At 40.9% G+C, this 72,089-nt stretch overlaps 3 protein-coding genes and 5 long non-coding RNA genes across 9 annotated transcripts; 2 read left to right on the top strand and 6 right to left on the bottom strand.

Annotated features, from left to right (window-relative positions):
- Window positions 1-2,578: 2,578 nt before the first annotated feature.
- LOC125296596 lies at window positions 2,579-12,161 on the bottom strand. Its single transcript, XM_048246589.1, has 7 exons — window positions 12,119-12,161; window positions 9,251-9,441; window positions 6,126-7,136; window positions 5,955-6,024; window positions 5,040-5,208; window positions 3,805-3,967; window positions 2,579-3,542 (listed from the first exon to the last, which is right to left on the bottom strand). Exons 3-6 carry the CDS (start codon window positions 6,657-6,659, stop codon window positions 3,808-3,810), a joined length of 933 nt encoding a protein of 310 aa, XP_048102546.1. The 5' UTR covers window positions 6,660-7,136; window positions 9,251-9,441; window positions 12,119-12,161; the 3' UTR covers window positions 2,579-3,542; window positions 3,805-3,807.
- A 5,945-nt stretch (window positions 12,162-18,106) lies between these two features.
- LOC125296602 lies at window positions 18,107-19,267 on the bottom strand. The gene is made up of 3 exons (XR_007193813.1): window positions 19,160-19,267; window positions 19,013-19,086; window positions 18,107-18,355 (listed from the first exon to the last, which is right to left on the bottom strand). It is a non-coding gene; the product is annotated as an uncharacterized LOC125296602 (long non-coding RNA).
- An 11,383-nt stretch (window positions 19,268-30,650) lies between these two features.
- Window positions 30,651-36,646, bottom strand: LOC125296598. Its single transcript, XR_007193809.1, has 5 exons — window positions 36,541-36,646; window positions 35,855-36,028; window positions 35,477-35,627; window positions 33,882-34,032; window positions 30,651-30,888 (listed from the first exon to the last, which is right to left on the bottom strand). It is a non-coding gene; the product is annotated as an uncharacterized LOC125296598 (long non-coding RNA).
- A 4,332-nt stretch (window positions 36,647-40,978) lies between these two features.
- LOC125296828 lies at window positions 40,979-42,504 on the top strand. Its single transcript, XR_007193864.1, has 3 exons — window positions 40,979-41,426; window positions 41,472-41,611; window positions 42,470-42,504. It is a non-coding gene; the product is annotated as an uncharacterized LOC125296828 (long non-coding RNA).
- Window positions 41,892-59,908, bottom strand: LOC125296827 (centriolar coiled-coil protein of 110 kDa-like). 2 transcript variants are annotated; one of them, XM_048246930.1, is made up of 6 exons: window positions 59,831-59,908; window positions 53,537-53,636; window positions 52,709-52,786; window positions 52,309-52,373; window positions 42,543-42,602; window positions 41,892-42,054 (listed from the first exon to the last, which is right to left on the bottom strand). In XM_048246930.1, the coding sequence occupies exons 2-6, from the start codon at window positions 53,537-53,539 to the stop codon at window positions 41,898-41,900; spliced, it is 363 nt and encodes a 120-aa protein (XP_048102887.1). In that variant the 5' UTR covers window positions 53,540-53,636; window positions 59,831-59,908; the 3' UTR covers window positions 41,892-41,897. The 2 variants fall into 2 exon arrangements, with proteins under 2 accessions (XP_048102887.1, XP_048102888.1); XM_048246931.1 differs by lacking the exon at window positions 59,831-59,908 and having other exon boundaries at window positions 53,537-54,134.
- LOC125296826 lies at window positions 46,405-48,125 on the top strand. The gene is made up of 2 exons (XM_048246929.1): window positions 46,405-46,661; window positions 46,930-48,125. Exons 1-2 carry the CDS (start codon window positions 46,413-46,415, stop codon window positions 48,055-48,057), a joined length of 1,377 nt encoding a protein of 458 aa, XP_048102886.1. The 5' UTR covers window positions 46,405-46,412; the 3' UTR covers window positions 48,058-48,125.
- A 766-nt stretch (window positions 59,909-60,674) lies between the features above and the next one.
- On the bottom strand, window positions 60,675-65,131 carry LOC125296560. Its single transcript, XR_007193796.1, has 6 exons — window positions 65,087-65,131; window positions 63,776-63,869; window positions 63,155-63,227; window positions 62,519-62,633; window positions 61,536-61,624; window positions 60,675-61,436 (listed from the first exon to the last, which is right to left on the bottom strand). It is a non-coding gene; the product is annotated as an uncharacterized LOC125296560 (long non-coding RNA).
- A 374-nt stretch (window positions 65,132-65,505) lies between these two features.
- Window positions 65,506-66,296, bottom strand: LOC125296868. The gene is made up of 3 exons (XR_007193870.1): window positions 66,182-66,296; window positions 65,932-66,074; window positions 65,506-65,652 (listed from the first exon to the last, which is right to left on the bottom strand). It is a non-coding gene; the product is annotated as an uncharacterized LOC125296868 (long non-coding RNA).
- Between the last annotated feature and the right edge of the window lie 5,793 nt (window positions 66,297-72,089).

Here is a 72,089-nt window from a genome sequence, read left to right as displayed (position 1 = left end):
AAATCATACTAGATTTGGCTGGCAAATTTTACACAAGTGGCACAGACAAGCCTATTGAACTAATCGCTAGCTGCTACTTGTAGCATAAGTGTGTTGGTGGTAGCCTCACTATTTCCTGAATAAAGTAACTTTTCAATAGCTCAACTTCTTTATTTATCAAGTAAAGTAGCTTAGCCAGACAAGCTACACTTTTCTTGTCATGTGAAATTAGCACAATTTAAAGTAGCTTCCTATGTAGTGAACTAGCCTACTGCTGTGTTTGTGTTAGGCTACTAATACATTTGACTGGGTGGTAGTTTTGTGTAGTGTTTTATTCATGGCAGAGTAACTGATAGTTTAGCTCACTAAAATTTCGAAGTAGCTTGCCCAACACTGTATTATTCACATGTCATTTACCCTAACAAGAATAAGATGCCTCTCAAATTCCTTTTCATTCATTTATTTATTATTTTGTATCTCTCCAGAACAACTGCCTTGTTCAAGAAGACTGTGAATGAACTGCACGGTCTCCTCACACCCCTGGAACTGAGGAAGGTGCAGCTCTTCATTGCAGTACTGCAGGGCATCTGCTACACTGTGACTGAATGTTTGATTTATGAGCTCGACCTTCATCACCTGCATTCGCCACTCTGTGTCCCATTTTCCCATCGTCTGGTGGACTCAGTCCTCTTTTATGGAGTACCCAGTTTACTATGCCATCTTATTTGCCCACCTGCTGTCTGAAGCACTTTTGTTCTCAGCCAAAGTGTACCCAAGCAATTTTAGCAAGGTGGGAACATACAAAATGACATGCACCAGTTGTCGAAATCATAGAACCAACTGCATCACGGTAACTCTGTCTCACTGAGCCTGTGAAGACACTCCCTGATTCTTTACTGATTGCAATGAATGGGTTGATCTTAGCAGTTTCTAAAATGTTTCTTAATTCCTTTTTATTTAATATCTTCCTTTCTGTGAACTGTAAATAACAGATGCTGTTTATGAACCCATTGACACTGTACAAGTCACCTTTTTGTCTTGAATTGATGAACTGTTACACTTACTATGCCAAACCAATGTCTGTTTTATAAGGATCAGAAACAAACCTACAAACTTGCACTTTACAATATTTATGGAACTTGTCTAACAAATGCTGTTGATATTGAACCCAGTTACTCCATTTCCTTTATGCCACACCAATGTCTGTTCATCACTTTATTTTTGATGGCACTGAACTGAAAATGTTAATGGATTTTTTTCTGTAAATTTAACTCATTAAAACTTGTATCAAACCAGTTTTTGTCTATGCTGTCAAACGTGGATTAGTTATGTTCCCAGTTTTTATATTGGATGTCATCACTTTATAATGTATCATATATCAGAATATTCTATTACTGTTAAGCCCACTATGAATATTAAAATACACACAACCATGTTTCCTGTATCATACAGCTTTTCTACTGGGAGGTTTACAACTTATTCTGAGTCAATTTACCCAAGTTTGTCACTAAACCACATAGGCCTACTTGGAATACCCCTCAGATGTCTGAATGGCATTGATCTCACTTAAATGTTCATGGAACCTTTCTGTGGACTGTGAATAATACTGTTGATGGAACTTGCGTTACTTATGTTCCCAGTTTTGATATCGGACGTCAGGTCACTTTATATCATATATCAGAATATTCTATTACTGTTAACCCCACTATGAATATTAAAATACGCTAAATCATGTGTCCTGTATCATAGCTACATGTATGACCTTTGCAGCAAAAAAAACTGCGTGAGAATCTGTTGAATTATATTCAGTGAGATATGATTAATTAAGTGCGCTGACAGCTCATCTCACCGCCAAACAGATTACACTGAGTGGAGTGGATGACCGGTCCAAGATGGCGGCTCCAAATCTCGTCAGGCGCTAGTAAGGAGTAAGCGGTCGATGTGGCGTCTATGTATATTATGTCTATGGCGCATCGACCGCTACTCCTTACTAGCTGACGAGAGCATTTGCCGCCATCTTGGACCGTCATCCCCTCCACTCAGGGTAATCTGTTTGGCGGTGAGATGAGCTGTCAGCACTTAATTAATCATATCTCACTGAATACCGAACAGATTCTCACACGTTTTTTTTTGCTGCAACTACAGTAGTAATACCAGTGCTGTAATTTATACAGTAATTGAATTGTGTACCGTATTTTTAATTACAGTACTTATGGTTCATACTGTAACTAGAAGTACAGTAGTAATACCAGTGCTGTAATGTATACAGTAATTGAATTGTGTACTGTATTTTTAATTACAGTACTTATGGTTCATACTGTAACTAGAAGTACAGTAGTAATATCAGTGCTGTAATATATACAGTAATTTTGGCTACTTTATTTAAAAATTACAGCAATTATTTCATGACTAATGTTCATCCAAATCTGTGTTTTAATCCATAAAATACTATACTAATTCTAAATAAAAACACTTGGTTGATTAAGGGAACTGAAAAAGGCAGATAGTCATACAAGACATAAGCACATATTGAGCTCAAGTGGAGAGTGTGTGAGCGAGAGAGAGAGACAGAGATTTGTTAGATATTTAACAACTCTGATTTATTTAACAAAATCAAGTGTTTGTTAAGGTATGTGAGAACAGAAATATTTCAAACAAAATCAACAAGTACAACATAGCAAAATGCTGAAATTAAACTTCAGTGGAAAACTGTTAAAACTGAACACACACACACACAAACACACAACAAAGCAACAGCACTCAGAAGGTTACACCAAACGAGCCTGATGCAATACCTCTGTACCTGCCCTTTGTCATAAAACAACAACTTCACTACCAATTCATAGTGTGTTCATCTATTCAATTTCTTCAATTTATTTATTTTTCATTTTTTTTTATCTCCTCTTCTTGTGCTTTCAGACGTGTTCTTGTGGTTTCAGATCTTTCGCTGTGTTTTCCACTTGGTTATTTAGCATCACAATGTGCATTATGTGCATGCAAGCCACCATTGCTTCTAAAGGTCTGATGGCATGCTGGCTGAACAGACTGCTACATTTTATCTTTATTTTATATCTTTACAAACCCCAAACCCTGATGCCATCATGGCACTAACTACAAAGATGAAATCAAACAGTAACTAAACACTAACCGAAATCTAGGCCTACATCAACAAACCAAAAGGTATTCATAGACCATCAAACACCCCGACATCAATCTCCCCGGGAATAGACTCAATCTAGGCCTGGTACTGGGTCTAATGGCACATTTCCACATTGGGGTAAAACTGTGGTGTCTAGGGAAAAGCCTCAGACATTTTTAACTTCCATCTCTGAGGCCAGACGAGGGCAGTAATCCAAAGGGCCGGAGTTTGTTCCTGGAGTGGTGCAGGGCCGAAGCAGGGGTGGACTACTCAACTTTAGCAGAGGGGGGTACTGTAAAATGTTAAATTTAGTCTTAAGTACAATTCCAAGTTGATTGTGTACGTGATTATGAGATGCGGTGGCTGTTGGGAGGGTGGGGGTTTGGGCATCAAGGGCTTCAATGTCCGCTTGAGTGGAAGTTCCCTGCAGCAGAAAATAAGTAGAAATACACAGGAAACATTACAACGTAATCTCTCTCAACCCCTTACCCGTGTTTGCTGATTCTGAGTTCCAGTAATTGTAAGCATGGAGTGCTTTTCCAGTCTCACATACTGGAGCCAAATGAAATTGGGCAGAAGTACATAGGCTGGTAGAGCCAGGCTTCTCCAAGTGTTTCTCCAAGTGAAAACTACTACACCCTTAAGAAAAAGCAGTAAAAAAGATAGGGGACAACTCTGGTACTTACCTTTTAATCATTTTGCCAATCAAAGTCGATAAAACTGGAAATCAGAGAGGCCACATGTGGATTAAGGGGGTGGTTTTTCTTCTGGACGGTCTTGCCGGTTGTTTTACTTTTCATGTACTTTGCAGCACATTTGCTGTTCTCTGGGTTTATCCTGACAAAAAATCTGTAATACACAACCATATAAATTACATTAACTATTTGTTTATGGAACATTAATGACTAGTTTTCACTTGTCATCTATTGTGCTACTGTACCCAAATGATCTGTTGCCAATCTACTGCCGTCCAGCCAAGTCCTGCCTTATTCTGCTTTTGATTTGCTAATAAATGCTTATACTTTTGAAAGCAAGTGTTGCCATTGGTGAGTGAACTCAAAGAGAATAGACTGAAAAAATTTCTGCTGAAATGCCATAATATTCTAAGTGAGCCCTTACCAACCAAAATCATCAAGTGTTTGTGAAGGTATGTAATGACAGTAAATTATTGAAATCAAACTCAAGTGGGAAATTGCTCAAAGTTGATGTACCCCATAACTGTATATAACAAAAAGTTGATTGCAAGTATTTGTTTTTCACCAAAAGCATTCCTTGGTGAAAAAATGGCCACACCCTCTTTTCATTACTGCCAGAATACTCATTTAGGCAACAGTGGTGGCTCTTATCTAATGCATTCTAAAGAGCCAGTATTCTAATCTATAAATTGAGGATGTGTTGAGGTAGTATACCTCAGTGCCAGGTATCAGCCATGCAAGTCACACAAATTACTCATACCCAGTGTATACAGTGGATACAAAATAAGGAAGGTGGAACATGTCACAACAGACATTACAGTACATCACATCTGGAGGATATATGCTCTCAGAAAATAGTTTGAGGGTTTAATTGGTTTTCCCTTAAATGTAAATGGGAAAAGGTATTAGCCATACACACAATTTACCTATCCTCAATGTACTACGATTGGTACTGTAGGTGTGATTGTTTTTCCAATAAAGAGTGATTTTGGTGCAACAGAAATTCAAGAAAAAAAGAAAGATCCCTAGTTTGACCAATCAAGTTAAATTTCAACATAAATTTTCCTAATCTGACCAGACCAGATTAAAATCACATCAACAATGATCAACAGATTTTCTCCTCAGCCTCGACATGCCAGAGATACAGCAAATTGACAGATTAAAATGGATCCCTGTATAGATGACAAACAATGGAGTATGAATGTGTGTTCCAAGTCTTAACTTACCGTTGGATAAATTCTAGAGTTGTAGCGGCTTCCACTGGGTACTCCATATTGAGCACATAAAACAAACCGAAGAAGACGGCCAGGGCGGTTGGGAAATCCAACTCTGAGTGCAGGAGAACCTTTCCCTCAACAGACAGCATCCATTTCTTTGCCCCCAAAATGGAGTCGCCTGAAACAATGGGAAAGTTTAAAATTTGAAAGAGTTAAAGCTTGTATCAGCAATTTCAGGCCCAAAAAAGGCCCAAACATAAATGATCACATTCATCTAATCTTTCCTAATGATCCGCTAGCTGCCTGCCCCATAAGCAGGCCGTCAAAAATCTGTGTCTCTGTAGGCAGCCTAGGCGCCGCGATCTGGGTGAACAGGGTGAATGGCACTTCTGCATTCGCTTCGCGGCCCTCTATCGGCTATAACTGCACTATGTAAGTTTGCCAGATCGGGTAGCGGATCTGTAGTTCAATGGAATGAGACATAAGAAACTACAAATTTGACTTGCATCTGATGTCACAATACACCACGCTTTCATAAACTCATGCAACATATTCTACCTTGTCTGTGGACATCCTTATTTGCAAAGCCGGTGATAAACAAATAGCGTGCGTGCGGCAGAGGAAAAGTTCTTTGGTGTTGCTTTAAGTTTACATTGACATTTATTCATTTAGAAGACAATTTTATTGAAAGTGACTTATAAGGGAGAAATACGTTTAACCTTCCAGCAACACTGCAACAGAGACCTTAGTGGAACAATAAATACTACCATAATACTATGATACTACATTTCAAATGGATGTGAGTGTAGGAATTTACTAAGAAAGTAGTGTGGGAGGGTGTATAAGAAGGAAGGGGGGTAAAGAAGGGGAGTGGTGAGTGTATGTGTGTGTGGTTGGGCTTAAATATATATGTCGGAATCTAACCAAGCATGATGAGCCTTGGAGTGCTTGGAAGTGTCATCTGGGCTTCAACATCTGCTTTGGTTGCAGTTTCCTGCAACAGAAAATAAGCAGAAATATACATGACGCATTACAAACTACTACAAAGTATCGATGACACATAATCCAAGAGAAAACTGACATGGCAATACCTACATCGGCTAAGAGGAAAATGGCATCCTCCTGGTCTTTGAATTGTGCCATCAATACTAAAATTGATGCAAGCCCCGGGTTAATAGTTTCAGTCTGTGCCTCGAGGCTGGAAAGGACAGTCTTGACACTAGCACTCCATTTCATTAGTTGGGATTTAAAAAAATTCAGCAATCTTTTTCCCTTTGTTTTGAGTGCTTCCTGAAGCCGCTTTTCCAACTCAATCTCTGTTAATGTCTTAAAATGTTGTAGTAAAAATGAGGGCATCAACAGGAATGGCCAATTAGTTTGGATATCTGAAACACTTGGAGGGGGAAATCCATTGATGTCGCTACGCTGTGAAATATAAGTCTCAGACATTAGCTCAGCAACTCTCCGCTGATTTGCTGCTCTGGAGCCTTCATGTGAAAAAATTGACAAAAGCTCTCTTTTTTTCTCCAGGAGAGACGCTCTTGTTTCTCCCTGTGGCAGTTGTTGTGGTTGCCAAGCCACGCAACCATAACTATCCGTTCTGGCACACTTTGGGTTTGGTGTTTCCATTTTTTACCTCTTCTGTTTCTGTGGTTTTCTGTTTCTTAGACTTTCTCAGGCGCACCAGGTTGTTGTCACGGTTTAGGAACTCAATGCGTGTACGGAGCTGTTTGCCTAACGTGAAGTACCCATTTCCCAGTCGCTCTCCTTCGTCCGTCCTATCTTCAAAACTTTCGGGGTAGGCATCCACAATTTTTTTGGCAAGTTCAGCACATTGCTTGAAGGGGGGATTCAGGCAGACTTTTCTAAGATCATCGGCAATAATTCTCAGCATGTGCCTTCTATCAGAGGGCTTTGGCCTTTTCCTTGTCTCAAGGCATCGTCGAAGGTGGGTATGCATCTTGTCCCAACAAACAACAAAGTCAGATACCCAGCAGCTATTCTGGACAGGACTATTATAACTGGTACTAGTGCAAGGAAAACCACAAGCTGGAGCAGGAGATGAAGGTTCAGATGAAGCCATGTCACTTGAAGTATTCTGTGCATCTGAAAAAACAAAACACACACAGTAGTTACCACATTAAGTCAGATTTTGTGGACAGTCTGAAACTCATGTAAGGGATAATGTAAAGAACACCGGTCATTATTGGGAAAATAAGTCCCGACAGGGCGAACCGGACCCCAACACGCCAGCGGAGGGTTCTTGCTTCGCCCCGAAGGGACCTATTTTCCCAATTATGACTGGCGTTCTATACATTATCCCGCTTATGATACGGCTACTTGCCAAAACGAAAAAATAAACTCCACGATGTCTCTTTGGGCAGCCGTGGCCCACTGGTTAGCACTCTGGACTTGTAACCGGAGGGTTGCTGGTTCGAGCCCCGACCAGTGGGCCGCGGCTGAAGTGCCCTTGAGCAAGGCACCTAACCCCTCACTGCTCCCCGAGCGCCGCCGTTGAAGCAGGCAGCTCACTGCGCCGGGATTAGTGTGTGCTTCACCTCACTGTGTGCCGAGTGTGTTTCACTAATTCACCGATTGGGTTAAATGCAGAGACCAAATTTCCCTCACGGGATCAAAAAAGTATATATATACTTATACATTTATTTGTTACCGTTTCATTGTGGCTTTTGCTAAGAAACAAATAGTTTGCAACACACGCTGAACTTGAATCAAACATTCTTTACAACACAGCTAATCAACAGTCTGCCTTCACTTTTGAATGAAAATCCGTTGCCATTGACAGCGGTCATTATTTTACCCGTAGAACTACCTGTAGGAAATCCCATTCAAGTCAATGGAGCGTTCTACTTGCATTGTGAAGAGCCGTATAATAAAAGTTGTTAATAAAAGACTCAATTTTGTTACGCACATAAAGTATTATACATCAGTGGAGGCTGGTGGTTGTTAAAGTGTGAGAGGAAGGACTGCATGCTTGGTTGCCCTTGGTCTGCTTGTATTGTTAGTGGCATAAGTGAGACTTAAGTTGTTTCAGGGTGTTACATTGACCTACAGCACAATATCGTAGGGCAATTTTCAAAACCCAATGTGGCCCTTGAGCCAAAAAGTTTGCCCACCCCTAATCTAATCTGATGACACAAGCACAAGGTCGTAAAACCGTGTGGTAGAGAAACATCAGTATAATCAGGACACCATGACACAAACTAACTATTTACAAACATTATTCACGTCAAAAAGGGTTGATGCCAGGCAAGACATAACGGGCAAGCCCAAGACCCAGGCATGGAACACAGGTAAAGCACTGCCAGACGCAAAGACCAACACTGTGAAAGTAGGCTAGAAAGTGTTCCCCATACATTGACTTATTTGTGGCGGCCCAACACAATATCAACATTGACCACCACACAATGATTTTCCAGGTTGTACTAAATTGTGCCTAAAACTGGTTCACCATAACCACGCTACGCTAATTTGTTAAAAACTGTTGAATTCAAGTTAATTCTGCAAACCTACCCCCACAAATAGATCTCAGTTCTGTAGGAAACACTGACCTAGGTTGGCCTGCAAGTCGCAAAACCAACCAAGAGACGCTGAATCATTAAATAGAATCCCATAATCAGGACACCACATGACACAAACTAACTATTTACAAATGTACACTATTCACATGTCAACATGTTCACATGTTACCAGGCAAGACACAACGGGCAAGCCCAAGACCCAGCCACAGAACACAGGTAAAGCACTGTCAGACGCAAAAACCAACACTGTGAAAGTAGGCTACCTAGTATGGCCTGCAAGTCGCAAAACCAACCAAGAGACGCTGGATCATTAAATAGAATCCCATAATCAGGACACCACATGACACAAACTAACTATTTACAAATGTACACTATTCCCATGTCAACATGTTCACATGTTACCAGGCAAGACAGAACACAGGGCAAGACGAAAACCCCAAGACCCAGCCACAGAACACAGGTAAAGCACTGCCAGTACACTATTCACATGTCAACATGTTCACATGTTACCAGGCAAGACACAACGGGCAAGCCCAAAACCAACACTGTGAAAGTAGGCTACCTAGTATGGCCTGCAAGTCGCAAAACCAACCAAGAGACGCTGGATCATTAAATAGAATCCCATAATCAGGACACCACGACACAAACTAACGATTTACAAATGTAAACTATTCACATTACCTTTTTGAAATGCACAAATCAGCCTTCTGCAGTCCACTACTGGCAGGACAGGTCTTAAATCCTCTGCTGTGAGCAGATCGATATCTTCGGCTGTCCTCACCCCAAGGTCTGTGAGGAGATGTTGCAGTGCCACCATGGTTTCTTCAGAGAGAAAGGGAAGGACATTTTTGATGGCCTCCTCCATCATGAGTCTGAAAAAACAGAATGATGCAGAATGAGTACATCAACCTCAGATAGCCTATACAGTGGCAGTGGATAATAATCAGCAAGGTTGTCCACAGAAACACAAACGTAACAGCACTGTGTGTCTTTGCATATGATATGTATGCCAAGGTCCAAGGCAGACACTGCCCTTAACTTTTCGCACACAAAGTAAAGCATGCCCTGACTGACCAGAAGCAAAGCAATTTTGCCAACCTCATATTCACTGTCAGTGCAACCAAGAATTACAGCCATTCCTTTCCTATACACAGTACCCTTGTATGTGGCAGAAATGGTTTCCATTGTAAACTGTTTCTGAACACCTCTTACAGCTTCTTTAATGGCAGGGTTGTACATTTGAAAGTCAAACTCACTAGCCTGACCCACTTGCAGAACTGGTGGAAACAAGTTTCCCGCATGTAGATAAGCCTGGAGTAATTGGTGCCTCTCTGCCAATGTGCTACAGAGATTTTTGAAATTTTGCAGCTTTCGAGCACATTGCTTAAAGTAGGTGTGCTTACTTTCAAAGCGCAGTGTCCAGAGCCGAATAAGTGGGCCGAATTTCAAAATAAGGCCAGGATAATGGAGGAGAAAGTGGTGTTTTGGTTTCAACTGATGGTCTGAAAAGACCGTTGCTCTCAACTCCAAATACTCCTCAACAAGCAACTTTAGGTAGGCCACCTGGTTGCTGTGAATCTTAGGAGCACAGACAAGCTCTACTATTACCCTCAACTTGAGGCACAACATCCATACCTGGTCTTCAAATGGATTCTTAACACACGTGCCTACAAGAACCGGGAGAAGACGCAGCAAGCACCAATTCTGCGCTGCACTTCCACCCAACTTCTCTCCATCAGCTTTAACCACACATGGACGGTTATTTGAATCGCTACCTTTCAATTCCATTTGACCGATCTTTCTGTTTAACTGCACAAACGTGAAGTGCTTCCCAATGTACACAAGATGCTTTAGGTACAGTTGAACATCAACAGCCACAACCCCCTCAAAAAGATCATGGCCAAGACATGGTGGAAGACCAGGCTGGCAGACATGAAAATGTTCCAATTCATTAAAAACACTGTCAAATTTAATCCCGTTGACAGGTTTCTCATCAACCAAAGCTAACTCCTCTACACTGCTTTTGTAGTTCTCAGGCGTTCTCGGGGGACCTAACTTCATTGGGTCATTCACAAACACATCTCTGGAAATGAGGCAGTACCTACAAAAGTTTTTGCTTCTGCTAAAATTCTCTACAAAGCCTCCAAGTGAATGAGACCCTAGATTGTCACCTGCAACTGCAACTAATGCTCCCTTCACAGTCTCCCCAGCAACCACAGTGACACCAGATATTTCAAGGTCTTTTAAATCTTGAACAAGAGAAGAGAATACTTTCTTTTGTCCAAAGAATGTATAATCAGACTCTCTGCAGAGCATGACCAATTGTATAGGGTCAATGGACGACCTGTTGTAGGGTAATATCTCACCCAGTGTCATATACACAGCTAACAGCTTGTGCTTCTTCCTACCAGACCCAAGTGGGTTGACGACCTCGAAGGCATCCTGATAAAGAATTATTGAGATTGAGGATGGAAACTGTTGTAAAAGAGAATTCTCTTTGAAATTCTTGCCATCCCTCACATCCTCAAACATATTTGGATCTGCTAGTACTGTTTTAGACACTTGCCATTGTTCCCTCACTGATGGTAAGTTCAGTAGAGCGTTCAAAGTGTCTTTAACTGGGACATAGTGATAAAACCGCTCTTTGCCAGAGGCATCAAATCCAAGGCATACAGGTATGGGCTCAACATAATTGAAATTTTTCTTGAAATATGTCTTCCGGGTTGCATCAGATCTAAATAGGCCCTCATTATACATAGCAAGTAAATTTTCTTTTGACAATCCATCTATGATATTACTAATCTTTTCAAGAGGAATTCCAAGTTCAGTCAATTCTTGGCGAAGCTTGACAAACATCTGTGCCACTGCATTTGTGCACACTTCCTGAAACTCTTCAATTAAAGTCGAAATTGTAGAAGCTGGTAAAAGCATCTTAGCCTGCATTCTCAGATAGAAAAGAGCCAAATTGGTAAGGAAAACGTTCCTGTCATCAACCAAAGAATCACTACACTGAGGAAATGCAATAGTCTCAGTCAAGTCATCATTCCCAATATCAATAGATGTATCATACTCAGAATCATTGTGCTCAACTGCCTCATCCACACCTCTTTCTCCACCTGAGTGATTTCTATGCTTTCTGCTAATATGAGAGGTAAAGGAAGATTTGACTGTGAAGTTTAGCTCACAACCATTGAAAGGGCAAACAATCCTCTCCCCATCACTAATATGTGATTTCAAATGCTCACAAAGACTGGAAAAGTTTGAAGACAATACAGAGCATGTCTCTACCTGGCAACTAAAATCGACAGTGTCCCTAACTGGCTTGGAGATCGCATGGTTTTGGTACATGTGTGACTGCAATGCCCGTGTTGTCTTCATGAGAGAAAGACAATCTGCCACACCACATGGGAAACTAAAATTCGCCTCATTCCTGTGCATTTTAACATGCCGTATGTAACCAGCAATTGTATCCAGGCAGACACCACAATGCTTGCACTTATACTCCATGTTCACAATAGCACTGCTACATCAAAATAACGTTAACGTTACCTTTCGAATGTGCGACCGTTTGAGCTGTATCTGGATATAGCCTAGCAGGGAAAAGGGGAAACAGTTAAAGTTAACATACACGTTAACGTTAGCTAAAGTTTTTTTTTTTTACCAAACCATTCATCACTATGCACAACTTTCAGTACACGTTAGCAAGTTACATTTCCAACCACAAATTCACTCATTCACAAGCATTCAAATAGACAGCAAATACACGCCACAGCCAAGTAATTCTTAATTTCGAGTAGTCTAGGCTAACTCTCTAACTACTCTTCAATTTTTCCCACACTTGCAAACAAAATGATTAGCCTTTGCCCTAGCCTGGCACCCAAGAGGGGCTAGCTAGCTAGCGACAGAGCTAACGATGTAGCAACTATCGCTAACTTTACACGCACACTGAAATATATAACTAGTTCTAAATCAAATATTGTAGCTGCTAAATAGTGTGGGTGGAAACCAAAATCATAAACACATTTGAATCGACCTGTTGGCTTATTAGTGCCTAGCTTCTAAACAAATTTTGTTTAACTGACACACAGTCATAGGACTTGCCTGCTCTGTAAAATCCAAAGAGGTAGCTTCTAATCCAGCGACGACTGATCTGGTAACGGATAATCGGACTCCCGCTTGAAATTGCTGTAATTTCCACAGGAGCCCATTTCAAATTGCTGTATTTCCGCAGGGTGTTCGGCCATCCTGGGTCACGTCACTGCAGGCTACTAGCCAATCAGAGCGTTAGTAACAATCACATGACCTCCCGTGAGCTTTGACATCATCGTCCGCCGTGTTGGTGGGAGACGTGACAAAAAAATGAGACAATTTAATAGCGTTTTATGCTGCCTAGTTGATGCTTTTGAATCACAAACTGATAATTTACCCCAGTAAATCATTACAAATTAACAGAAGGGTAGATTTATGGGTTAAGTTATAAATTAGATCGATTCAAGTAGGCTAAAATAAGCTAACCGCTATCCATAGAGAATTAGTGGAAATGCTAACGTTAGCTGCTAACGCTAGTTCAGTCTAGTTAGTTAGTCTAGTTGCCGGTTTGTACGCATTGGAAACTTGCTACAGACATTTTTTTGCTCCAAAGACCAAACCGTTAGACTGATCAATGCTAAATATACCAATAAAATAGCTTAACTTTGTATTTATGTGCAACCCCCCCAGAAAACCCCAACTGATTTTCCGCCATGTTGGATTTTTCACAAAGCTGACAAATGAGGGAGGAGTCAGATTTATATTACTGTGTTATGATTCACAGCAGCATTTTATTACTGTAGTTTGACCATTTTTGACCATAATTCATAGCGAAACTACAGCAACATACTGTATTCACAAATACAGTACACATTTCTCCCGAAAACAGCAGTGAAGCTGTGAAAATCACAGAATCTTGTTACAGTGTAGCAATGATACAGGACACACAAATTAGCGTATTTTAATATTCATAGTGGGTTTAACAGTGATAGAATATTCTGATATATGATAAAGTGACCTGACGTCCGATATCAAAACTGGGAACATAATCCATGTTTGACAGCATAGACAAAACTAGTTTGATACAAGTTTAATGAGTTAAATATAGTTCACAGTTGACAGAAAAGTTCCATCAACAGCATTATTCACAGTCCACAGAAAGGTTTCATAAACATTTAAGTGAGATCAGTGCCATTCAGACATCTGAGGGGTATTCCAAGTAGGCCTATGTGGTTTAGTGACAAACTTGGGTAAATTGATTCAGAATAAGTTGTAAACCTCCCAGTAGAAAAGCTGTATGATACAGGAAACATGGTTGTGTGTATTTTAATATTCATAGTGGGCTTAACAGTAATAGAATATTCTGATATATGATATATTATAAAGTGATGACATCCAATATAAAAACTGGGAACATAACTACTCCACGTTTGACAGCATAGACAAAAACTGGTTTGATACAAGTTTTAATGAGTTAAATTTACAGAAAAAAATCCATTAACATTTTCAGTTCAGTGCCATCAAAAATAAAGTGATGAACAGACATTGGTGTGGCATAAAGGAAATGGAGTAACTGGGTTCAATATCAACAGCATTTGTTAGACAAGTTCCATAAATATTGTAAAGTGCAAGTTTGTAGGTTTGTTTCTGATCCTTAAAAAACAGACATTGGTTTGGCATAGTAAGTGTAACAGTTCATCAATTCAAGACAAAAAGGTGACTTGTACAGTGTCAATGGGTTCATAAACAGCATCTGTTATTTACAGTTCACAGAAAGGTTCCAGCCCCAATGAAGAGATTAAATAAAAAGGAATTATGAAACATTTTAGAAACTGCTCAGGCTCAGTGAGACAGAGTTACCGTGATGCAGTTGGTTCTATGATTTCGACAACTGGTGCATGTCATTTTGTATGTTCCCACCTTGCTAAAATTGCTTGGGTACACTTTGGCTGAGAACAAAAGTGCTTCAGACAGCAGGTGGGCAAATAAGATGGCATAGTAAACTGGGTAAACTCCATAAAAGAGGACTGAGTCCACCAGACGATGGGAAAATGGGACACAGAGTGGCGAATGCAGGTGATGAAGGTGGAGCTCATAAATCAAACATTCAGTCACAGTGTAGCAGATGCCCTGCAGTACTGCAATGAAGAGCTGCACCTTCCTCAGTTCCAGGGGTGTGAGGAGACCGTTCAGTTCATTCACAGTCTTCTTGAACAAGGCAGTTGTTCTGGAGATACAAAATAATAAATAAATGAATGAAAAGGAATTTGAGAGGCATCTTATTCTTGTTAGGGTAAATGACATGTGAATAATACAGTGTTGGGCAAGCTACTTGAAATTTTAGTGAGCTAAACTATCAGTTACTCTGCCATGAATAAAACACTACACAAAACTACCACCCAGTCAAATGTATTAGTAGCCTAACACAAACACAGCAGTAGGCTAGTTCACTACATAGGAAGCTACTTTAAATTGAGCTAATTTCACATGACAAGAAAAGTGTAGCTTGTCTGGCTAAGCTACTTGATAAATAAAGAAGTTGAGCTATTGAAAAGTTACTTTATTCAGGAAATAGAGGCTACCACCAACACACTTAGGCTACAAGTAGCAGCTAGCGATTGCCCAATAGGCTAGTCTGTGCCACTTGTGTAAAATTCGCCGGCCAAATCTAGTATGATTTATTTCTACAATAGCCTTCTTGTGTCAGTTGTAATCTAAGTCAGTGTTATGGAATATGACTTATCAAGTCTCAGTTCATAGCCGGGTGAACACAGAGTAAACATAGCCTAGCTAGATGGCTACGATTTTCATTCAGTAATATCAAAGATTGCTCCTTCTCAGCTCTCTGGTAATATTCTATTCACAAAATACAACCAATAGTACGGTTATGTTAAATCTTACTTGTGAAAAGTAAATCCCCTGAGTATGGTCCGCCGATTTGAGAAGGAACATGCTGCACAGTGCTGTCATCTTATGTCTTCTGCTGCAACCGGTCCAAGTATGACCGGTCCAAGATGGCGGCCGCATTTCTTGTTTCCAGCAGCCAATGCGGCGTCTATGTATATTATGTCTATGGTACAGACAGCAGGGCAAGTAGAAATAGGGCTCTAAACTACAAAGTCACCCGCAATATGATGCGAACTTCTGATTACCCGCGATAGGAACTGATTTGATCAGAATACTTTATTGTAGGCCTTGTGGTTTAGAAACCATATACATCTTAGGTGTTTTCCTGTTAATTTGTTATGTGGGTAATATGAAAAAAGGAAGGTAAACCTGCTCAAATATGTTCATCCAGTATTTAGAAAGGTGCAATTTGAGGTGCTTGCCATCCAGTGGCAAATTAGATGGGTAAATTTACCCCCTTCATAAACTTTTGTTTTACTCAAAGATTTTTACATTTACAGTAGGACTTTATCTCTGACCACTTTCAAGCCATGGCCTTTTGAAAATGGTGTTGCTTCCTTAACCCTGACGCCTATAGTTTGCCAGGTTTAAAAAAGTTATGAGAGGAAAATATTTTTATTTGGTGTGAAACACACACATACCTGTTTTTATGCTTTTCATTTGTTTTATAATTTGTATTAATATTTATTTTATCATAGGTTGCTAGCACAGGTGTCTAAAACTAGATAAAAACACTTGCATTTTCTGTTTGCAGTTGTGTGTGGTATTTGAAAAAAAGAACATTGCATTTTCAGAAATAGCCGGCCCTCCAATCAGATGACGTTGGCAGAATTGGCCCCCAGCTCATTTGAGTTTGAGACCCCTGTGCTAGTCCATTTAATTGGGGATGCATTTGACCGTGGGAGAGAGGGCGATGGCAACAGTAGTTCCCACTACTGACCAATTTTAAACTGAGAGAGGGCACAGCCATAGGCACAGCACTAGCCATAGGCTATTTGCGTGGAGCTGGCAAAGAGTCTTAAAGTGACAGTGCACCATTTATAAATGAATTAAACAGCATCAAATTAACAGTATTTCTTAAGAAATTATTTTTCTACAACAAAATTATTTTGTCATTTAAATAATACAAAACATAATTATTATTATTATTATTATTATTTGTTTGTGGCCCGCTGGGCCAATTTTCAAAACCCAATGTGGCCCTTCAGTCAAAAAAAAAAAGTTTGGACACCCCTGGACTAAACGATTACAGTAAACTCATGAACAAGAAGCAGAGCTTAAGTGGCTAATGGGGAGCAAATATTAACAAAGTAGCACGCACAAAACATTTGTTTGGAAGTTGTTTGGAAGTCGCAGTCAAATCTATATTTGCAGTAATTTAGGGGAGTAAATGTGAGGGGAAGAATTTGGGTGAGCCAGATAGCAAGTCCAATATGTTTAGGGAAAAAATATTTTTCTCACTAAAATTAATTAATAATCGTGATAAATAATCGTGATCTCAATATTGATAAAAATAATCGTGATTATCATTTTGGCCATAATCGTGCAGCCCTAATTTAAAATATGTATTTCAAATACACAATAGTATTATATTGGGTTGAAGAGAGTGGCATTTTGTATCATAATACTTTATTGGTGTGTATTTTGAATATATTTTTTAAAATACTGCAAAGTACTGTCTTTGTGATGACACTGAGCCTCTAATTGGTGCTGATTTGTGCCAAGCAGACACTGCTTTTTTAGCCCAGAATCAGTCGGATCCGACAAACTTTTGAATCTGGTCTGTCCGCTGGTCTGTCTCTTATTCAGTTCTGCAGTGGGGTAAAAAGCATTATTTTGGCCTATTGATTATAATGTGGTTAATTGAAATCTGTCAGTCGGTTTTGATAAAAGCGTCAGCTAAATCAGTGGTTCTTAAACTTTTTGTCTGGCCAGCCCCCAAAAAACACTGGCCAAGTGTCGCGACCCCTCTCTCCAACTGCCAAAATGTCTTTTTACTTGGGGAAATGTTGTGGCAGTGAAAATGTTCTTCTCTCATACTGTAGGTAGGCTATGTCAACACCAAAGGCATTAACGCCAGTGGCAGCCTTTGACAATCTGATTTATTATTTTCCAAAGAATAACTAGCACTCATCTAATGTAGGATAACTGGTGCTCCTGTGGCGAAAAAAGCCTGCATGATGTTCTGTCACTGGTAAGCTTATGTACAGTATATTCAAGCTCATTATTGAAAGAGGCAGAGGTTTGAGTTTGTGTAAACAGAATGTGACCGGATCAATAGTGGAGACTGTTTGTGTCGACTACGCCACCCTGGACCTAATGCCCAGGGACTCCAGAACAATACACCAGGTATCCTGAACCAAGTTTAGTCAATAATATGCACAGGTTCAAATACAAAAAGGCAGACACGTGAATTCCAATCAAATCAAATGTCCGTTTATTGAAAGCACTGTTGGGGAGTGTGGTGTGATCTGTTGCTGAAACTGAAAATAACTGGCAGGGGTTAGAAACATATACAAATATACTTTATTTTAGTGTTCTTATTGTATCTTTTTACTGTCGTGTAGGATGCATGACATGAGTTAAATAGCACAAGCAATTCTAACACATCAGCTGGGAATGTTGCACACACCAAAATAAAACAGAAAATTATACTGGCAGGCGGGGCTTACCTGGATGGGGGGAAGCAGACTATCAAGGAAGGTGTCCACACATGCACTCTCACAGCAGAAAAGTGTTACACCATTGTCACAGCAAGCCACCACCGATATTCCATAGTACACTCCAAAGTGAAGTTCACAAGCCCGCCACCAGGTACCAGCTACCCCCCGCCGAAGATAACCCACAGGCCTGCCAACACATAAACTGATCAAAAAGGAGCACAGCAACCACAAACACCAGCATGTAGGTTATACCAGTTAAAGATGTAAAGCTATTGAGCCAGGGAAATAATCCTCGCTGCGATACAAGCTAGGCATGCAGACACACTACAAACTCAGAAAACACGGTTACACACACACACAAAAGCAAAAGCAAAACAGACCAGCAAACAAAAAACAAACAAACAAACAAACAAACAAACCCGCCCGGGAAATCCCAATCAAGCAAAGAGCAACACAATCAGGCCAGCTACCGCGACGCGGAGGTGCTGTGATGACGTAAACACAAAAATAAGTGAAAACTAATGCTATGGACAAGACAGCAGCGTGACCGCACTAAACAAGCAAACTTGACGAAGCCATGCTACCTGTAACATAAATAGTCAACACTTAGAGTGTATCAAAGTGTCTCAAATGCCACACCAAAAGCTACAACATTCCGGTTTCATACATACTCATCACTTGCAGTAACTGATTAGCCAATAGGCCTAAAGAACACTTAAAACAGACACGCCGTGCCGTCGTCATAAGCTGCAAGCATACATAAACAAAGAGCAATTAACTCCGTAAATTCAAAATACTCCGTAAGGCTAATAAAGGGAGATAATAAATATTTGGAAATGCATACCTGCAGGGGAGAGTTATCTAATGCTAGACAGGTCAGGTTCCATACAGCCACGGCAGAGTAAGGGAGACGCATAGCTACAGATGGAAAGGGTAAAGTATTAACACTAGGCATGAATAGCTTAACCAATGCAGCGAAATTGCAACATACCTGGCGATTGGCTCCTGCGTGAAACCCAGGGACAAACCGAGCGAGAGACAGAGAGGAAGACAGTCCGACCTACTAGGCACCTTTATACCATGGCCTAATAGATAGACCCCTTCGCAACGGTGGTGAAAACATAAACATTCAGGTGGGCGTGACGTCACTGGAGGCAGAAACAATCGTTTGGATAGTGAGGCGGCTATTTGAATAGTACTAGTGAGGCTGCTAAAATCAGACAGTAATCTAAAATCTTTGCTAAAATGTGTAACGATATAACACAATACGTACATACACTCAGTGTACGTGATCGGGAGGATTATTTGAAAAAACTAAGGCTACATTATCAGATGGGACCATCCTGACAGACCCAATACCGTCAGTGATTGGAAAGACAGGTTTGCCATCAGTTGAATGGCCGGACATTATTGAAAAACCGAGTGTCTACAGTAAGGAGAAGCTGAGGGTGTATAAATCATTGAATGCATATAACTATCTCCTAAATGGTCATGTCCAAGACTTACAATAGGCCTACAATGACGTGGTGAGTTTTGTGTTTGCCGAACCGACATTTTACCGAGCCAGCGCCCGCCCATGTCACAAGGCAAAGATGTATTGCAAACGTGCTAATTACCAACCATTTCGTTTGAAAATTCTAAAACAACAATGTTTTTTAATACTTCAAAATAACATTTGATAAATGAACCTCACATTTTTCAGTAGCCATAGGTGTCTAGATTTGAACAAACAGCTATGATAGGGGATCAGATTCAAAAAAATAATTCAGTGGAAATGCATGGATTCCAGTTGCTGCTACTGGAAGAAACTGGAATCCATGCATTTCCACTGAATTATTTTTGAATCTGATCCCTATCATACCAGTTCATTCTTACTCGTTGCTTTCGACTTATCGTGACTAAATTCAAGATGGCTGCAAACGCTAAACTTCGCGGAAGATACTGTCTGTATAAATCGCCTTGTAAGTAAACTACCAGTGCTTTTCAAAGTTCTCAATGTCTCGCTTTTAAATGTCAGGGCCCTCGAAGTCTACCAATGAAGTGTGGAGATACATTGAGCCTCGTAAATGGGTGTAAAACAGTGATTTATTTGCATGGCTAGCCCGATGCGTCAAGCACCACTATTGAAAAAAGCTGTTGGTAGCATCGGCTAACTAGCCAAATTTTGGAGTGCAGGGGACAAGCCGAGATGGACTATGAGACATAACGTTCACACTCGGTATCATGTTTCAATACACTTTAGGTCAATATCACACCGGAATTCTCCTTTAATGTGGAAACTATCACAGATTTCTCAATGAACCACAACGACATCAATAGATGGTGAGGTGTTGAGTGTGTTGGAATTCCCTTCCTTGTAGCATCCCGTTCTGCATTCCACAGTTCACTTTGTCTAACTAATTAACAAATCTATTTCCTTATTAGCTGCATACTTGAGGTTGGAGATATTTAGGCATATCAAGTTTCTCACATACTGGAACTTCAAGATACATAGCCTTATTATTCTCTTATTATGACCGCCGCGCAGCACATTTGATGGTAGGCCAAAATATGTAGGAACAGTGCCCTCTGAAGTAGGCACAGTGCAATGTTGGTAGACAGGCCTAGAAATGGCCCATCCCAGATGAAGATAACTTTAAATGAATAGGCTGTGATATCTACAATATAATTAGCAATAATGAGCTAATAAGTGTCACAGGTAGCCTAGGTATATCATGTCAACATGATAGCTATATCGGATTTACATACAGTAGAAGCAGAGCTTAGCATTGTGAAAAACATGGCCCTCAGTTTCAGAAACTGTCACATCAGAGAGTGGAGTAGCAACAGACCTCATCTATCTTTGAGACAAGGTGAGCATAGTTCAAAATGAAAGCAAACCATGTTTAGCCATTAGGTCGTCTTATTCCCCGATTATAGCCTATATAATAAAACATAAGAGGCAAATATCAAATGTCCTTCAAGTGGAGAAAGATGATAGAGAAGATGCCATAGAGGATGATGGGAGTGAGGAGAGCAGGGTATGGTTGCTCTGAGCACAGTGAAGAAATGACAGAAGAGGAACTAGAAAGTAAGCAGAGCCATCAGAACAGTTTTTGAGGATCCAGGACTATGGCCAGAGAAATTAAGAAATTATCAGAGAGATACCACAGTAGGCAGTTATTACCCTATTGTGCAGACCTACAAATGCATGTGTGCAGTGGTCAGATTGTTTTTTTTTTTTTTTTTTTTGGGGGGGGGGGTCTTGTGCTACACCCCTGAAAACACACATCATGAGATGTACACACTCATCCCACAATGACTTACGGTACTAAAGTAAGTTGCTATTGTACTACACGCTGGACAAATACAAGAAGCCTACCAGCTTCCACGTGCAACGTTTTGAAAGAGTAACGTTCCACGTTACTCTTTCAAAACCAAGAATAGACATAGTCATTATACCTCAGCATGCTAAAGCAAGTCATTTTGTTCCCTTTTGGTTTGCTTTTGCCTTATGGTCTTCTCACAGAAGCTCAACAAATGCTGTGTTGAAGAACGCTGTTAATTGTACTCTGACTGTCCACATAAACACTGACTGCATTTCATTGTCTTTGTACTTATACTCTGCACAATGACCATAGAGTTGAATCTAATCTAAAATCTCGCCCCAATGACAAATAAGCGGTTGTGATTGGTTCCTAGGTTTTTGGTGATCAACGGGACAATCTCCAGACGGACCCACAAATTCAAATCTGCTAGTGGTTCCTCTGAGATCACACAGGCTAATTTGATCAAGCAGGAAGACACACTCTTTACAGAGTCATGAGTTGTAGGCATATTATTTATGGTTGTAATGTATGTGCGTTTGCGCTAATTGGTAGCTGTGGGTATCCGTAGTTCATGTCTGTATCGCGGGGTTCTGAAGATGCTGAGTAAAAGTCAAGCCTGCGTTATAAAGTTGTCCTCTTGATTTCATTAAACACAACATGGTGTCAGAATAAACTTCAAAGAAGGTAAGAAAAAGGGAAATGGCAAACGTGGGTCTGCAAAACTGGAAAAGTTGGATTCGACGTTTTGAGCTGTATTGCATTGCTAGCGGAATAGACAAAAAGACAGAGGCTGGACAATGTGCCACGTTTTTGCATGTTGCTGGCGAAGAAGCAATAAAAGTAAGCAGCACGTTTGAATTCAGTGACGAAGAGAAAGACAAAATTGCTGTGCTAAAGCGAAAGTTCAAAGAATACTGCGAACCTAGAAAACACCTGCCATACCTGCTTTATATGTTCTTCACACGAGCACAAGGACCGTCGGAAACGATAGATGCATATGTCACGGATTTGAAAAGCAAAGCAAAGGACTGTGAGTTTGGAGACTTGCACGACTCATTGGTACGTGACAGAATTGTATGTGGCATAAATAACGACCAAGTGAGAGGGAGATTGCTTAGAGAGGCGGATTTAACGCTGCAAAAGGCAATTGACGTCTGTCGAGCAAGTGAAATCACGTCCAGCCAAGTGAAAGCATTGAATGATGAAGTAGAAGTGCACAAAATCCGGACTGTGAAATCAAAGAAGGGCTACAAAGGTAATGTGACAGAAAAGGAAGAGCAGAAAAGTGCAAACTGCAACAGATGTGGCTACAAACACGAAGCTAGGAAGTGTCCAGCATTTGGTCAGACATGCAAGGTATGCAACAAGAAAAATCATTTTGCAAAATGTGCAATTATAAAGCTACACAAGAAAGATGCACACAGTTGAGCAGAATGAGAGCTGCACAGACATGTTTATTGGCACAGTTCAAGTACATCATGAGAAATGCATTCATACTGTCAGAACAGATGATGAAATGTTGTCAGAAAGTTTGAAAATAAACAGAAGAAATGTGACATTCAAACTTGATACCGGTGCAGAATGTAACATAATGTCAGAGAAAACATTCAGCTCACTGGACATTAAAGGAAAACTGGCATCATCCAAATGCAAGTTAGTAGCATACACTGGTCACAAAATGGCATCGTTGGGCAAGAAATTCATCACATGTGAGTACAAAGGACTGAAACACAAGATAGAATTTGAAATCATACAGAAGGATGCTCCTGCAATACTAGGAAGAGCAGCATGTCAGAAGCTAGGTCTAGTTAAGAGACTGTATGAAATAGGAAAAGACACAGACATTTTAAAAGGCTTTGAAGATTTATTTTGTGGATTAGGCTGCTTACCTGGACAGCATCACATACAGATTGACAATACAGTCAGACCAGTAGTTCATGCACCAAGAAAGATTCCAGTTGCTCTCAGGGACAAAGTAATCGAAGAATTACACAGAATGGAACAGATGGTAATCACAAAACAGACAGAACCGACTGAGTGGGTCAACAGCATGGTGACCGTGGTCACTCCAAAGAAGATTCGCATTTGTATGGGCCCAAAAGACTTGAATAGAGCCATAAAAAGGGAACACTATCCACTGTTGACTGTGGAAGAAGTTGTGAGCCGCATGCCGAATGCAAAGTACTTCTCAGTACTGGACGCCAATCAAGGATTTTGGCAAATCGAGCTTGATGAAGAGAGTTCAAAGCTCTGCACAATGAACACTCCAATAGGGCGCTATCGCTTTCTGCGTTTACCTTTCGGAATATCTTCAGCATCTGAGGTCTTCCAGAGGTCTGTAGCACAGATGATAGAAGGCCTGGACGGAGTTGTCAACATCATAGATGACCTGTTGGTATGGGGAGACTCACAAGAACAGCATGATGACAGGTTAGTGAAGCTGCTGGAGAGAGCCAGAGCATACAATCTCAAGCTAAACAAAAACAAATGCAACATCAGAATGACTGAAATCAAATACATTGGCCACATTCTCAGTGTTAAAGGATTGAAACCAGGTGAGGAGAAGGTCAGAGCTGTGGTTCAGCTACTACCACCTGCAGACAAGCAAGAACTCCTCAGATTCATGGGAATGATACAGTATCTTGCTAAATTCATACCCAACTTATCAGAAGTCAGTGCTCCCCTGAGAAAACTGCTGGAGAAAGAAACTGAGTGGCACTGGGAGCAAGCGCAGTGTGAAAGTTTTGAAGAACTGAAAAGACTAGTCACAAATGCTCCGACACTGAAATTCTTTGATGTCAACAAACCTGTAATGCTATCTGTGGATGCAAGCTCAGAAGGCATCGGTGCAGTCATACTGCAGGAGGGTAAGCCTGTTGCGTACGCCTCACGTGCACTCACTGACTGCCAGCGCAGATATGCGCAAATTGAAAAAGAATTACTTGCCACAGTATATGGATGTGAGAAATTCCACCAATATGTTGAATATATTGAAGTTGAAAGTGATCACAAGCCATTGGAGAGTATCTTCAAAAAGCCTCTCCACCAGGCACCTATGAGGCTGCAGAGAATGCTGCTAAGGCTGCAAAAGTATAGTCTCAGGGTTACATACAAGCCAAGAAAAGAACTTCACATTGCTGATGCATTAAGCCGTGCTTACCTCAGAGAAACAGCAGAGGAGTTTTTGGAGGAAGATCTGGTTATGAACTGCATTACACGTCAGCTACCCATGACAGAGGAAAAGCAGGAAATGTTTAAAAGAATGAAAGCAGAAGATATGGAAATGCAGACACTGAAGAACACCATTGCAAAAGGATGGCCAAAGGACAGAGGGACAGTACCAAGAACAATACAGCCATACTGGAACTTCAGAGAGGAAGTCAGCTATTCAGATGGACTGTTGTTCAAAGCAGATAAACTCATCGTCCCAAAACAACTCAGACAAGAAATGCTCTGCAAAATACACGAGTCACACCTTGGAATAATCAAGTGTAAAGCTAGAGCAAGAGACATTCTGTACTGGCCAGGAATGAACGCTGAAATTGAGGAAATGGTATCTCCGTGTGCTGTGTGTAGCCAACACCAGAACAGCAATCAGAAAGAGCCACTGCTGTCACATCCATTACCAGAGCGACCATGGGAGAAGATAGGCACCGATCTCTTTCATTACAATGGATCAGAGTATCTGCTGTGCGTAGACTACTTTTCAAAGTATCCAGAAATCTACAAGTTGTCTGAAACAACCAGTCGAAGTGTCATTAATGCAATGAAGTCCATGTTTGCTAGGCATGGAATTCCAGACATTGTCATATCTGACAATGGCCCACAATATGCAAGTGCCGAATTCAGAGCTTTTGCAGAAAATTGGGAGTTTAGATATGTGACAAACCCCGCCCAAACTATCCTCAATCGAATGGTCAAGCAGAAAGAACAGTGCAGACCATTAAGAACCTGCTCAAGAAGTCACAGTGCAGTAATGATGATCCTTACATTGCACTTTTAGAGTACAGGAACACGCCACTGGAAGCCATAGGACTATCCCCAGCACAGTTATTAATGGGAAGACGCCTGAAGTCGAAACTTCCTACCTCCACGTCGCTGCTGACCACCGAGAAAGCATCTCAGGTGTGTGATGAGCTAAAAGAAAGACAAGGAATACAGAAGCTATACTATGATCGACAAGCACGACTCTTACCTGAGCTGCAATCTGGTGAGAAGGTCAGGATGCAAAGAGGGGAAACTTGGCAGCCAGCTGTGGTTGAGAAGGAACATGAGCAACCAAGATCCTACATAGTTCGCACACCAGAAGGAGGTTTGTACCGACGCAATCGCAAACATCTCAGGAAGACGGGTGAGAAGGAGAATGACGCTATACCGGACAAAAACATCATCGCAGAATCATCTGGAAGGATCCAAGTTCCTGAAAGAAAGACTGACGAAATGTTAACAGACACATCTGTAACTCAAAACACTGACATACACAACAATCAACAGCAAACACCATCACAAGTAACTAGGTCAGGTAGACAGGTCAAAGTTCCAATGAGATTCAAGGACTGACACTTGCACTAATATCTCACATGCACTAAGTAATGTTCAACTGAATAACAAAGAGGTTATTTTGTAAATGAAACATAGTTTGAATCTAGTTGGTGATTTGCATTGCTTACCAATGTTATGATATGATGTTCAATATGAGTTAATTTGTGGAAAGCACAATACTGTTATGTATTCTTGAATGTGTTATATAGGCATATGTGTATGCTGAACGGGGTTTATGTGAAATGCTGCTTTTGAAAAAAAGAACTAAAAGAAGGGGGATATAATGTATGTGCGTTTGCGCTAATTGGTAGCTGTGGGTATCCGTAGTTCATGTCTGTATCGCGGGGTTCTGAAGATGCTGAGTAAAAGTCAAGCCTGCATTATAAAGTTGTCCTCTTGATTTCATTAAACATAACAATGGTTATTGTTATGATAACTTCCTATAATTATAATAGCATTATCATAATTATTATGCTTATTGTAGGCTATTTGAATTTATGTTAAACTAATTCTAAAGTAATGATTATTGATGTTGCTGTAAGTTGCTTTGAACAAAAGCATCTGCCAATATATAAATGCTTGTAGGAATATGAACATCATGTTTCATTCATAACAGAAATTTGAGGAAAGACAGGGGCTGGGCACCCAGCTATGGACATGACCATGAAACCATGGAGTGGTATCAGGGCTGCACACTCAAAAGAAGCCTGTTGTATACATGACATATACATGAAACAACTTGCCAGTAAAACAAAGATTTTTCATAAACAGATCTGACAAAGCTTACTCAGTGCCAACATGAAGACACACAGTGGAAGTGGATTCATCATTGTCTGTTTTTTATTTCTTTATCCAGATCTTGTTTTTTTTTTGGTGTTGGTGTAAATCCCGTCAGACATAATCAAAGACGTGTTGAAAACAGAGGATGTAGCCTGGGCCTGTATGTCAACCTAATAGGTCCTTGGCAGAGCCCAGACCTGCCTAGTACCTAGTACCTTTTCTTACTCCACTAGTCTCTTTCTTCTGAGCCTGCAACTGCAATTCTGTCACCTTATCGAACATTAGCTTTGTTTCTTTTCTTTGCCTGTCCCTCATTGTCCTAAAATAAATATAGCCTAGCACATAAGGCAATAAATAACTTTGTGCTGGATTAATGGTATATTTTAGGCCAATGTGTTTTTTTAAGGTGGGGAAACATTTTAAGAAATGTTGCTGGGCAACCACATAACCAGTTCCATGTGTTCTGATGGGATGATCATGAAAATGTTGTTTGAAAAAAAATGGTGCTCAATATCATTGGAAACATGCCAGAATGGAATACTTAGGAACATTCTCCAGCAACATTGCTCAAAAAGTTTCCTTGTGTATCATCAGATTTAGGTTGTGTGAGCAGTGAGGAGAAACTAGGAGTGTGTTCATAGTAGTATTTGTTGATAAATAACACAATCCGTGAATTGGGCCTATATGTGCCCTTAATTGCCGAAGCAAGTTTAAAATGCACATTCCTCTCTGAGGACCTCCATTGGACCCTCAACACCTCTACCCTGATCAAAAAGGCTCACCAGCATCTCTTCTTTCTGAGGAGACTAAAGGTCCATCTGTCTCCTCAGATCCTGGTGAACTTCTACTGCTCCACCATCGAGAGCATCCTCACCAACTAGTCTCGGTTTGGTGCTCTACCCACGACCAGAAAGCACTGCAAAGAGTGGTGAAAACTGCCCAACGCATCACCGGTTCCTCACTCCCCTCCATCGAGGCCATCCAGGGCAAGCGATGCTTGCGTAAGGCGTGCAGCATCAAAGACTGTTCTCACCCCAACCACAGACTGTTCACCCCACTCCCTTCCGGAAGGCGTTACAGGTCTCTCCGCACCCGAACCAGCAGGTTCAGAGGAAGCTTCTTTCATGTGGCTGTCACTCTACTGAACTCTAGCTCTGAATCCCCGTGACATCCAACGAACTAAGCCCCCCATCACCCCCCGCCCCACACGACCATGGCAACCTTGACAGGGACAACCCATAGTGTTCTATTTATTTACAATTTACAACAGTTATACATAGCCATATTGTACTGTTACCACACTGCACATAGCTGTACATATCTGTCTATATGGTTCATACTGAATATCCTTATTTCTTAAGTTTTTCTGTAATATATTCTGTGAATACACTGCATCTATATTGTTCTTACTACTACTATAATGGTACTGCCATTACATTGCACATATCTGTACATGTTGGTCATACATTGTATTCTGATCTTATAAGGTAACTGCTAATACACTGCACATATTTATATTTCTTTTAAATTACTCTAAACCACTTTCTGTAAACCTACTAAGTACTACTGTCTACACTGCACTATATTTCTTATCCTGTCTATACATCACCTGTTTATACTTTGTATATCTCATTGCACTGTTCTGGTTTTTTGCACTTCTGGTTAGACACAAACTGCATTTTGTTGTGTTCGTACTTGTACTCTGCACAATGACAATAAAGTAAGGTTGAATCTAAAAAAAGTGTTTTCACATAAATACAATTATTTTTTGTTACATTTTCTTTAAAGTAAATTAGCTGGTATCTGTGCAAAACTGCAGGGATTTCTAGAAACAGATATATGAACATTGGATAAAGTCTGGTATTTTGTTGACGTATTAGATATATAGTTTATTGAAAAATTCAATATCCCTTTTTATCTTTCCAGAAATCCGAAAACAGGGTACAGGGGCCTGCTGTTTAATGCTTTTAGTTAAATGCAATGCCTTATATGTTGTCTCTGTCACTGAGGAAAGATCAACTGATGTTACCAGGTTAAACATGCAAGTAAAACAGAATATAACAAATAAGACATGGCCTTACCGTCCCGAGCTGTTCTGTGAAGAATCTTTCAGTGTCTAATGTACTCGGTCATTCCAACCATGAGAGCTATTAGTGACTCGGAAATTAGGCACCTCCCAGAAGTATGCAGTCATGCCACTTTAAAGCAACACCAAAGAACTTTTCCTCTGTCGCACGCACGCTATTTGTTTATTCAGCACCGGCTTTGACGATTTCTCGAGAGTCAGTCCGCCTCAGCTTGAGCCGGCCCGGGCTCTTCCTACTAATGTACAGGCAGGTCTTGCTGCAGGCCTCCTGTTCCTTGCCGTCCCAGATAGCAAAATCAGATTGGCAGATAGCGGACCGCTGGTGGTGTGCCACTTGTAGTCCGCCATTGGGCCACCTTCTCTTTACATTTATTTTGTCATGAATATTAAGAAAAGTTAATAAACTGACACGAGTAAATATTGGGCAATTTTTCTGCAACCTACCAACAGACCGCCAGAGAACCGATGACCAAAATGTCAGCAGACCGTCAGCTATGGCCCCAATGGACCGACAGTGGTCCGCCAGCCTCTTTCTATCTGGGTGTATTGCGGCTCGTACAGGCAGTCATGAGCACTTGGATTTGTAGCCATATCTTCAAAAACCCTTTTGCCATATCAGTTTCAAAACTACCATCCGCCATCGTTGTTACTTATCAGCTTTCTCTGCAGAGCAATTAGCTTATCTTAAAAGAAAGATGGTGGACACAAATATCACCAGTTAGCATAAATCACCAGCCAAATTGGCACACCGGGTTATGATGACCACAGACCCTGGGCACAAAATCGGAATGCCACCAAAAAAAGCGGTCAGGAAGCCCAGCTTTGACAATAACTCGAGCCGACAGCAAGTCTCGAAGATGAGGCCTGATATTCTTTTAGCTAAGGAGTAGACCGTTTCAGGGATATGCCATTTTACTATACAAACCCTACTAAACTCAAGTCATACACGTTTTGAAGCAAAATTGATGGAAAATTCAAAAAGACTTAGACATATTGATGCAGATTAGATTAGATTGCATTGCGGTGACCATCTTGGGCAGCCCTGGCCTACTGGTTAGTGCTTCGGACTTGTAACCGGAGGGTTGCCGGTTTGAACCCCGACCAGTAGGCACGGCTGAGGTGCCCTTGAGCAAGGCACCTAACCACTCACTGCTCCGAGCGCCGCTGTAGTTGCAAGCAGCTCACAGCGCCGGGATTAGGGTGTGCTTCACCTCACTGTGTGCTCACCGTGTGCTGAGTGTCACTAATTCATGGATTGGGATAAATGCAGACCAAATTTCCCCTCACGGGATCAAAAGAGTATATATACACTTAAGTCACAGTAGCAAATTCATGTGAAGTAGGCCTAATGTTTTTTTCTTTGATTCTAAGTTTTCTAAAAATGACACTGAGCTGAATGCATAGGTATTCCAACACAAATGAATATGAAATTAATATTTCACTATAGTCACCTATTTTGAGTTATAGCTTTACAAGACCTGGTTCCAGGCCTCAATTGTGTTTCAAGGCCACTTTAAGTAACCTAGAGGGCCCATATGTGGGCAGTTCCAGAGATGTACCGGCTGAAAAAAAAAACATTCAAGCTACTACCTCATTGCCAGTACATCAGTCACTGTCACACTGACTGTTTTAGAATTCTACTGGGTCTCAGATTTCAGAAGAATCAAGCATTTTATGATGGGCTAAAGTATGTGGGAGCAGTGCCCTCCTAAGTTGATGTGCAATGTTGGGCAAAAAAATAAATAAATACAAAATGGGGCAACAAGTTCTGTTTTCAAAGTTCATATTTTATTAAAACAGTATACATTTACCATCACACACCCAAGTGTTCCCCAGCTTCAACGCAGCATTCTCCCCCTTGCCCATCCTGGTCAAAGTTGCCTGTGGTTGAACACCAAGGCTTGTTATGGTTGATTCTAGTACATGTCCAGTGGAGTGTGCCCAATTAGACAAAAGGGAAGACACAAGCTACACCTCCAGCATCTTGATTAACGGTGGGCATGCCTGGAAACAGCAAAAGACACAGCATTATACATCATGAACTGTAAAAGAGGGAGTAATACTTGTAATAACTCAGCTCTTATTCCACCTAATAGCACAGAGTGAGGTGCTGCAGTGTTGGTTTTAAATGGGTCTGGTCGGTCATTACAGCTGGCAGGGCGTCTACAATAGTGGTGCTTCTGAAATTTAGCCTAAAAGTAAATGAATCAGAGAGACCTCTTATAGCTAGCTAGACAGACGCTCTGTTTTGAATAGTTTAAAGTAAAGTGCTATAAAGTCACTGTTTAATTGACTCTGGTCTACAAATGATAAGAGTTGAATCTTCGGTTCAATATTAGGCCTATATAACCGTCAGTTGGCAAATCAATTCAAAAGGCTAAATTATTCCAGAACTGTTTAAGTGTTTTTCATTCCGACATCTAGATTCAATGTAACAATTTAGACCAGCAACATTCCTGATTAACTGAGACACCTCACCAACAGGAAAGCAAAATTTGAAATGAGATCCGACCCGTTTCTCCTACACCCCCATGAGGAGAAATAATAGAAGGCAACAGGTGTGTTTTTAGCCTGTAAGTTGAACTAAAAAAAAAAAAATTACAAATGGGCTGAGACAACAAGACCTGAGAAATTGTTTTCCTCTTGTTTCAGCCCAAGTCAAAGTCTGTTGCTCCCCATTTCCCCTGAGGGGGGTTCAGGAGAAAAAGGTCCGATCTCAATAAGAGTTGGTTATGAGGTGTGGCGTCCACCAGTTAAAGAGGTGACATTTTCATTCCATTTGTTTTTTATAATAATAAATAATTTTTATTTATATAGCGTCTTTCTCAGACTCAAGGGGCCTGTACTACGAAGTGGGGTTACTGGCTTATCTGGGTAACTTCGAGAGTAACTTGATCACGTGTGGCGTAACTTCCCGATTAACCCGTACTACAAAAGGTGGATAGGTTTTAACCGAGGTATGCGGCCATGGCAATTTACGCTGCATCTCAAACCTGCTCCGAGCTCCTTTGTCAGATGATCTAGGAAGACGTCTCATGGCAATGCCCGTACATGGACATTCATGTAGGCTATTCCATCGGTGAAATTCTCTATGAAGATATACTGTATGTCCGAGGGAAAAATAAATATGGACATAGATCATCTGACAATGTATGCTGAATATCTGAGCAAGAATAGCCTAAAATAAATCGGACATAGCCTACAGTAGGCCTAATAAATAATCCATTTTAACAAACTTGTTGAATTGAATGTCATATTACTGTACCCTGCATATAAAGGCTACACATTTCCACAGCACCAGAATCCGACCGAATGCCTCCCTCAACCCCCTCCATAAGCCTTCCACTATTATTTGCGATGGCCAACTCCTCTGCCTTTCCTCCTACAGTAGTGTTCAAAGACACCTTTTTGTTAGCTGTAAAACAGAGGCCAAGTGAAGGCTATAAGCTACAGTAGGCCTACATGTTTTCATAATTAAGAAATATTAATGCAAGCTATAACTATATAAACCTACTATTCTGAATAATGTTTTTGTGTTTCATTTTCACCTGCTGCCATGTGCGTTTGGTGTTGCATCTGAAATGTTCACAGGATTAGGCATACACTAAATCAGTCAATGGGGGCTACTTAAACATTCAATTATCCTTATTACTATAATCTACATGCCCACTTCTGAATTGGGTTGCATCTGTAGGGCTTTCTATGAACTCAAAATAGGCCATTTAATTATTTCAACTCATTTCAGACATTCCGCAAGCTACTAATCCTCCGTAACACATATTTGAAGAACATGTGGGAATAAAACTACTTTTAGGCATTTAGGCTACTCGATCTGCAATACGTTGCCAACAGCCTTGCTTTGTTCACTGCCGACGTATTCAATGTCGTAGAGTGGGTTTTAATTCCTCATAACTGGTCATAATAATTGTGCATTCATCTGTAAAATCAGGTGATGGCTTCATCATTGAAAGTGGTGACTTGCGCTGCAACCCGCCCCTTTTATGTGAAGGCGCACAAACTCCAATTAGGTTAACCCCGGCTCAACAAATCAACTTCATAATCAGCGTTGTAATACCACTAAGTAACACCACTTAAGAAACCAGGGTTGACAAAACCTGGTTAACAAAGTAACCCTGGGTTACATCTGGGTAGGTTAAGCTCCCTTCGTAGTACAAGCCCAAGGTTACTTTACAAAGTCAACACAAACAAAAGACAACATGGAAACAGACAGAAAAAAAAAGGGCAATTGCGATGAGTCAAGCGCAGGCGGAAGGTGAAGTGTTCCTGAAACAGAAAGGTCTTGGGGTGAGCTTTGAAGAGGGACAGTCACGGAGGGATTGAGGGAGGGAATTCCAGAGCTTAGGGGCCATGGCGCTGAAAGACCTGCCACCTAGGGTAGAGAGTCTGGTGCGACTGAGAGGAGATTGTGATTAGAGGATCTGAGGGAGCGAGAGAGTAGGAGATCAGAAGGTCAGAGGTAAGGAGGAGCAAGGTCATGGAGGGCTTTGAAAGAGTAGTAGAATTTTCAATTTGATTCGGGACAGAACCGGTAACCAGTGAAGCTGAGAAAGAATAGGGGTGATGTGTGCAGATCTCTTGGTATGAGTGAGTAGTCTGGCTGCAGAGTTCTGAATATATTGTAGTGTTTGAAGTGATTTAGTGGGGAGGCCAATGAACAGGGAGTTGCAGTAGTCTAGGCGGGATGTAATGAACCAGGGGTGAAGGTGCACAATGTTTTTAGTGAGGGATTTAATGTGGAGGTCGAAACTGTGAGGAGTCAAGCAGTATGCCAAGGTATCTGACAACAGGAGCGGATTTGACAATTGTACCAATATTCAGACGGAGTCTGAGATTTGGACAGTTGAGGTTTGGGGCTGATGAGAAGGTGTTTGCAATGCAAGTCTGACAACTGTTAAGCCTCTTTTCAGACAAAAACACCATGATACTTAATGTATACTTATGTGTAGTTAGTACCATTAATCTAAATTTGCATGCACCTTGTATGTTCAAGAGTTGATTCTCCAGTGCCTTTCTGATGTTGTTGAGTGCATCAAAGTTGTCCACTTCAAACACATGGTCTGATTCTGGTTTGGATGCAATGGCATTGAGCTGGTTTCGTGCCGTCCGGCTGGTCCATGCACTGCCAACCTGTCACAAGAAAAAGATTCATTCATTTAAAAATATATCATGCCATGTCAGTGTTTACAAATAATAAAATGTATATGGAGCAATGGTGAGTTCCTACTTCCAGTACCAGCAACTGGAATCCATGCATTTCCACAGAATTATTTTTGGAATCTGATCCCTCATCATACCTGTTCATTCGTACTCGTCGCTCGACTTATCGTGACTAAATTCAAGATGGCGGCAAACGGTAAACTTCAAGGTACTGTCTGTATAAATCGTCTTGTAAATAAACTACCAGTGCTTTTTCAAAGTTCTCAATGTCTTGATTTAAATGTCAAGGCCCTCGGAAGTCTACCAATGAAGTGTGGAGCTACTTTGAGCCTCGTAAATGGTGTAAAACAGTGATTTATTTGCATGGCTAGGCCGATGCCCGATAACCTGACTCTTGCCAGATGAATTTCGTTCCGCTTAGCTCCGCCTAGCTTCACTCAAATCCATCTGGGACCTCTTCCGTTGAGTGAATTCAGCTCGAGATTGTATGGTAGAGCCAATCAGGATGCAGGGCGGGAGTTTCATAGATGTGACACAGCGTAGAATCAACCGTGAGACCGTTATGAGAGTCACGGGTTGGCTTCGATGCGAGTGGTTGAAGTAGCACGTCAATAGATGACTGACAAGTGGCTTATCCAATCATATGCAAGCATTTTTTGATTAGGCCCAGCCTTCTGAAGCAACACTTCAATGGATTGATCCCAGATGGATGAGTGGAGCTAGGCGGAACGAAATTCATCTGGCGAGAGTCAGGTTAGATGCCCGAGGCACCCCCATCGAAAAACTGTTGGTAGCATCGGCTAACTAGCGGCAGATTTCTGAGTGCAGGGGACAAGCAGAGATGAGCTATGAGACAATACGTTAACGCTCGGCATCATGTTCCAACACACTTTAGGTCAATATCACACCGGAATTCTCCTTTAAGATATAATTACATAAGTGTAACTTAATTTAACTTCACACTGAAAGACTACTCTAGAAGGCCGGTCACACCAGAAACAACAACTAAGATAAACTACAGTCATCACACCACAATGCCACTGATATAAAGTTGAGGGAGTGTGCAACTGGCAGCCAGACTGCAGTGATATGCACCAGAGTGGTTGCCTGTGAACTGAATTAGGGAAGAGCTCACTAATACCACATTGCCATATTTGTGTACAAATAAACTCGCATGAAAGAAGCCTTAAATCTTTCACTCCAACTCCCATGATAAATGAGCACAAAAACAACTTGGCTATAGTTGTATAAAAATGTTGCTTAAAATTAAAATTGTTGTGCAAGGCACTAACAAAGATCAGTGGATCAACAGAGAGCACACATACTGATGGAAGCAGGTGTCTGCTGTGCTTTTGCATACTGTGGATAAACAATACAAAAAGTGAATATGAATATATAAGGTAGCATCTCATACCCCAATAGCGTATCTAGTAATCTTTTTTCCATCAGCCTTTGCTGTGACACTGGGATATGTTGAAGAGTCATAGGTTTGCCCATCTGTGATGATAATGAGGATCCTTTTGGCACCAGGTCTTGCTCCAGCAAAAGAATGAAACATATATTTCCTGTGTAAATAAGTATAGATTCATGATGTACACTTCAAATGATCATATAGGCCTAATAACTCTTAGGATTTCATAAACAAAAAGACAAATCTCAATATTTAGCTCCTATGTCAAAGTTATCAACTCCCAACACAGAAAAGAAAGTATCAAAGTAAATGTTTGTCTCAAATGTCTAGTGCAGCAGTTAAAACAGATTAGGGTATCAGAAGTCCTTATTTCAGACTTACACAACTTTCCCAACAGCATTTCCAGTGTTTGTGCCTCCTTGCCTCTGGACAATACTGTCCACCTGTTTTTCAAATCCTTTTCTATTAACAAAATTACAAATTCCTTCATGCGAATGAACTGGTCTGCTTTCACACTCGTAGATCCATCCAGAAGGAAGACAATATCCGCAGGCACTGAAGAGAAAATATTACAAATGAATTTGGTATATTATGAGTAAATAGTGTTTACAGTTTGTTATTTGACTAAGAAACATATTTGCAAGTTCCAATTATGGTGTTTATTTTGTGTGAATGTTTAGAGCACAGCTATAGTGAAGTCTGTTAAAGTCTACAACCCCTGGCAAATGTCAAATGTTACTTTGAAGTAACAAAATACATCGTGGTTTTAGAATTTTCGAACGAAACGGTCAGTAATTAGCACGTTTACGATAAACATTCAAAATTTTGGCTAAGCCCCCTCAATCTGTCAAACATACCAACTGCAGCTTTAAGTTGAAATAGTTGCCAAGATCCCTTTAATAGTTGACCACTAAAAGACTACTCAAGTTCATTGGATGCTCAGACAGATAGGTTGGACTGGTCCAGACAGCTTAAAAATCCCATTTCTTACATAGTATATGCACTCTGCACATGCTTTATGTACAGATCAGCACAATGCAATATGGTGAAAGTGTACACACTCTTACCTTGTTGTACCACCTGTGTAGACGTAGAACAACCTGTAGAGGCAGGCACTGCAGAGGAGGGCACTTTAGAGGCTGTAAAGGCTGGCACTGCAGAGGCGGGCATTTTAGAGGCAGGGCACTTTAGAGGATGTAGAGGCAGGCACTTTAGAGGCTGCAGAGGCGGGCACTGCAGAGGCGGGCACTTTAGAGGCGGGCACTTTAGAGGCGGGCACTTTAGAGGCGGGCACTTTAGAGGCGGGCACTTTAGAGGCGGGCACTTTAGAGGCGGGCACTTTAGAGGCGGGCACTTTAGAGGCGGGCACTTTAGAGGCGGGCACTGCAGAGGATGCAGAGGCTGGCACTGCAGAGGATGCAGAGGCTGGCACTGCAGAGGATGCAGAGGCTGGCACTGCAGAGGATGCAGAGGCTGGCACTGCAGAGGATGCAGAGGCTGGCACTGCAGAGGATGCAGAGGCTGGCACTGCAGAGGCTGCAGAGGCTGGCACTGCAGAGGATGCAGAGGCTGGCACTGCAGAGGATGCAGAGGCTGGCACTGCAGAGGCTGGCACTGCAGAGGCTGCAGAGGCTGGCACTGCAGAGGCTGGCACTGCAGAGGCTGTAGAGGAGGGCACTGTAGAGGAGGGGTGCCCTCCAAGTAGGCCTAGAGGATGGCACAGGAGACAAAGATGGTGGATGTTACATTTAGTCATTTGGCAAACCCTTTTACCCATAGCAACTTACAGCAACTGTGCTGAGATATCTTTGTATCCATTAGAATACATAATATCCTGATTGAATTAAGCCAATTCTAAAGTACAAACACTCCAAACTTGGCTGATTTATACCAGAACCATTTTTAAACATTGCAAGGGTGTTTCTCTCCCTCCCCCACTCACAGGGGCTAGGGGGAAGAGACGGCCACCATTCAACCCGGAAAAAAAATTAAGCTAAAAAAACCTGCATAGTTCTCCTTTAACGGTTGACAATACTGTTGCTTTATTGAAAGTGAAGCTCAAACATCTGTTTCATGCCACTTACTATCAAAGATTCTAGAACAGAGCTCTGCTCTAGAATCTTTGCTTACTATTATCACTGAAGCAATGTGCCTGTGCATCTCATTCCCTTTTAATTTGACCACACACACAACCTGAGAGATTTGTAGTTATTGGTGGATCCCCCTGTACAGTAGTTATTGGTGGATCAATATGACTGCAAACACGAGTGTGCAACAACTTGTAAAATCTTTATCCTTAATCATAGTATTGTTGTAATGAAATCATGCACCTCCATGTAATTATTTCTACATTTGATTCACAGAAACTAGGAGGCAGGACAGAGTTCACAACACTAGTTTGATAAAACTGGAAAGTCTGGCGTTCCTTGACGTTCTCCTGATCAATAAGTCAGAAGACAAATAAACAAGTTACACCTCCAAAAAATTAGGGATTTGAAAAAACTGGTCAAATTGCCTAACATTTCACTTCCTGTGACGGTGGGCTTTATCTGTGTAGACAGTGTGTAAACAGACATTAAGATAGAAAAGAGTGTATTTACCAGTGTGTACTGCAGTGGAACACCCACCTGTTGGAAAAACACCAATATAGCAGAAGTCATTAGGTGCACACACCCATTTCACAATGTCCTACAGGAGTCATTAGATGCACACATTCCACAAAGTCCTACAGGAGTCATTACAGTAGATGCACACATTCCACAATCTTACAGAAGTAATTTGCTACTGGGCCAGCTGGTGGGGAAATATAAAGACATCAGCCTGCACTGCTTCCTTACTGCACTCATTCAGCAACAAGGGTCATACTATTCATGACGCCTCTGCCCACTACACAAGGGTCATACTATTCATGATGCCTCTGCCCACTACACAAGGGTCATATTATTCATGATGCCTCTGCCCACTACCAGCGGGTGTCATGTCATGTCATGTGTACAAAGGGACATGACTCCCTAGTAGAGGTCATATTTACTAGAGGACAGATTAATTTCTCATTCCATATTTACTTCTTGTAATTCTTTGTCTGGTGAAAACATAAACAGAAAGAGAATAGAAAATGTGCCAGAAGAAAAAAAAAAAAACTAAACTAAAACTAAACAAACATTTTTATGAACGGATCTGAGAAAACTTACTCAGTGCCACCATGAAGAGCCACAGTGGAAACAAAGTCATTGTTGGTTCTCTGTGAAAACAAACGTAACATGTTATGTCAGGGTTTCGCAGGAGGACTCAAGCAAAAGACTCGTTAAATGCAGAACAGTCAAACAATTTGTTTGTTGGTAAATCGACACAAGAAACAAAAACGAAACACTGACAGGCTGACTATCCAAACAGACAGAAATCAGAAAAAAAGAAGAAAAACTAACACTTACAGACTTCACTTTCAACCAACAAGTGCAACAAACCAACTAAGCACAGAAGAGGAGCAGAGAGGTTATAAATACACAGACCAACAGATTGACAGATAACTGGAGGAGACCAACAAAACAATAATAGGGAACAGGTGTGAGCAGAAAATGGAGGGAAAACTAATAAGACAGGAAGTGCAGACCAAATAAGGAAAGGGGCGGAGACAGTCCCATGTAAGCAGGCAGGTAAACACAGAGCACATGGGGAACAGCAAAAGCACATAACAAACACAGGACAATATACAAAATGGCCACCAGGGTGGCAAAAAACAGTCCAGTGCACGGTTTCCCGATAATGATGGATACATGCAGTTACCAGGGTTTTCTGCGATTCATTTTAACCCATTAATGTCCATAGTGAACGTTTAAAATTCCCTTACAGCACTTAAAGTAGGCTACAAGTTTAGCAAAACACAAATCAGTGAGGGACAAGTCAAGGCAGGTTTTTTGATCTGAAAAAGTTTTTTAAATGAGGTCACACCATCCTGGTTGTCTTTTTTTCTAAGTGGATGTCATTTTAGTTGTCAATCATAGAATTGTAGGCCTACAGTTCCATAAAGAATCAAGAACAATATCTTATGTCTATTATTTATGTTCGGGTTGTGGTTTTGATCTTGAAAATGGTTTTAAAAAAATACAGCTCTGCCCAGTGCCCACCCAAAAATATGTTTTGCCCAACAGCCCTGATGGGCCTGGTTCTATACACGGACAAAAGAAAAATATCATGATTGGATGCTCATCTCAGTCTAGTATGGCCATTGTGTATAAGTTAGAGCTACCTTTTTAATGGGATTTACTATAAGATTTTCAACTGTAATAATACATCTGTTTTACGTCTTTATACACACATACAAACACAAGGATATCCACAAAACCCATTTTGAAATATGATAAAGTAATATTCTGTGCATATCCATTTGGTATTCCTGTGGAATTATACAGAACAAATGTTTCAAATCTCACATTTACACCACAACTGTGCAACTCTGACACTTTGTGGTCCCCTCTCTTACCCAGACAGACCCCACACACACACACACACACACACAAATATACACAGACACAAATACACTCACAAGCCCACATACTGTAAATGCTTATAGGCTATCTCAGAAACTACACAGAGTTACCGGTACATCAAATCCCTGGTACCACTGAACTCAAGGGAAGTTGAGGTTTACTGATATGTGTATGAATCTGGAATTTATCATGCAAAATGATTGCTATTGTGTATGAAGCCCGCCCCATGCCGGATAAGCAATTGTGATTAGTTCCTGGGTATATGGAAAACTGACAGACTGACTTGCAGAGCAAATGCAGATGCACCAGTGGAAATGGGGCTCATCATACTAAAATATGTGTTGCCATAGTGAATATGTATTCTTTGTAACCGGTATATAAACAGAAACTCACATTCTTTTATTTCACTTGTAAATTTCAATAACTTTATTCCAAAGACTTAATAGGTTCAAATAAATACACATCACAATATTTTCATCAGAGCTTCTCTAAAAAGTACAGACCAGCAGCCCTATTTTCCATCCTCATAAATACTTATTTCAAGTAAATGTACACACATTACTCACTACAAAGGAAGGCATACTATCTGAATCTGAATGAAGGAAGCCCCAGGCCTCCTTCAGGTCAGTCCAATGAATAGACCTGCTGTTCTGTTGAGTGAGCGGTCAAATCTACGGAGCTGCCACAAAGCTCCAGTGATGACCAGAGCCTTGCAGTCTGATACTAGTTCAGGGCCACTCAAGCAGTTCAGTTGCTTGGACAGATCTTTTTTTCTATGAGACTTCCCATAGATCTACAGAATTAGATTCTGCCCTAGGAGACATGTTGACTAATATGTCCTTGTTATACCAAGCAGTGTTTGAATCTCTGGAAATTTGACAACCTCTCTGGTCTACAGCACATATTGTTTTTCAGATTATATGGTTTGTGGGTCGAGGATACTAGTCTTAATGCTAGCAAAAGCAGAATACATTCGGGATTTTACCTAAACTCAATAAATTCCTCTATATGAGAAAATGCCTAATGGTGATTTCAGTAAGCTAAGGTCATGCTTGTTTTGTGTTTACAGGCACAGTTTATGGTGTGTTTCATCAGAACAGCGAACTGCAAATTCGGTGTACAAAATAAATCAAAAGTAAACATACAATCATATTTCAATAATCCAATACTGACACTTAAAATGCAATAGTCACACAAGTCCTCTCAAAAACTGTCCAAGGTAAATGTCCTACGCTAATATCCTACATAGCACATATCTGTCGATCAACATTTCGTTAGGTAACGCCGCATGTAAACATGTAAAAACAGTGGACTGTTAACCCTATTTCCTGCTCACAGTGCACAGAGCAGGTACTACTGGTGGAAAGCGTGTGGGACAGTGTTCCCTCCTCTTGCTGTCCGATAGGAGCGATCAAGAGCTCTTTGAAAGTAATTCTGTGTTTAAAGCGTGAAGCAAGAGGACTGAGGTGAAGACATCCTCATTCAGTAGGGACAGAAGCAAGAGGACTGAGGTGAAGACATCCTCATTCAGCAGGGACAGAAGCAAGAGGACTGAGGTGAAGACATCCTCATTCAGCAGGGACAGAAGCAAGAGGACTGAGGTGAAGACATCCTCATTCAGCAGGGACAGAAGCTGCTACTAATGGGAAGTGTGTGAGCAACAGTGTTCAATCTTGTTGATGTCTGACAGGAGTGATTAGGAGTGTGCATTGTGTTGTGTGTGTTGTGTGTGTGTGTGTGTGTGAGTGCATGTGTGAGTGTGTGTGTGTGAGTGTGTGTGTGTGTGTGTATGTATGTGTGTGTGTGTGTGTGTGTGTGTGTGTGTGTGTGTGTGTGTGTGTGTGTGTGTGTGTGTGTGTGTGTATATGTGTGTGTATGTGTGTGTGGGGGGGGGGGGGGGTAAACTGAGGCTAAGGCCTGGCTGGGGCTCATAAGGTTCACCTCAGGAGTACAATATCAGCTGGAGTAATTTCTGTATGGCACAGAACTGTGTGTGTGTGTGTGTGTGTGTGTGTGTGTTTTCCCAGTGAGTGCTGCTTGTTCAGACTGTCAGAGCGCTTCACACGGTGCTCTGGCGTCTTCTTGTACCAGCTCCTGGGACAGACACAGGTGAGGAGAAGAGGGCAGAAGTTCATCACCTAATACAGCTTTACACACACACACACACACACACGCGCACACACACACACACACACACACACACACACACACACACACACACAGTTGCCATACCTGTTCTGTACATTTTTCACACACACAAAATGGTAAACATGTTAAGCAGGGCATGTGTGTGTGTGAGTGTGCCAGTGTGTCAGTGTGAGTGTACCGGTGTGTGTGTGAGTGTGCCGGTGTGTGTGTGTGTGTGTGTGTAAGTGTGTGTGAGTGTGCCAGTGTGTGTGTGTTGAGTGTGCCAGTGTGTGTGTGTGCCAGTGTGTGTGTGTCTGTCTTTCTTTATGTGTGTGTGTGTGTGAGAGAGTGTGCCAGTGTGTGTGTGTGTTGAGTGTGCCAGTGTGTGTGTGTGTGTGTGTGTGTGTGTGTGTGTGTCAGTGTGTGTGTTGAGTGTGCCAGTGTGTATCACTCACCCTTGGCGGTGCAGCTGGCTGGGAACTGGGGAATTCTGACCTTGACTGGGCAGCAAGATCCTAGGAGACAGAGGAGACAGACAGCTAAGTGCTCATGTGGCCCTCCAAACACACACACACACACACACAGACACACACACACCCATACAGACAAACACACACACACACACACACACACACACACACACACACACAAAGAAAGACAGACACACACATACACACACACTCACAAACACAAACACACAGCATGTACAAGGATACAAGGATACAAGGAAGTTCACATGCATATAGTTACTGGAAGTAAGAAATGCAGTGAAATTATGTCTGGTGTCAGCCTATTTGTGCATTTATGGAGGGGGGGGGGCAAGGGCTGCATAAGAAAGGTGGGGGAGGATTGGGATTGGGGGGGGCACCAACAAGGAGCACCCAAGAGCAACAGGGGAGGGGGGGGGGGGCAAGGGCTGCATAAGAAAGGTGGGGAGGATTGGGATTGGGGGCACCAACAAGGAGCACCCAAGAGCAACAGGGCAAGGAAAACTCCCTTACCAAGGAAGAAACCTTGGGCAGATCCACAGCTCAAGGGGGCAACCCAACTGCCAGGGGGTCTTGGTGTGTGTGTTGGGGGATGACAGGGGAGATGGGATAGTGTGCTGTGTATGTGGGGAGAGGGCAGTGTGCAATATGTGTGTTGGAGAAGCTTCCTGATGAAATAATGTGCTGTGTAGGTAGGGGAGAGGGGGGGCAGTTTACTGCAAGTATGGTGAAGGGACTTACTATTGCAAGCAGAGTACTACTGTATGTGGAGCAGTGACTGTGTGTGTGTGTGTAGTGTGTGTGTGGGTAGGTGGGGGCAGTGTGCTGTAAGTATGTAGAGGATGTGTGTTGGAGAAGATCCTGAAGACAATGTGCTGTGTATGTAGGGAGGGGGGGCAGTGTGCAGCAAGTATGTAGAGGAGGCTTACTGTAGCAAGCAGTGTGCTGTATGTATGTGAGGTGATGACAGTGATGATGTAAGTGTGTGTGTTTTTTGTGTGTGTGTTGGGGATGGGGGGGGGGTAAGAAAGGCTAGGCAATCAAGGACATGGGTAGATAGATGGAGGAGAAATATAATAAATAAAAAATAATACATAAAAAGTTCTATGGAGATGTGCAAAAGTTGGAGAAAGTAAGATATGTGTGTGTGTGTGTGTGTGTGTGCAGTGATGCCAGTAACGCGTTAGTCTATTTTGACCACTTTTTTCGGTAACGAGTAATCTAACGCGCTACTATTTACAAACCAGTAATCAGATTAAAGTTACTTATCTAAGTTACTGTGCGTTACTATTTTTGTAATTTTCTTTAGTAAAAATATATATTCTTTGCTTTCTTCTTGTCTTGGGGATTAACGTCATGTAGGCTATGCTCACGTTTTCAGCATGAGCACAATTCACGTGTAAAACCACGCAGCGACACAAACGTAAACAACAATGGAGGGAGAGAGAGAGATGCACATTTCATCAGTCATTACTTTGAGTTTGTGTCCGCTAAACATGACAACATTAAGGTACATTGTACATTCTGTGCTGGCGACAAAGTGCTGTCTAGCTAGACATCCCAAGTCTCCCGAAGTTTTGGGAGTCTCCCACATATTGATAGCGGCTTCCTGACGCCCGCAAATTACATAAAATCTCCCGGAAACCAGAGCGAAGAAGAGCACGCAAGCCAGTCCGGACTTCAAATCGCGTGTGCATACGAGTTTAACGCGCACACAACGGAGAGGGGTGGTACGTTTGTGCCTGAAGCGCATCCAAGACAGAGAGCATCCTGGTCTGTTTTGCTAAATCAACCAATCAGTTTTCAGTGTAAGTGTGCTTATATCTCTTTTCTCCCAAACTTAATTAATCAGTTCAGTCATTGTATCTAGGAGCGTCATGGCAGCGTCAGTGCCCCTCAAAAAGGAAGAATTAAGACCCATTTCACATTAGACTACACAGAAGTGTACCCAATTGTCTTATAAGATTAAAACATAATGATAGTGTTGCACACTGCACTGTTTGTAACAGCGACTTTAGCATTGCTCACAGCGGGTTAAATGATTGCAAAAGACTTGTTGAGGTGAGTTTAACAAGTGTAATTTCATTTGCATACTCAGGCCTATACAAGATGGCTAGTTGCCAATTTACTGCCAATTTACTGAATTTCAGTATCTAAGTAGGTTAGGTTGGGATGTCTGCTATACATTACTGTTAAAATGCACTTCCTGTATAGTGAGTATTGGCAAAACCAGTTATCATTTTTATTTTGAGGCGGTGGGGATGTTGTCGACAGCTGCTGAAAGTAGGTTGGCCACCGAAACACGGTTCTAATATGGCACCGGTGCCGACGCAAACGGTAGTAAATGCATCTAATAACAACGTGGATTTCGGTGCTTAAATTGCTTTTTATTTTTTTATACATCACTGCATTTTATGTGCCATCTCTAACGTCTTGCTCTGATAGCAACACATACAGATACAGTTAGCTAACATAAACACTGGATGTATAAACCAGAGGGGTGCACCCCATAGGCGAGTGGACAGTGTTTGACAGCTTGTGTGAGCCCAAGTAGCTTACTTTAACGCGATATCGCGAGCTCCTGTCAATATCTAGAAGTGGGCCTAACTACACACAAGCAAAAGGCTATGAAACAACATCAACAGTAGCCTATACACATTATCCTTGCTAATGTGCTAACTGGCATTTATTTGAAATGTTATCAGCAAAGTTGTAAGGTGAAACACGCCATAATGGCGTATTAATCCTTCATGTGCATGAGGCCCATATAGCATCACAATGAATATGAAGATCATGTTAAAAGTTAGCTGGCAAAAACATAAAGGTTACATACCTGAGGGGTATTTCAAAACCTAGATAAGGGATTAAGCTGGGATTTTTAGGTTATCCTGGATGAATTTAGCCTTGACTTGGTTTCACAAAAGAGATGGCACATAAGTTACCATGGGGATTTATTCTCTGCACCTAGCCTGGTCCCGACCAGGCTAACGGCCAAGCTAAGTTAATTCTAATGGTAATTATGTTGTCTTATTGGTTCAGCTAGCTGTCATTCACATCAGACCTCCGTGCTCATTTTTAAGGAGCTTTATTCCATTTATAAACTATTTGCTAAATGTATTTGCTCGCAAAACAAAACAGATTGTCTGCCTACTACCATATAGTTATTATTTTAATTGTGATAACCTTATAATTATTAACATAGGCCTAGGTACTTATTGTTTGCTTATTTTGATAGACATTTGATGAATAGCCTACTGTAGTTGATTGGAAGTGGAGGCCTGTAGCCTGGTAAACCAGACCCTGGAATCTTTCAGATTAAGGGTCTGGCCACGAGTAATGAAAATGGCCCAATTCGAGGGGCGGCACCAAGCATTTGAAACTCTCACTGCACGCAGTTGGATAACGCTACGACCAATCACAATTCATCAGTGTCAGTCATCAGTGTAGCTCGCCTTTGTCCCACCTACACCGATTTGATTGGTCCCTCTCGCTCGAGAGATAGGCTAGAAGAAATTTGCATCATTGCTCGTGGCCAGAGTATCTTGCGGGCATAGATATACACAAGTTCACGCGCGAAACCCCGGGTGCCGCCATAACGCTACCAAATGCATTTCATTTCCGCCGGAAGTGGTTTGCGCAGCGTCTGCCGGTGTAAACACAGCGATTTCCATGCTAGCTTGGGATCACGGTTCTACCACTTTGACTGGAGATGGCGTTATTCTCCCCCACCCGAATTCAGTGCAGAACTGGGAGGATAACATGACGACGTGGCCCAGCATAGCATTACAGCAAGATTTGCTCCTACCCGTGCAATCCTTAGCAATAGATGGAAAAGCAATGGACAATCTGAAAGCCTCCGAGGCATATCAATACCTGCACAGCAACAAAGTCGGTTGTGTCATGTCATACAAACATGATCGTTTTGTTTATCTGAAAGCAAATGTAGAGCCTAGCCAGTGTTTGAACAATGCGTGGCATAATGCTTGGGTGCTGGTAACTGAAGCTGGAGAAGTCAAAACTGCGGGATGTACGTGTGTTGCTGGACCAGGGAGATCTTCTTCCCACTCAGCTGCGATCCTGTGGAAGGTAACTAGATTATTTGACCATTGTAGCCTAGGCCTTGTCTTGTTTATTGTTGGTATCCGAACTACATCATAGGCTACTTGGCTAGAGTGCAAAGTGTGTTTGTGCCATGATGATGATAATAATGCATTTTCTTCATAAAGTGCATTTCTGCAAACCCAATGTTCTGTATATTCATTGTAGGCTATGTGTGCAATATATTATATCATATGACATGTTTGCAGTGAACTCATTACAATATCTATGCACTGTTTTTACTATATCTCTCTAGGTAGAAAATGCTGTGAGACAGGGGAAAACCGGGCTTGCCTGCACAGACAGACAGAACCAGTGGAATGCTGGGTCTAAAAGAAATGCTGGTCAGAGGAAGATGAAGTATGTGCGCTTCAAACGACACAACAGGAAGGATCTCTACCAGCCGCCACCAACTTCACAGCCATCCTCTACCACTCCAGAACCGGCACAGAAGGTGACACTCTTTAGGAATCATGAAGAGTGGAGGAAGAACGCACTTGCCTCACCAATGGCAGAACTTTTCAATTGCCCTGGGAGTAGCCTCCTGCAGCTCTGCTTTAATGCTAATACCTCCTCCATCACCGAGCCAACACCATGTCCACGCCTCCATCTCCTAACCCATGATGAGCACCACACACCACTGACTTGTGTAAAATGTAGAACCTTCTATGATGAATACATTAACATGTCCACAGCCCAGCTTGAGGAGATTGAGAAGGTTACAAAAGCACAGAGCAAAGAACAGGTCTGGCATGATGCGCGGAGAGTGCGCATCACAGCGAGCACGGCTAGAAAGGTGCCCATTCGCTCAACCACGGCACCTGACAAGTTTTTGTCAGAACACTTACACCCATCCTTCCGTGGCAATGCCGCAACCCGTCAAGGAGCGGAGGGGGAGGAACTTGCAAGGGACTATTTGGAAACTCTGGGCAACAGCATTGAAACCAAAGGCTTAGTGGTGTGCGAAAAGGAACCGTGGCTTGCAGCATCTCCCGATGGAGTGATAAACAAAGACATTCTGTTGGAGATCAAATCACCTGTGATGGGAAACAAGTCACTAGCAGAATTTTTGGCAACAAAGAACTGCGAAATCACAACTGTGGCAAACGGAGATAGGGTAGATTACCATATTGCCTGCAATGGTCCAAAAGGCTACTACATGCAGGTACAAATTGGGATGCACTGCACAGGGCTTCAGCACTCCAAGTTGGTGATCTGGAACAAAACTGAGCACCTAGAAATCGAAGTACCCTACGACCAAGAATTTGTCCAGGGCCATATCATAAGGCTGCGCACATTCTACTTTGCCCACATGCTCCCGAAAATTGTTGATGATTTTGTTGAGGGAAGGTTACAGTTCTGCAGTAAATATCGCAGCATTTGAAAAATAATATAAAACTGCCTTATTTAGGTCATGCCCACAGGAGCCAACAGTTGTCCGTTATTTACATAATGCACAATTTACATGATCTCTTTGTGCTGTGCAATATATCAATGTGCCTGTACTGTTTGAGTAAAATAAAGTTTGATGTAATTTCATTTCATTATTGCACTGAACTACGATCATGAATGATAGGCCTTATGTTCCTTAGAGGGCTACAATTTCTGTTAACAGTTTATCATTCATAGTAAGCTCATACTGTACATAAATAACACTGGATTAATTAATTGTTTTGAGGAAACTAAAGAAATGGCTTCAACAAGAAAGATCATATGTTTAATTCTAACAGGTATTTAAAAAGTAAAATACAAAAGCCCACACAATTACATCACTATAAAAATATTCATATATAATATTAAAAAAATACAATGCATGCAGTATTTATTGTGTTTATCTGTATTTAATGAACAACATGGCTGGGTGTTGGTAGACTGGGACATAAGGCAAGATTCTAAACCTCACGAGGCACTCTAATCAGTGGACTCTTCAGGTTAACTAGGCCAGCACAGATGGTTAAGATGTTGTCCAGTTTCGGTGCCATGCTGATGGGAACGGTCTGTGATAAAATCTTAAAGACCTTCAGTCTCTGGATTGCTCTTTCCACGTGTATGCGGACATTGGCTACTCGCCTGGTGCGTGTCGTCTCCTCATTTGTCAACTGATTGCGCCTGTAGGTGAATGCAGGGATGTTCAAACTGACCCTTCTCTCATCAAGCAAGTCTCGAATGGTGAACCCACGGTCCGCCATGACCTCATCACCAGCCCCTCAGATAGTCTAGAAACCCACTGTCCATGGTGATAAACTTATCGCTGCTTCTGCCAGCATAGGCGTCAGATATAAACATGATGAGCCCATTAGGGGCCACAGCGACGAGATATTTCACAGTGTTGCGTGATTTGTATTGGCTGAAAGTGTCACTCCTTGAGTCATGGTTTGTGGCTCTCTGCATGGCACTTTCGGCACAGTCGATGATGCAGGTGGTTCGAGGGTAGTTCCTCTGAAACGACAAGGGCATGGTGGCACGAATGGTCTCTCTTGGAAGCCATGGGATCAGGACTTTGAACTGTTCACCCATCACGTCAATCCAGTGACTAATCACAATGCTTGCCATGGATGTGGACACATTGAAGCGGTGAGCAATATCTCCTAATATTAGGTTTAGTTTTAACTTAATCAAGGTCATTAGGATTTGGTCAACAACAGGAAGGGTAATTGATGGCTTACTGAAAGGCAACAACACCGTCACTAGGGTGAAAAATTGAACCATACGCACTCCTGTATACAGCCGGGACCTAGCATCATCAATGACCGTGGTGCTAGTCACAGTAGGACCCATTTCTGCCTCGCACTGTGTGGCCTTGTCTACTTTAACGGACGGTGTTGAACAGTACGTGTGGTCAACATGTGACGGATCCTCCCATTGGGTCTGGGCATCTCGAAATTTTGGTGTAGCAGGCTCGGCCTCACAGGCAGGCTGACAGGTTTCAGGAGCATCTAATAAGGGGACCAGAAAACATGGATGGAGCCAAATTAATGCAGACATAGTCCTCTCTCTAATAATCACAATGACAAAATTTGTACTACAACATTGCACTCACACGCACACACACACAATCATCATCACAACAGCCTGCCACCTTGCATTGTATTTATGATGTAAAAGACATGCACGCACACATATTACACACAATTAATGATGTATCGCGGTGCATTATTTGTCCCATCTCCAAAACAATCAACTGCCTTAGCAAAATACCGGTAGCAATGTTCTTCATAATTAACAGTATTTTCAGCTTCATAGCTAAAGTTGCTGAACTTACCCTCAGATTCAAGTCTGCGTTTCTTTATCTGGGGGGAGGCAGTTGTCCGCTGGGTGAGTTGACGCCTCTTTGGCTGGGTAGTGCGATTGTATCCCAACCACAACTCTGGGAAAGGATTATCCTTGGTTGGTTTTTTGTCCACAAAGTGATGGGAACAAACAAAAACGTTGCGTGGTGGTTTCTTTACATTCAATGCCTTCAGCCAGGTCCTTGATTCCAAGTCGCTATCAGGCTTGCGAAAAAATGTGAACAATGGAGCGCATGGACATTGCCTCTTCGTAGCTGGTTTGTGGTCGTAGCACTCTCTATCTAACCACTCGTTCAGGTGCTTTCTCGAGTTTTTATAACCAACTACAGCACACGTCGTTCCCGAACCACTTTTCTTCATGTTGTAGCAGCTAATGGTTATATCCTCTTTGTCACAGCGATATCAGTGCTTCGTCGGCACAACGGAGCAAGCTAGCAAAACAAACCCAGCCCGCCAGAACGGAAGTGGATTGCATTCGACGGAAGAAGTTCAGGATGTAGAGCGGAAACGGCTCAATAACTTGTGTATACTGACTAGATGTCGCCTTCGGCTTCTCAGCATGCGTCAACACCGCCGCCATCTTGTAGCGGGGATCTGAAGCTCTAAACTAGTTCTCCCTTATTGTCAGTGTTCCCTATTTAGCGACGTTTGGCCATCCCCAGCGACAGAAAACCTTTTTAGTGAATAGCGACACATTTGGGAACTTCTCACAATAATGGCAAACTCGGTTTCGTTGTTGTTGAAACGTAAGAAAATCACTTTTCTCATGGCTTTGTCATTTGTGAATTAAGCTACATCTCGTTTGCCCATAGCATTGGCCCATGATTAAAAAAGTAACGACTGGCGTATGAAGTAGCAGACCACGTTAAAGCACGGAAGTAAATGTTCTACAGATCTACAGCAACTTCTGGTAAGATTACAACTTATACGGGTAAACGAGACGAGAGGTATGTGGCCTCAACCAGAGCCTGTCTACGGAGAGCCTGTTTACTTTCATTGTATCGAACCTGGTTGCAGTTCACTCATTGTTCCTCTAGGGGCCGCCTCTAGCTAGTGCAGAATGAATGGGAGTCTATGGGGCTAGACGGGTAAAATGTATCTTTATTATCATCAAAAGCTTAGTTTTCTCTAGACTCAACCATAAATACATGCCTGTCAGTTGGAGCAACCCAAAAAACTAGATAATTGCTGGAGATTTTGACGATTTATGGTGATTTTATTTTCGTTAGATCTTTGCTCAGATTGACGTTAATGCATTATAGAGGAGTGGATCACCGCGGCAAGATGGCGTCTCGATTGACGCATTCGTTCCAATGAACAGCAGTAGTCAAGGCGACATCTAGTCAGTATATATAGAACTCTGGATTTCCAGGGTAACTGAGCTGTCTAAGAGGCTACGAATCCATCTCCGTACGTTATCGCTAATTAAACTCAGCTGACTAGTGTTAGCGCTTAGCCATAGTTGCTGTTAAAATGCCTACTAGGCTAGCGCTGGGAATCTAAACACTTCAACACCGACATGCAGCCTAGCATGTTCAAAACTATTGCTTGTTATGGGTTAAGACATGACATTTCTTGAAGCATTTGGGAACACACTGAATTATCTGGAAAGTAGAGTCCCTGTTAGATTAGCTTGCTTGCAAATGACATTGTCCATGACCTGGCAGTTTTATGGCAAGCGGTTTTAACATACGTATGGCAAACCGCCTACAATGGGTAAACTTGAAAGCAGAGCTTAGCCTACTATTGTGTGTGCATGCATGGCAAGCGGTTTTAACATTTAAATGTATTATTCGTAGGAGCAATGAAATATTGACCGTAAATTGAATACAACAGATCAATTTCATGTTCAAATGTGTCTTATCAATAAAAAAAAAGCAATTCATGCTTTAGACCATTTTAATTTAAAACATTTTAAAAACAAAGTACCGGTTCAAGCACCGTTTCGGCACCGGCACCGTCTTAAAAGTATCGATTTAGCACCGGTATCGGATAAAACCCAAACGATACCCAACCCTAGCTGAAAGTAACTAATAAAGTAACGTGTAATCTAACTTAGTTACTTTTAAAATCAAGTAATCAGTAAAGTAACTAAGTTACTTTTTAAAGGAGTAATCAGTAATCAGATTACTTTTTCAAGGTAACTGTGGCAACACTGTGTGTGTGTGTGTGTGTGTGTGTGTGTGTGTGTGTGTGTGTGTGTGTGTTTTGACGTGTGATAAAATAAGAAAATAAATAAAAGGTCTGTAGCATAGGGAGAGGGATGTAAAAGTGCTAAAAGTCATGTAGGTGTGTGTGTGTGTGGGGGGGGGGGAACACAAACACACAGCGTGTGTGTAAAGTACCTATTGGTGCTGGGGCTCCTGGGCTTCTGTTGAGTCTTCCTCACTGGGCCTGGAGATTCTCCCATCTGTGTAAAACACAGATGGGAGAAAAACACACACACACACGCGCACACACACAGCGCAAGAGAGATGCAAAATGCAGTGGGTCTCATGAAAGATTCAAAAGCTCAAGCAGGACATTGAACACTTGACCCACATGGGCCACATGGACTACTGGCTCCACCTTTTCACCCAATGAAAACACACACACACACACACACAGCCCTCACCGGGTCTCACACACACACACACACACACACACACAGCCCTGATGTGTGTCTGTGAGTGTGTGTGTGTGAGACCTGATGAGCCATAGTCCTGATGTGTGTGTGTGTGTACAGTATGTGTGTGTGTTCTCTCATCTCTGCTTCTTCCTATCCAGAGACTTCTGGGTGGCAGCAGACAGACACCTGCGCTCCTTGAGGGGCTTGGTCTTCTCCTGAGAAACACACAGCCAGGTGAGGTTAGTTGTGAGTGTGAGTGTGTGTATCTCTGAGTTTGTGTGTGTGTATCTCTGAGTTTGTATGTGTCTATCTTTGTGAGTGTGTGTGCGTATCTCTGTGAGTGCATGTGTGTGTTTGTATGTGTGTATTTCTGTGAGTTTGTGAATGTATGTGTTTGTATATGTGTATATCTCTGTGAGTGTGTGTGCATGTGTGTTTGTATGTGTGTATATCTCTGTGAGTGTGTGCGTGTGTGTGTGTGTGTGTTTGTGTTTGTATGTGTATATCTCTGTGAGTGTGTGTGTGTGTATATAGTGTGTGCGTGTGTGTTTTTATGTGTGTATATAGTAAGTGCGTGTATATTTGTATGTGTGTATATAGTGAGTGAGTGAGTGAGTGTGTGTGTGTGTGTGTGTGTGTTTGTATGTGTATATCTCTGTGAGTGTGTGTGTGTGTTTTTATGTGTGTGTATAGTGAGTGTGCGTGTATATTTGTATGTGTGTATAGTGAGTGTTTGTGCGTGCGTGTGTGTGTAAATCTCTATGAGTGTGTGTGTTTGTATGTGTATATCTCTGTGAGTGTGTGTGAGTGTGTATGTGTGTGTGTGTATATAGTGAGTGTGCGTGCGTTTTTATGTGTGTATATAGTGAGTGTGCGTGTGTATTTGTATGTGTGTATATAGTGAGTGTGTGTGTATATAGTGAGTGTGTGTATGCGTGTGCGTGTGTATATCTCTATGAGGGTACCATCTCCCTCAGCTTCCTCTCGGTGCTGCAGCAGTGCCAGGCGCTCCTCTGGGCTCAGCTCAAAGAAGATGTCGAAGATGTCAAACCGAGCAGCACGCAGCTGCAAAACACACACACACACAACGTGTTATGACCAGAGCAGCACGCAGCTGCAAAACACACACACACACCCACACACAACGTGTTATGACCAGAGCAGCATGCAGCTGCAAAACACACACACACACACACACACACGTGTTATGACCAGAGCAGCACGCAGCTGCAAAACACACACACACACACACACACACAACGTGTTATGACCAGAGCAGCACGTAGCTGCAAAACACACACACACACACAACGTGTTATGACCAAAGCAGCACACAGCTGCAAAACACACACACACACACAACGTGTTATGACCAGAGCAGCACACAGCTGCAAAACACACACACACACACACACACACACACAACGTGTTATGACCAGAGCAGCACGTAGCTGCAAAACACACACACACACACACACAACGTGTTATGACCAAAGCAGCACACAGCTGCAAAACACACACACACACACACACAACGTGATATGACCAGAGCAGCACGCAGCTGCAAAAACACACACACACACACACACACACACACACGTGTTATGACCAGAGCAGCACGCAGCTGCAAAACACACACACACACACACACGTGTTATGACCAGAGCAGCACGCAGCTGCAAAACACACACACACACACACACACCACGTGTTATGAACAGAGCAGCACGCAGCTGCAAAACACACACACACACACACACACACAATGTGTTATGAACAGAGCAGCACGCAGCTGCAAAACACACACACACACACAACATGTTATGCACAGAGCAGCACGCAGCTGCAAAACACACACACACACACACACACACACAACGTGTTATGACCAAAGCAGCACACAGCTGCAAAACACACACACACACACACACGTGTTATGACAAACACACACACACACACACAACGTGTTATGACCAGAGCAGCACACAGCTGCAAAAACACACACACACACACACAATGTGTTATGAACAGAGCAGCACGCAGCTGCAAAACACACACACACACACACGTGTTATGCACAGAGCAGCACGCAGCTGCAAAACACACACACACACAAACGTGTTATGACCAGAGTAGCACGCAGATGCAAAACACACAAACAAACACAACGTGTTATGACCGGGAGCTGAGAATCCATAAGTCATAGGGCCAGAACTGTATAGTCCTGATGGCATCTCATCAACATGGGGGTGCCCACTGATGTGGTGTGTGTGGTGTGTGTGTGTGTGTTACCTGAGCTCGGACTCTGTCCTGTAGAGACAAGTCCTGTGGAGAGAGGGAGGCTCTTCTCTGAGGGGCCTCAGTTTGGAACTCAAAAAACAAGTCATAGATGTAACCAAGTATCCCAGGTAAAAAAACTATTAAAAGTATACGTTTTGAAAGTGTACTAAGTACCGTTTGTACTTTTTTCGTAAAATCCAAGTGTAATTAAGTGTATTGAATTATGTATTAAGTTCAACTTAATACCAACTTGACTATACTTTGAGTGTAATTAGTGTGCTAAAATGGAACAACTTTTTTCAAACTTTAAGTGTTCTTAAGTACATTATACAAAGAGATTTTATGAGCATTCGAAACACAGTTGCAGTACAATTTTGTAACATCCCAAGTGTATTGGAAATGTACTTAAAAGGCATTACAGTATAACTAATAATAGTGTAGTAGTGTATTTTGAATACTCTTATCATCCTCATTTCTATTCATTTGGCATGCTTCTGTAATATTTTAAATTAACTTCAAATGTACTTCCTGACTACAATAAGTGCCTTGAAAGTTTGCAGTTATGTTAATAAAAGTATAGTCTTAAGATACTTTAAGCACTATAAAGGCATACAATTATAATTAGTATTATATTAGTATTATAAATAATATTAGTGTGATTTAAAATTGTACTATTAGTACTCTCCTACCTATTCTGTTACATGACAAATTACACTTTGATTATGAGAAAAACATTTTATTGACATGAATGAAAACAAAACATAATATTCATCCATAACAAAAGTAAAACATTTTCCTGAAAGTTATGGATCTCTTGAGCATATCTTTTCAAGTTGGATGTGGTAACGCGATAAAACTTGCATTTGGGCGTATTATATTATTTCACATGCATAGATTTTTCGAGTGGCTGTTTGGAGCGCTGGTCAGATTCCTCCTAATTTCGCAGCATTTTCTTCCATGCTTGGGGAGCAGTTTCCTCTGAGTGCGTACGTGCAGAGAGAATTTGTGCACACACATTTAATATCTACGTGTGTGAAATAATATATAATATAATACACCCAAATGCATGTTTCATCGCGCAAGTGCTTTTTGCCACTATTGTGTCGCGATACTCTACAGCCTCATTGGTAGACCATCAATTAAATGCAGATTTCATGAAAAACAAAAGTTGTTTACCCTCCTAGGTGAGAGAATTTGCCCTCTAAGCTTGAAATTGTTTACTGGACACCCAGCCTACAAGCCAACAACTTAACAGTCTAACATGGCTAAATTTGTAATGCATGATAATTTATTGCTTATTTGTTTGCAAAGTCTTCTGGCCCAGAAAGAAAACCATGGTGGTTACGGATCATGGCTGAGGAGGAAAGGTACAGCTGGTAGAGTTGTGCAGTGAGTGAACTTTCCTCCCAACACTGAGATGTGGTGGCAAAGGCTGTGGTAGCTAGCGTCCTTACTAGCAAACCATCTTCCAGTCCAAGATGCATAAAGTTTTCAGTGGCAACCCGGGGCTGGACAGCAGTCAAATGCATTGACCTTGGTATTAGAGAATTTGTCTCTGTTGTCTGTGAACAGAAAGAAGATGGACAACATTTTACAAGATAAACAATATTTCACACAGAAATCCATTGGCAATGATGAGATTAATACAGATTATCTGTACCTATTTGCCATTTACTTTTTATGGGTCAAATTGGTATTGACGCCATCCTGGTATGGGTAGACCTGGCCAGGTAGTCTTTCCTTAAAGCGTTGTGCACCTTGGCACCGATATGAGTGCAACCACCCTGTTTTCTGCATTTGATTACCTTAGATTCCTTTGTTTCCAATACAACCGTATTATCGTTTTCGGGTCAAATGGCATTTTAAATGTCGTAGGGGCACTAGCCTATTATTTTGATGCATGAATCAAAATCATCATGTATCAAAATAGTTCTGCCCCTACGACTCCCATTCAAAATGGCATTTGACCCAGAAACGACAATACAGTCAAGCTTAATGGTGGCGCTTCTGTCTTATGCTTTCAAACGAAAGTTTGACTCAGGTACATTCACAAAAAGACCCTAGGTTGCATTTTGGCTTGAGTTATGCTTTAAGAGTAATGGGACAAGGTCCTGGATGAAGAATATTTACCTTTACTGCTGATTATTTGAGGCGTTCAGACATCTCGGTTTCAAAACTGTCCAGGAACACCTGTAAAAACATAGTTAGGCTACAGATTAAAACGAGGTAAATTACAAACACTATGAAATGAACTTGAATGCTCTGTCAAACACAAATAATTTAAAAAAATCTAAATCTATTGCATAAACCAAGGCATAATATCAATCATGTAGCCTAAGCTTCATAGCACTAACTTAGTAGAACACCAGGTTTAATTCCCCCTCTAATATCAATGGTGGAAAAAAACGTTCTACTTCATAAAATGCATGTAATTTCTCCTGTAGACTCATTTTAAAAGATGTCTCCACGATTAAAGAAAAAAACAGCTACAATGTCATTAGCATGCCTAATGAATATGAAGTGTGACTAGCCTAGCACCATCCTCCTTTCTGTGAGTTAACTTAGCCTACACTATAATATTAAAGAACATTGGTGAACTTTAGGCAAACGTTGCTTAATAAAGAACACACTTTCTTCCATCATAGTTTGTCTAACGTTAGTGCTAATAACGCTTGTCAATAATCCCACAAACACAAAGCAGGCTAATGTAACGTTAGTTTTCTTCTTGATAGGGATCTGGTCGACGTTTATGACGTTAACGTTAGTTAAATTAGCTAACGTGATCTGGCATTGCTAGCTTGTACTATCAAGGATAAAAACAAACTCTTGAAAGATTGCTAAGCCATCAATTTAACTTCTCCAAAGACTACCGAAGGTCATAAAGAGTAAGCTACATCAGAATAATTTAACAATATGCTTTGGGACTCACCTGATAACGAATAACTTGGCACTTTAGATCCAACTGGCTTCAGCCCTTGTTATCTCATATGACGAGTCCTTCTGGCTCTGTAGGACCAACGTCTCTGGCATGACTAGAATTTATGGTATCTTTAATTTGGACAAACCTGTAACAATACGTAAACGTATGCATTTTCTGGTCTCTACAGTCCATCTGTCTTGCAAATAAAGTTACAAGCATAGACTGTATAAAATTACATTAATGTTTGCTCACACCACGTTTTGCTCGAAAGCTGCACAGATCCGCCCACTCCATTTCAAATTCAAACAACCATGTTATTGGTCAACTGGACTGCCTATACATTTAACTGTGTTGCCTATAAATTTAACAAAATGCCACATTCATCCTCTCACAACCTCTACTACATCACAAACGTATAGGCTACTACCTTGCTAAGACACAAAATCAACAAAAGAAAAAATATTATTTGATGACCAAAACTGATAGATCAGTGTGTCTAGGCTAGGTTATTGCACATTGCCATCCATGCGGCTGACATATCAGGCCTAACAGCTACACACATTAGTATTTTATTAAAGGTGAGATGACTATGAAACTATACAAATAATGTATTAGGCCTACCAAAAAAATATACTTTCCATAAGTGTACTATATTACAACTCTAAGTATTAGCAATTTAATACACTTAAACTAAATAAACTTCTTTACCATTTAAAATACACTAACAACAAAGTACACTTTTAAAAAGTACATTACAAAAACACTTTGAATATTGCACAATAAGTATATTTAATTTTAATACACTGAAGTTGAACTTAATACTATGACTATGAAACTATACAAACAATGTATTAGGCCTACCAAAAAAATATACTTTCCATAAGTACACTATATTACAACTCTAAGTATTAGCAATTTAATACACTTAAACTAAATAAACTTCTTTACTATTTAAAATACACTAACAACGTACACTTTTAAAAAGTACATTACAAAAACACTTTGAATATTGCACAATAAGTAAATTTAATTTTAGTACACTGAAGTTGAACTTAATAACATCTACTTTGAAGTATACTTTCTAAAAGTACACATTAAACATACTTTACATAAAGTACAAAAAGTGTAAGCATACTTGCTTTATACTTCATGTACTTTAATCATATTTCTAACACACTAAAGTATACTACTTTTTTTACCTGGGATGGCTACTTGATTCTGGATGGACCTGGCAGATTCTCTGCTTAAGGTGTACGCTCGGGCTTCCAAAGCACTTACTGCAAAGACTTTGGCTTTTGGCTGTTCTAGTTGGCCTGTTGGCCAGAGCAAGAAAAAAAAAAAAAAAAAGAGAGAAAAAAAAGTTTGCTGTGTGGAGTTGGATTGCGCAAGCTAAAAAGGGGGTTGAGCAGGGCGGAGTGGGGCACTAAAATCCACCGTCAGCGGCCCGGCCCGAGCCACATAAGAAGCAATAATAGATTGAGAGCGTTTTTCATTCTGACATCAAATGGAATACATCATTCTAGACTCAATATATAACAATTTAGACCAGCACCATTCCTCAGTAACTGAAACCTCACCAATAGGAAAGCAAAATTTGAAATGAGATCCGACCCGTTTCTCCTACACCCCCATTAAGAGAAATAAGAAGCAATAATAAATTGAGAAGGGAAAAGGTATATTTTTAGATCGTACAGTAAGTTGAACTTTAAGTAGGAAATGGTCTGAGACAACAGGACCTGACAAATTGTCTTCCTCTTGTTTCAGCCCAAGTCAAGGTCTCATATCCTGAGGGTTAGATCTCAATAAGAGTTGGTTTATTATTTGTAAGACAAAGAAAAAAAACTTTCAAGACAAGAATTGAATTTGGGCAGCTCTAGGTAGGGCTTAAATTATTATGCTGTATGGTATCCACCAGTTAAGGAGGTTTTCATTCCATGGGTTTTATAACATTAGTGCTTGCAACGTACAGTAAGTGACAACTGTTAAGCCTGTTTTAGACAAAAAAAGTTTCATTGTTTGGTAAGTATAGTTAGTGCCATTAATCTAAATTTGCATGCACCTTGTATGTTCAAGAGTTTACTTTCCAGTGCCTTGCTGATGTTCACTTCAAAGTTGTCCACTTCAAACACATGGTCTGATTCGGATGCAATGGCATGGAGCTGACAGATAGACAGATAGATATCAATCAGTGTTTACAAATTATAAAAATGGATATGGAGCAATGGTGTGTGTGTGTGTGTGTGTGTTAATGACGACAAGGTAACAGATACGTCGAACAGGAATATCATACATAATGCCCCTCAAGAAAAGCAAAGCAGAAATACATATAACTTTAGAGGAAAAGTCTCTGGGGAGATCTGACATCACATCCCAACAAATCCTATATTTAACTTTGAGACTCAAGCTGTACTGCAGGCTAATTTAAATGTACAACTTTTCAATTTTGCCCCCATTTCTTAGGAATTTAAGATATCATTTTACGTAAATGTAACAATTTAACTTCACTGTAATTTCTCACACTGAAAGACCATTCTAGAATGCCATTGACACCAGAAACAATAACTAAGATAACTGTACAGTACACAGTAAATCGGCCAGTGTTAATTTTACTCTATGGGTGTTAATTTTAACACTATTCCAGAGTTTATGTAATCCTCACTCAGTGTTAAAATAACACTTGCCATAGTGTTGCCGTATTAACACTAGCCTAGAGTTTCATAATTAACTCTATCAGAGTTAAAATTAACTCTATTGGAGTGTATCATTAACTCCATCAGTGATTCATAATTAACTCTATTGGAGTAATTAATTAGTTTCTAGAGCCATATATTTATCAAAATAAACATACTAAACAAACCACAGCAAATTAATTACTTTTCTTTTTTTATTAACATTTGCCATGATATGGCTCAAATCAATGTGCAGAGGGACAATATATATGTCAAAGTTTGGTCCATAAGCATTTTGTTGAGCAAAGGCCTTATACTCATACAAATCATTGACTTTAACAATAAAACAATGTTCCTCACAATCCATAACCACATATGCATGAAAATGCTCTGCAACACTGAGTAAACATTTCATAAACAAGAAATAAAACAATATAATCAAGAGTTTTTTACAATTTCACAAACTTGTGTTTTGCTTCAAACCTATTACTAGAGATGTGCAATAATGGGCCAATTTTCCATAAGCAAGACAGATAATGCACCATGAAGTGATGTTACATGTGGGTATACCCAAAGTCCTTTTAGGCAAGTCCCTCCACTCAGCAGCCATATTGCAACGCATTTTGGGCACTTTCGGCAGGCTTCACAACACCAATCTTGCTCCAGCGGCAAGATCACAACACATGATTGGCACAATCAATGTCTTCACAACACACCACATGATTGGCTCAATGTATTTACATGTCCACGTTTTACCACGGAGGGGGGTGTGATATATGTAGACAACACCATACGTTACAAACTAACCCCATGCATTTCTATGGAGGATTTTTTGAGTGCTGTGTCTCCTCATTAGAAAGTCTACCTCCTTAAAAAGCTCATGGTGTTCATGTATTCCAAGGCTCCCGAGCTGTTCTTGACCAAACGCTACGACACTCGTTGCTTTAGGCGCCAGGCCAGATAGCCCGTCCCTCTTCCAGCATCGTAGAAGTGTTCCTGCAAAATAATGTGGGCAAGAACTATGAATATCCAGATCAATAGTTGAACATTATTATTATTATATATAACCTTAAATGGAAATGAGTAAAATCTTACATAGCCATTGGTGGAGTAAGGATCCCTGACATTAGGAAACAGTCACAATGCCGAGTGCATATCTTTTTCCTTGACTTCGTACTGGTATCCTAAAAACAATAGGAAAATTATATTAGATATATTCAGACAACATTACAAGCTATAAAATGGAAGTGATTAAACATGGATTATGGATAAAATATGGACTTAACGCTTCTTGCCACTAAAATATGCTTAAGTAATATTACATTACATTAGGCTAACACATTTTTAACCAAAGCGACTAACATGGTAGCAGTTTAAGTTTTAAAGCAATTCTCTCAACAATTTTAGGACAATTTAAAAACAGTAGAGTACAGTAAGAATAAGTGCATCAGTGAGTGCTGTTTTTAAACAGTTGAGTGTCAGTTCAAGACAGGTGGTAAGTACTAGGATCAGCAAGACTTGTTGTAAGTAGTGCTATGAGAGGAGATGTTTTCTAAAGAGCTGGGTCTTCAGGAGTTTTTTGAAAATGGAGCCACTGTGTAGTTGGTAATAGATATCCCTACAGCTAAGGTTCTACCTTATAGCATTTATCAACCCCACAATCACCAGTTCAATATTGTTTTTACACAGCAATTCTACTACCTAATACCTGGATTAAAATACATTAATTTAGGGTTTTCTTGTCACTCTGCAGGCAGGTTGTGTGAGGCTATATGTGCACACTAATGATTTTTCATTTTATTTCACATTACATTATTCACCCTATTACATGCACTCTATTTTTCTCACTCAAACAGTCAATTGTGATGTTATGTTACAATGTTCTCTCACTTTGAATGAATGGAACGATAACATTGGATCAATGTAAAAATTGCACTACCACTGAAAAGTCTGAGTAGGGATGTCCTGAGATAACCCCACTCATGGAATCCCTCTCGTTTAGTCAGAAAAGAGTTAATAGTTTGACTGGACCTAACTGTTGTATAGAATTAGATTAATTTATTCAAAACAAAACATACCCATGGACCAGGATATTCAGAAGATGCCTTCTTGTACAGTGTGTCAAGGTGCTCTACTATACTCCTCCATTATTTCCTCTCCCATTTAACTCTTCTCCAGAACCTCCTGGACCATCTATGCGTAAAAAAAGAAACAATAACAGTGATACACTTGTAAAGAGAAAACTTACATGCACCCTCTAAAAAGTGTAAATCCAGAGTACAAACAAGAAAGCTAAGGGGGCAGCTAGAACGTCAAAAACAAATGCTATTTAATACCACTGATAGTGCTCAAAATATAATTACACTTCTGTGGTTGTGTGATGAGGGTCTCTACAGACAAACAGAAGTATTGTAAACTTGGAAAGTGTACAGAGAGATTATAACAAGACCTGTATCTGAAGGAAGCAAATTGCTTGGCCGTGTTCTAGTAGCATGAAATCAGTGGGATTTTGATCTTGCAGCACTGGATCTGCAAGCAGATCTGACTGAATCTAATAAACATACTTTTACGTTCAGCCAGATCTGTGCAGAGCTGCAAGATTGAATGTGCCCACTGATTTGACACTACCGGAACACAAAGCCAGGCTTCTGCATTTTGGAGACGAGAGACAGACAAGGATTTCTCCTAGTGATATTTTAATTTTAAATGCTCACCTGTTTGGCCTTTTTCTGCTGAATCTCCTATGGCAGAGGTGTTCTCTTCTTTTGCACCAGTGGATTGATGTGCCTTGTTTGAAGAACAAGAAGAAAAAAATTGGAATCTTAAAGGGCTGCTTTAAGAAATTCGGTCTCCGATTTTATTTCACTTAATTCAACTAAAGGGTGACAAAATCTTTTTTTTTTTTTTAACCATACCCACTTTATTTGGCATGAACAACACATTTCACAATTTTCTTCATCAGGTTTGAACGTGAACCTAAAGCCTTCACGCCAAATAAAGTCAACAAAATATACCCTCCAGTGTGCGATTTATACTAGTTTTTGACTTTTTAATAGTTATACTGCACACCATCAGCACCTGCAAAAGGGCTGTGCACAGGGATTTTGAACTTTGATTGATTTCAAATGTATTTCTTAAAAAGGATCATAAGGATCTGCATTAACTCCAGCCAGGATACAAAGTGTGCGTGTGAAATCATTAAGAAACATGCCTAAGGTCAGGCTGATTCATAGTCTAAACAAGCTAGAAAAAAGAAAGAAAAAAAAGTTGCAATATGGCTGCCGAGTGGAGGGACTTGCCTAAAAGGACTTTGGCTAAACCACATAAAACCTCACCTTCTCGAATTAAACTTTGAAAGGAAAAACCAGGCTGCAGTTTGAGGTACTTTTTTCTCCATGGTACTGGACATTGATGAGCATTTTGCTGACCCTGTTAAAACAAAGAAAATGATTACATCAATACAAGAACAACAATGATTTGACTATCAGCAGTATATCAACTAACCAGCAAAGGACTTCTAAACTTTATTCTGACATTATTTACCACAGGTTACCAAATGTTTCAACCGCAAGTGTTTTGTCTTAAAATATGTTCATATAATCCCTACTTTTTAAGCAACATGACTGGTAATAACTTAAATAATTTCATTAGGCAGTAAACTCGTCTACATTTTACCATATCCATAAAAAAACTGCTCATAATTTCAGAGAATAAACATGTCTTATTCTGCTCAGCTGTAACGTTATGCCTGATGGACTGAATATCCTTATGCACGTGCTTGCAAGCTATTGAACCACAATTTCTACAAATATCTAAAATTAGTATCAGCTAGCTAACTTCTATACTCTTTGGCTTACCTGCACCCTTTATAAGTTAGGAAACAAAGAAATTGATCTAACCCAAATAAAGCCAAAAGACTAACAGAAACTAATACCAGTGCCATACAGAGAATGGAGACTGCACCAAACCAACCAGGCTAACGGTTACCTTACACCTCTGTTTGCTACAAATGCCTAACAGTTAAACGAATGCCCTCGTGGTCTCAGCTAATGTTAGCTAGCAGCAATTTTTTTATAACAAAGCAATAGTGTTCAGTTCAACCAAACGTCAATGAGTTGACAGACTGTTATAATTAGTCAGTCAACAGATCCATTTGTGCCAGGTGAGCATTTGGCAGCACACTAACGTTAGATCGCTATGAACAGTGGAGTTCTGGCTGTAACTAATGTTAATCAGCTAGGCTACGTTAGCATGTTAGAGCTATTCCCTCAGTGGGTATTCAAATTCCAACCGCCTTTTCGAATTTCAGAAAGGACTTTAAGACGTTGTCGACTCCAATATTATATTAATGTCAGTTTACAGTTTAAGTATTACAAATTAACATAAACTTAACCATTTCAATTTGATAAGGTTATAACCCACCGAAGTTATGTTAGCTTGCTGGATGTTTTACCAATCATTTTCTGAGCTAGCTAGTGCTAGCGACCTTGCTACTAGCTAGCGACCAAGCTAACGTCACCAATATTTCATAGTAGGTAAAACACGTTGGTATGAAAACATATCCCTGTGATGTGACATTACTTAATTGTGTATTTGTCGTAGTTTTCATGCTAGCTTACAGAAATATAGGGAACAAATGAATTTACCTTTTACTATCCCACGATGTACTTCAATGGCGTCCATCTTCTTTTCGTAGTTTTATCACACCACAACGCCACTGATATAAAGTTGAGGGAGTGTGCAACTGGCAGGCTGACTGCAATGATGTGCACTAGAGTGGTTGTACATTGAGAGAGCTCACTAGTAACATATTGCCATATTTGTATACAAATAAACTGTGTGCATAAAAGCCTTAGATATTTTACTCCAACTCCCATGAGCCTATAGTTTTGGATAAAAATGTTGCTTAAAGTCAAATTGTTGTGCATGGCACTAACAAAGATCAGTGGATCAACAGAGAGCACACATACTGATGGAAGCAGGTGTCTGTGCTGTGCTTTTGCATACTGTGGATAAACAATACAAAAAGTGAATATGAACATATAAGGTAGCATCTCATACCACAATAGCGTATCTAGTAATCTTTTGCCCATCAGCCTCTGCTGTGACACTGGGATATTCTGAAGTATTATGGATTTCCCCATCTATGATGGTAATGAGGATCCTTTTGGCACCAGGTCTTGCTCCAGCAAAAGAATTAAATATATATTTCCTGTGTAAATAAGTATAGATTCATGATGTACACTTCAAATGATCATAATAGGCCTACTAACTATTATAAGTTCTTCATCAACAAACAAATCAATAATTAGTGCCTATGTCAAATTTATCAACTTCCAATACACTTTTTTTTTTACAGTTTTGATGAAAAACATTCTGTAAATTTGAAAAAGTAGAAAGCAGAAAAAAGTTTCAAAGTAAAGGTTTGTGGCAAATGTCTAGTGCAGCAGTTAACAGATTACGGTATCAGAAGTCCTTATTTCAGACTTACACAACTTTCCCAACACCGTATCCAGGGTTTGTGCCTCCTTGCCTCTGGATCATACTGTCCACCTGCTTTTCAAATCCTGTTCTATTGAACTGATTGAAGTTCACATGTATGGTCATATGGTCAGAGTACTGTGCAAAGGCAAACTGTGGGGAAAAAAATACTGCTTAATACATGTACATCTACACAGCTTATTCATAGTTTATTTAAAGCTACTGGACCAATAATATTGAATCAGGCACGAGTGACTTACTAAGGTGTCATATGGCAGGAGACTCCGGGTCACATTCTTTACAAATTCCTTCATGAGAATGAACTGGTCTGCTTTCACACTCGTAGATCCATCCAGAAGGAAGACAATATCTGCAGGCACTGAAGAGAAAATATTACAAATGAATTTGGTATGAGTAAATAGTTCTTATAGTTTGTTATTTGACCAAGAAACATTTACTTACAAGTTCCAATTATGGTGTGTATTTTTTTTGTGAATGTTTAACAGACTTTTCACTATAGCTGTGCTCTAAAGTCTACAACCTCTGGCAACAATTATATAATCACAACTTTTGGAATATAAAACAATACACGGCCTTAATGTGCACACGCAAACCTTTCATGTGTAGAATTTTTTTAAAAGTTTAGTTTCATGAGCTCACGTAAAACTCTCATGTGCTCACACGAAACCTTTATGTGCAGAATTTTCTTTTTTTTAAAGTTTAGTTTCATGTGCTCATGTGAAAGTTTCAGGTGCGCACATGAAAATATATTTTTTTTGCTCATGTCCCCTTAGGGGCTCTGTAGTTCTTGGATGTTCATTCAGCTGTTTTATTTTGTAGAAAAAAAATAAGACAAACCATGCACGGGAGTGCCTCAAATATTTTTCTCTAACGGATGAGCATTCTGGATTTGTGAAACCTAGCTAAAAAAAAAATACAAAAAATTTAGTCATTTAAGACAATTTTGCAGATCATGTAGAGCAGTGTTTCTCAAAGTGTGGTCCAGGGACCACTGGTGGTCCGCAAGCTATCCCAAGTGGTCTGCGAGCAGATGTGGTAAAATATAATATAAATGAGTCGTTTGCAATATTGAACCAACTTGTATGTAAATCCAAACAGTTCTGCAACATTGTCTATGTAAGATATGCCAGTTTAAATCATATGAATCCTCTGACACAATAAGCAAAGTGCAAAGACAATAAGCAAGGTGGTTCAGTGAGTAGGCCTATTGTGTAGGCTAATATACTGTTGAAGTAGGTCTGATCTTTTTTTTTTTTTTTTTTTTAAGTTAGGTGGTCCTTGAGTTTCTTTTTTATTGGTTAAGTGGTCCTTCGTCTGAAAAAGTTTGAGAAACACTGATGTAGAGGGAAACAAACAAACAAACACATAATTAGTATTTTTTTGCACCTTCTCTGGCTTTTTTTCACAGCTTGATTCTCTGAGGCATAGACTTCACTAATGTAGCAATCTTGATCAGATTCCAACTTGAATGGCAGTTGATAGATCAGCTTTGTGGGATGGAGCCTTATCATGCCCCATTTCTTCAGTTTCCACATTACATTTGATTGGAATTGAGATCCAGACTGTTTGCTAGCCATGCCATGGATTTGATATGTCTTTCCTGAAGAATGTTTTAACATTCTTTGCTCTATGGCAAGATAAAGAATCATTCTGGAAAATGACTACCTTATTACCAAACTAGAATGACAAGTGTCCAAATGTATACTTGTGCATTTACCCTAGAAATAATGACATGCAAGCCCATATCAGTGACTAAACTTTCTTGTTTTCTTTAGACGGCCATCTTTGTATTTTCCATTGGAACGGCACCAAACAAAAGTTCCAGCATAATTTCCTTGCCACAGAGCTTTGGGTGAAAAAGGGATATTCAGAAATGAATCACAATCATCCACAATTGCTTCTCTTGAGCAGTAATTTGAAAAATATAAAGATGGTGGGTAAACAAGTTTGGTTGCCTGTAAATACAGAGGTGAATAAAGTCAGAATGTCTTAAATAAGAAATATGTCTCAGATATTGCACATAGATTTATCTCTAATTCATTATAAAACAAATTATTAAATGAGCAATATTTTTACACAAATTGTAATCTCTTTATATTTATTGGAATTCATGAAATCTTTGTGCTATGGTTTTGTAAGATTATTTCTTGCATTCTGAGGCCCAGCATTTGTCTAGCTTGGGTTGTGGACAGATTTATGGTAAACAAGTTTGGTTGCCTTTAGTGAATAAAGTGTCCAGTCATTACATTTATTTTCCAGTTATGGTTTGGTAAGATTATTTCTTGCATTCAGCATTTGAGCTGACAGACTGCTAGTGTCCTCATTACACTTTGATATGTTTCTCTGCTAGTGAAAGAGAATTATTTTGAATAGAGTATCCCAATGTCAGTCAAATTTGCTGTAGTTAAGTAAATTCGTCTGCAAATTTCAACATACAGATATGATGGATGTATAAACTCTGTTACCTTGGTTTGGACAATTTCCAATCACCCCGGTTAGACAGATAAAGTTGTGAATATAGGGATGTCAGGTACACATTTCTAAACCTTAATATTTGTTAAAATATCTATCTACATCTATATCTGTGCATGATTTAGAGAATGGGACACAGATGAGCTCATCACATCTAAAGAGCAGAAACGAGCAAATGCATCTAACGAATGTAGTGAGCTGGCACTGTGTCAGCTGTGATGTATAAAAAGGCTTTCACACATCTCCCAGGAAGCAGCCACAGTACTCATCTAGTGCAGTAGCCGCACATGCCAGATGGAGGCTCTAGACCTTGTAGATTGAGCATTGAGTCAATAAGGCAATGTGATGGCCAATGAAATAATGTGACAAGCCAATTAGATAAGTGCACATCTTATTTCCTAGCACAGGTCATTAAAACACCAGTTCACATGCAAGTTAGTCTAATAAATGGGTTTAGGCCATTGACATAGATGCATCTTGACACACATGTTGCTTGTTCACTTGTGTTTGAGGTCGTTTCTTAATAGAAGATTTATAAAGGTAGGCTACTTTAATACAGTAACTATACATGTACTTCATTATCCACCACTTTGAGAGTGAACTTCAGGCAAAGAAAATGTCCTTGCTTTAAGCCTTGCAATAGCCTAACCTATGTATGGTGCTACCCACTGCATGACAGGCCTATAAATATTTGCCTAGTGTCTCTGGTATCTTATTTCACAAATTGTTTCAGTAATTTAGACATACTTGGAAAAGGCAGTTAGATAGTGTTGGATATTAATATTCTTTTATATCAACTAGTAGTTCTAGCCAATTATGCAGGGGAAATACCGATTCATAACATCTGACTAAATTCATCTTATAAGGGGTCTGGGGAACACTGTGTGGGCAGGTGACTTTCCAAGCCTATGGAGTTTTGATATTATTCAAACAAAGGTTAATCGGAATGATAAATAGTTATTAATCGGTTATCTAAAATTGAAAATGACGTTTTCACTCCGGAACAATTGGTTTTGCTCCCGTTTTCAGTTACGTCCTTCCAAAAACTGTGTTTGTTTCCGGTTTTCATTTTCATTCTTTGAAATTCCGTTTCTAATCCCTGCTAAAGATATTTGGCCTAGTGGGGGTTGAAGTAAAAACTTCCAAAGTAGTAAATAATTGAATTAGATATCCATACCCAGTACTTTGTTACTGTCCACCAGTGTGTGTGTTTGCATGTTTATTAGTGTGGTGGTAGATTAATAATTACATTCTTGTTATGTACATTTTAAATTGTTGTATTATAATAAATAAATAGAATGTAAGTAAAGACTGTATAGTGATTACACAGAGAAAGAAATTCACATATTAAGACCCACACCATCCAAAACGCCAGATACATCTCCGATTTGCCTCCCACCTCATGTAATGTAGTGTAGAGAACAAAACATATTCAATGAAATCTGTAGAATTTGAATAATGTCCATGGTCCCCCTCCTGAAACCCCATGCCACCCCTTCGCTACCCCAGGAAAAAAAATCTCTAGATCCGCCCCTGCTGATTGATTTAATAGTTGACCACTAAATGATTAATCAAGTTTATTGGATGCTTAGACAAAGGTTGGACCGGTCCCTAAACGGGTCAGTTTAACAATCCCATTTCTTACATTGTATATGCACTCTGCACATGCTACATATACAGATCAGCACAATGTGATATGGTGAACGTGTACACACTCTTACCTTGTACCACCTGTGTAGACGTAGAACAACCTGTAGAGGCCGGGCACTGCAGAGGCGGGCACTGCAGAGGCTGTAGAGGAGGGCACTGCAGAGGAGGGCACTGCAGAGGCTGTAGAGGCGGGCACTGCAGAGGCCGGCACTGCAGAGGCTGTAGAGGCTGCAGAGGAGGGCACTGTAGAGGAGGGCACTGCAGAGGCTGTAGAGGAGGGCACTGCAGAGGCTGGCACTGTAAAGGCTGGCACTGTAGAGGAGGGCACTGTAGAGACTGTAGAGGAGGGCACTGTAGAGGCTGGCACTGTAGAGGGCTGGCACTGTAGAGGATGTAGAGGAGGGCACTGTAGAGGAGGGCACTGTAGAGTCTGCAGAGGTGGGCACTGTAGAGGATGTAGAGGAGGGCACTGCAGAGGAGGGCACTGTAGAGGCTGTAGAGGAGGGCACTGTAGAGGAGGGCACTGCAGAGGAGCGCAATGTAGAGGATGTAGAGGCTGGCACTGTAGAGGCTGTAGAGGCGGGCACTGTAGAGGCTGTAGAGGAGGGCACTGTAGAGGCTGTAGAGGAGGGCACTGCAGAGGAGGGCACTGTAGAGGCTGTAGAGGAGGGCACTGTAGAGGAGGGCACTGCAGAGGAGGGCACTTTAGAGGTTGTAGAGGGGGGCACTGCAGAGGAGGGCACTGCAGAGGCTGTAGAGGAGGGCACTTTAGAGGCTGTAGAGGAGGGCACTGTAGAGGAGGACACTGTAGAGGATGTAGAGGAGGGCACTGTAGAGGAGGGCACTGCAGAGGCTGTAGAGGATTGCACTGCAGAGGAGGGCACTGTAGAGGAGGGCACTGTAGAGGCTGTAGAGGAGGGCACTTTAGAGGCTATAGAGGAGGGCACTGTAGAGGAGGGCACTGTAGAGGATGTAGAGGAGGGCACTGTAGAGGCTGTAGAGGAGGGCACTGTAGAGGAGGGCACTGCAGAGGAGGGCACTGTAGAGGCTGGCACTGCAGAGGCTGTAGAGGAGGGCACTGTAGAGGAGGGCACTGTAGAGGCTGTAGAGGTGGGCACTGTAGAGGAGGGCACTGCAGAGGCTGTAGAGGAGGGCACTGTAGAGAAGGGCACTGTAGAGGCTGTAGAGGTGGGCACTGTAGAGGAGGGCACTGTAGAGGCTGTAGAGGTGGGCACTGTAGAGGATGTAAAGGAGGGCACTGTAGAGGAGGGCCTTTTAAAGCAGGGGTGCCCTTCAAGTAGAGGATGGCACAGTAGACAAAGATGGTGGATGTTACATTTAGTCCTTTGGCAAACCTTTTTACCCACATCAACTTACAGCAACTGTACAAGTGCGTAAACCTTGAGATATTATGTATTCTAATGGATACGAAGATATGAATTAAGCCAATTCTAAAAGTACAAACACTTCAAAAATGGTTCTGGTATAAATCAGCAAAGGTTGAAGCATTTAAAAACAAATTGAAGTATTTTTCAGTCGGACATCTATCTAATAGAAAATATCCTCAGTAATGGGGAAGCCTCACCAATAGGAAAGCAAAATTCAAATGTATAATTCAAATGGCTAAGATGTTTTGACTAAAACTTGACTAACAAAAATGATATTTGAATGACTAAATATGACAAAGACTAAAAAGGACATTGTGTCACAAGACTAAGACTAATACTAAATTAAAAATAGGTGACAAAATTAACACTACTTTTTTGAGAGCATGGTATATGTCACCGAATTGGAGTAATTCGCCTTATTCACCCGGAGGCCAGAGCGAGGCAACAGGGTACACTTGTAATTACACCTCAGTCCAGCAGATGGTGCTAATGCACTCCGTTTGCAAACTGCCAAAAAAACTCACTGAAGAAGAACAGGTCAGTGAACCCTTCTTTTTCGGTGAGCTTTTTTTTTTGGCAGTTTGCAAACGGAGTGCATTACCACCACCTGCAGGACTGAGGTGTAATGGCAAGTGTA

This window comes from Alosa alosa, chromosome 6 (genome assembly GCF_017589495.1).
Source record: "Alosa alosa isolate M-15738 ecotype Scorff River chromosome 6, AALO_Geno_1.1, whole genome shotgun sequence".
Taxonomy (NCBI): Eukaryota; Metazoa; Chordata; class Actinopteri; order Clupeiformes; family Clupeidae; genus Alosa; species Alosa alosa.
Note: the sequence above shows the minus strand (reverse complement) of the source record. Positions and strands in the feature narration are given on the sequence as shown.

Bases quoted from the DNA above. Each gene is read 5' to 3' on its own strand.
- LOC125296596 (XM_048246589.1), bottom strand. From the start codon at position 6,659: ATGGAAACACCAAACCCAAAGTGTGCCAGAACGGATAGTTATGGTTGC. The intron at 6,025-6,125 runs GTAGGTATTGCC...TTTCTGTTGCAG, and splicing joins CCATTTTCCTCTTAGCCGAT to GAAACTGCAACCAAAGCAGA. The intron at 5,209-5,954 runs GTTAGATTCCGA...CCATTGTTTCAG, and splicing joins TCCAAGGCTCATCATGCTTG to GCGACTCCATTTTGGGGGCA.
- LOC125296826 (XM_048246929.1), top strand. From the start codon at position 46,413: ATGGACAATCTGAAAGCCTCCGAGGCATATCAATACCTGCACAGCAAC. The intron at 46,662-46,929 runs GTAACTAGATTA...ATATCTCTCTAG, and splicing joins CAGCTGCGATCCTGTGGAAG to GTAGAAAATGCTGTGAGACA.
- LOC125296827 (XM_048246930.1), bottom strand. The intron at 42,603-52,308 runs GTACTTTACACA...TCTGTCTCCTAG, and splicing joins AGGAGCCCCAGCACCAATAG to GATCTTGCTGCCCAGTCAAG. The intron at 42,055-42,542 runs GTGAGTGATACA...TGTCTGTCCCAG, and splicing joins AGCCAGCTGCACCGCCAAGG to GAGCTGGTACAAGAAGACGC.